The sequence below is a fragment of the Harpegnathos saltator genome, unplaced genomic scaffold (assembly GCF_003227715.2).
Source record: "Harpegnathos saltator strain DR-91 unplaced genomic scaffold, Hsal_v8.6 scaffold773, whole genome shotgun sequence".
NCBI classification, from domain to species: domain Eukaryota; kingdom Metazoa; phylum Arthropoda; class Insecta; order Hymenoptera; family Formicidae; genus Harpegnathos; species Harpegnathos saltator.
The window spans coordinates 37,670-103,802 of record NW_020230619.1 but is presented as its reverse complement, the minus strand read 5'-3'; the positions used below and the strand labels follow the sequence as shown (position 1 = coordinate 103,802).

General features: G+C 39.7%; 7 protein-coding genes and 1 non-coding gene across 19 annotated transcripts; 5 read left to right on the top strand and 3 right to left on the bottom strand.

Annotated features, from left to right (window-relative positions):
* Window positions 1-9,583: 9,583 nt before the first annotated feature.
* Window positions 9,584-16,532, top strand: LOC112590281 (clumping factor A-like). Its single transcript, XM_025306250.1, has 3 exons — window positions 9,584-9,699; window positions 13,078-13,490; window positions 16,465-16,532. Exons 1-3 carry the CDS (start codon window positions 9,584-9,586, stop codon window positions 16,530-16,532), a joined length of 597 nt encoding a protein of 198 aa, XP_025162035.1.
* LOC105190068 (protein ALP1-like) lies at window positions 16,039-17,571 on the top strand. 2 transcript variants are annotated; one of them, XM_025306263.1, is made up of 3 exons: window positions 16,039-16,231; window positions 16,555-16,858; window positions 16,947-17,571. In XM_025306263.1, the coding sequence occupies exons 2-3, from the start codon at window positions 16,555-16,557 to the stop codon at window positions 17,408-17,410; spliced, it is 768 nt and encodes a 255-aa protein (XP_025162048.1). In that variant the 5' UTR covers window positions 16,039-16,231; the 3' UTR covers window positions 17,411-17,571. The 2 variants fall into 2 exon arrangements, with proteins under 2 accessions (XP_025162048.1, XP_025162049.1); XM_025306264.1 differs by lacking the exon at window positions 16,039-16,231 and adding an exon at window positions 16,431-16,464.
* A 1,306-nt stretch (window positions 17,572-18,877) lies between these two features.
* LOC105190067 (uncharacterized) lies at window positions 18,878-20,432 on the bottom strand. The gene is made up of 3 exons (XM_025306266.1): window positions 20,171-20,432; window positions 19,629-19,979; window positions 18,878-19,554 (listed from the first exon to the last, which is right to left on the bottom strand). The coding sequence occupies exons 1-3, from the start codon at window positions 20,180-20,182 to the stop codon at window positions 18,922-18,924; spliced, it is 996 nt and encodes a 331-aa protein (XP_025162051.1). The 5' UTR covers window positions 20,183-20,432; the 3' UTR covers window positions 18,878-18,921.
* Window positions 20,433-34,342: 13,910 nt separating this feature from the next.
* On the bottom strand, window positions 34,343-39,154 carry LOC109503742 (uncharacterized). Of its 3 annotated transcripts, XM_025306261.1 has the most exons (5): window positions 38,577-39,151; window positions 38,279-38,496; window positions 37,770-37,994; window positions 37,309-37,694; window positions 34,343-37,223 (listed from the first exon to the last, which is right to left on the bottom strand). In XM_025306261.1, exons 2-5 carry the CDS (start codon window positions 38,493-38,495, stop codon window positions 36,945-36,947), a joined length of 1,107 nt encoding a protein of 368 aa, XP_025162046.1. In that variant the 5' UTR covers window position 38,496; window positions 38,577-39,151; the 3' UTR covers window positions 34,343-36,944. The 3 variants fall into 3 exon arrangements, with proteins under 3 accessions (XP_025162046.1, XP_025162045.1, XP_025162047.1); XM_025306260.1 differs by having other exon boundaries at window positions 37,309-37,994; window positions 38,577-39,154; XM_025306262.1 differs by having other exon boundaries at window positions 37,309-37,913; window positions 38,577-39,152.
* An 8,493-nt stretch (window positions 39,155-47,647) lies between these two features.
* TRNAQ-UUG (transfer RNA glutamine (anticodon UUG)) lies at window positions 47,648-47,719 on the top strand. The gene has a single exon. It is a non-coding gene; the product is annotated as a tRNA-Gln (tRNA).
* Window positions 47,720-51,149: 3,430 nt separating this feature from the next.
* Window positions 51,150-62,234, bottom strand: Eps-15 (Epidermal growth factor receptor pathway substrate 15). Of its 3 annotated transcripts, none has more exons than XM_011145635.3 (14): window positions 61,805-62,234; window positions 61,287-61,331; window positions 60,975-61,208; window positions 60,639-60,911; window positions 60,309-60,539; window positions 60,052-60,215; window positions 59,814-59,973; window positions 56,366-56,611; window positions 55,313-55,375; window positions 54,330-54,673; window positions 53,999-54,191; window positions 53,771-53,893; window positions 53,333-53,650; window positions 51,150-52,444 (listed from the first exon to the last, which is right to left on the bottom strand). In XM_011145635.3, exons 1-14 carry the CDS (start codon window positions 61,829-61,831, stop codon window positions 51,695-51,697), a joined length of 3,171 nt encoding a protein of 1,056 aa, XP_011143937.1. In that variant the 5' UTR covers window positions 61,832-62,234; the 3' UTR covers window positions 51,150-51,694. The 3 variants fall into 3 exon arrangements, with proteins under 3 accessions (XP_011143937.1, XP_011143940.1, XP_011143939.1); XM_011145638.2 differs by having other exon boundaries at window positions 52,313-52,481; XM_011145637.2 differs by lacking the exon at window positions 51,150-52,444 and adding an exon at window positions 52,488-52,878.
* LOC112590283 (uncharacterized) lies at window positions 58,335-58,911 on the top strand. The gene has a single exon (XM_025306251.1). The coding sequence runs from the start codon at window positions 58,377-58,379 to the stop codon at window positions 58,755-58,757; it is 381 nt and encodes a 126-aa protein (XP_025162036.1). The 5' UTR covers window positions 58,335-58,376; the 3' UTR covers window positions 58,758-58,911.
* A 327-nt stretch (window positions 62,235-62,561) lies between the features above and the next one.
* On the top strand, window positions 62,562-66,020 carry LOC105185838 (uncharacterized). 7 transcript variants are annotated; one of them, XM_025306257.1, is made up of 6 exons: window positions 62,563-62,692; window positions 62,890-63,081; window positions 63,191-64,667; window positions 64,791-64,930; window positions 65,028-65,192; window positions 65,836-66,020. In XM_025306257.1, the coding sequence occupies exons 2-5, from the start codon at window positions 62,932-62,934 to the stop codon at window positions 65,046-65,048; spliced, it is 1,788 nt and encodes a 595-aa protein (XP_025162042.1). In that variant the 5' UTR covers window positions 62,563-62,692; window positions 62,890-62,931; the 3' UTR covers window positions 65,049-65,192; window positions 65,836-66,020. The 7 variants fall into 7 exon arrangements, with proteins under 7 accessions (XP_025162043.1, XP_025162042.1, XP_025162039.1 ...); XM_025306258.1 differs by having other exon boundaries at window positions 62,562-62,692; window positions 62,890-63,029; window positions 63,191-64,930; XM_025306254.1 differs by having other exon boundaries at window positions 62,563-62,684; window positions 63,191-64,930.
* Window positions 66,021-66,133: the final 113 nt, after the last annotated feature.

The following is a 66,133-nucleotide window of genomic DNA, read 5'->3' as shown; positions in this document are numbered from 1 at the left end:
TTTACTAGAAGGCCAGGCTTCGAATTTCCCAGTGTCGGGATGGGGATGTTAAACCCCGTCCTCCTAGTCATCCTACTTCCTCGTGGGACCACTCCTCACCCGACGAGTTGGTCTCACTTCCTCCCCGGCAGGAGGAGTGCTTTCCCGTCACTCTCGGGGAATAGTTCGCGCGGGACACTCGCTCCTTTTTAATGCGGGAGCTTGTCCGGCGAGTTCCCCGGTGGGAACCGCCCTTCCGGCTGCTGGACGCCGGGTTGAAATCTCCCTCGGTATGTGGCAACCCTTTGTGACCCGTGGGCTCCACCTGACGCGCTCCCCGGTGGAAGCAGTCTCTCCGAATTTGATCGGAGGAGGACCGGCTGGCGTGCTCCACGTCAGAGTGCGGATCACTTCTCGTGATTACCGCACTCGTCTGACTTTTGCTCCTTTCAGAGCTGTTACTCTCGGATGACCTGTCGTGTCTTAACGACATGCCGAGGACCAGGTCCTGTTCCCCGCCGCGACGCTTCACGGTATCCATGTCAGTACAAGGGCCCGTGGTCAACCCCTGTACCAGCCCGTCGCTCGATGACGACATGGTGAGGGCCGGGACACTACCCTCCTCACGCCGGTTCTCGGGTCCGAATACCGAGATGTTTGTCCTTGTAGTCGTCATATATAATCCATCCAGGTGCCGGATTGTTACGAGCCCGGCCCACTCGGGTCTGATTTCGGGGTTTTCCTTCCCCTAGACCAGCTGCCTTCACCAGGCTAACGAGCCCGCTCTGCCCGCGTTGTAGGGTCCTTTGGGCCCCACGAGTGAGACCCTCCAGACCCTGGTTAAAACCTGGAGGCAGCTGCCCATCCAGGAGTATTATGGACGCTCTTAGTCTGGCCCTTCTGTACAGATCTCTCCGGCATGGTAGAACCTGCCAGGGGCTGAAGCCCCCGCCGGTACAGCTCTGTACATCATCAGGGCACGCAAGCCCCCCTCACCACAAGGTGGCGCCCACGGGGGGGGGGGTCCGCGTCCCCTCCTGCCCGCGAATTCCGCCAGGCAGGGGCGGACGGCCTCCGTCGTGAATCGCCCAAACTCTCTCCAACATTGCGTCGGCCCACCGCTCGAGAGTTCGGGCGACCGCCTGAGACTTCAGGGCCGCCAATTCCTTGGCTGATACATGCTCCCCCTCCTCGCGAAGCTCCCTGACGCGCCAACAGAGATCATGCCTCTCCATGGCAAGGAGGAGCTCCACAGGAGGAGAGTCGGCCAGGGTCGTCGCTGCTATGTACGAGACAGAGCATAACCCCCGAATCGCCCTCACGACCACCGCCCTCAGCGCCTGGCGCATTAGGCTTTTGCCCTGAGCGGTGGCCATTAGCTGGGGCGCCCATATTGGCGCTCCATAAAGGGCGATCGAGAGCACAACCCCCGCATACAGGCGGCGAGCGTGCCAGCCCGGAACCCACTGGGTTCTCATCAGCCCGGCCAACACCAGACCGGCCTTTCGGACCCGGGGGGCCAGGCCTCTGAAATGGGTCCTGAAGTCCCAACGGCCGTCCAAGGTCAAGCTCAGATATTTAATCGTTGGCCCGACCTGGACGCGGACTCCGTCCACCCGGACCCAGGTCCGGGGTGGCGCCCCACGGCTGCCGTCATGAAAATACACGGCCTCCGTTTTCCCGGGCGCCACTTTCAGACCCAGGCTCCGGATGGTACTCACCACCGTCGCCACTGCCACCTCCGCTTGGAGGCGGGCTTCCCTCCAGTTCTCCCTCCCCGGTTAGCACCAGGTTATCATCCGCATAGCAGATGACATGGCAGCCGGGGGTGAGAGGCATCCGCAAGAGCCCGTCGAACGCGATGTCCCACAGCAGCGGGTCCAATACGAACCCCTGCGGGACACCGCACTCCATGGTCCGCCGGCCTTAGGCCCCGCCTCTCAATGAGTAAGCGAGGTCCCTGTCTCCAAAGTAGGCCGCCAATATGCGCCGGAGATAGGCGGGCACTCGATAATGCTCCAGCGCCCGCCCAATCTCCGGCCAGGGCGGGGTGTTGAAGGCATTCGTTATGTCTAGCGATACCAACAACACCCCGCCCCCTTCCTCCACGACGGCACGTGTCAGGTCCCGGTCGTGCTGGACCGCGTCCAGCGTCGATCGTCCGAGCCTGAACCCGTATTGCCTGTTGTGGAGGCCCGGCCCCTCTGAGGACAGATACCGGACGAGGCGGTCCTCAATAATGCGCTCCAGCACCTTGCCCGCCTCGTCCAGCAGGCAGATTGGCCAATAGGCCGGCGGTTCAACGGGTGTCTTGCTAGCCTTCGGGAGCAGGATCAGCCTGGCCCTCCTCCACTCTGGGGGGAACACCCCCTACCTAAGGCACCCGTTTATCACCTCCCTCGTGGCTTTGGACATCGCCGAGAGCGAGAGCCCAGGCGCGGCCAGGAATGCTGTCCGGGCCTGGGGATTTGCCCTTGGCCCCCAGCTTCTTCCTGGCCCTGGCGAGCTCCTCCGGTCCTACCTCCAGGTCCTCGCCCCAGTCCCCGCCTTCAGGGGCAGGGACCCGAGGAGCCCCCTTCCACCCTCGGGAAGAGGGTGTCAAGAAGCCCCTCGAGGTCCTGGGGGTCCATGGACTCCGTTGGTGGGGGCGCCCACGGACGTATCTTGCCGATCGTCCGCTTGTACGGGCGCCCCCACGGGTCCTCGTCCAGGGAGTTCACCAATTGCTCCCAGGCTCCCGCCCTAGCCTCGGCGATCGCGGCCTTGAGAGCGTCCCGCGCGTTGCAGTAGCTCCCCTTTTCCTCGTTGGTCTCCCCGCCTTGCCGCCGGGCCCGGGTGAGCACCCTTCTGGCATGGAAGGCAGCCTCTCGCAAATCTGCGATGGCCGCCGACCACCAGTAAGCGGCCCGACGACAACGGGGGTAGGACCGGGGCATCGCGACGTCACGATGCCCACCATCAGTCTAGCCCCCTTGCGGGGGTTGGCGTCCCACTCGCCTGGCATCTCACGGAGGTGCCAGGTGGCTACGAGGATGGCCGCCTAAAACATGTCCGTATTCAGTTGACTAAGGGCCCATCTAGGAGGGGGGGAAATTTTATTTGCCCCCCTGGACGGCGGTCCAGCACCCGCGGAGGGTCGGTGGGACCGAGGGGTCAGACTATGTATCTGTGATCCGATAAGTTCTCCCCCTCGGTCACCACCTCCCAGTTCCGGAACATCCGGGCCGCTGGAGAGGAAGCCCATGTCAAATCTATGACTGACTCCCCTTCCAGCCGCACGCAGGTGCTGGTCGACCCCCTGTTGATCAACAGGAGGCCGAGTCCCGCCGTCCAGTCGATCACGGCGTCACCCCGAGGGTCCCGCTGCCGGGAACTGCAACCCCACGCCGTAGAGTGGGCGTTGAAATCCCCGGCAACCACGACGGGTCGGGAGTGGCACCTGCGCACCGTCTCCCTGACCTCGTCTAGGACCATCATTATATTGGGCATTTCGCCGAGACCACTCCTATTTTGTCTGTGGTGGAGGTAAACCCCCACCACCGTTATGGGCCCCCAATCAACCGCCACGTAGGACACCCCCTTCTTCCTGAGCACACTGGAGGGGAGTCCCGAGGCGGGAAGCGCCACCACGGCCGCCATGCGGTTCCGGCTCCCGAATCAGTCCGAGCTACTGGCCGGGACCCAGGCCGGCTCGGTGGCCAACTCCAGCCCAGCCTCCCGTACCCTCAACTCGTGTGTCCACAAGTCTTGGGCACGCAGGCCTCGGCCGAGGTTGGCCTGGAGGACCCGGAGGAGAGGCGTGAAAGCTAGGCTTTCAGCCCCTCCTCCGGGCTACCCTCCTTCACCTCCCCGGATGGAGCTGGAGCTCCATCCGGGGAGTCTTCGGCCGCAGTGGCTTCAATCACGGGTGCCCCCTCGAAGGCGTGGGGGGTCCCTACCTGAGCTCCCCCTCCTCTGGGGAGTACGAGGAGGGGTCAGCTTCTTGGGGGGGAGTCAGGGGCATCCCCTAGCTCCCCTTCATCTAGGGCCGATGGGGGTGTTCCCTCAAGCTCCACCCTCCTCACTTTCTCGGATTCCAGCGGCCCATCTTCTTCGTCGTCACTCTTCTGGTCCGCTGGGTCCTCCTCCTTCTTCCCCGTTCTCCTTTTCCTCGGGCCCCTCTGTGGGAGTGGCTCCGTTTCCATAAGGTCCGGGGTTCCTGCTTTCTCTAAGTTCAGCTCCATCCTCTCCAAGGGAACTGGTTCGGCCTCCTTCCTCTCAGTGTCAGCATCTACCATGGGGGAGGGGGGTTGGTCCTGCCCCTCTCCTGTTTCTAGAGGAGTCCTTTGGTATGGTGGCGGGAGATTCCCCGCTGCTCCTTCCGTTCTCCTTCAATCTTCTCCTCCCACCTCGATTCCTCGGGGGGTTACAGGCCGGCTCCCCAATTTTATGATTGGCCGGCCCACCCCTCTCCGCGCACACCACACATCTAGCCGAGGCCACCTCGCAGTGCTTGGCGAAGTGGCCGGGGTTACCGCAGCGATAGCATGTATCGCTGCGGTCAACGGCGTTTCTGCACCGCTCGCGCACGTGCCCACGCTCCAGACATCTGAAGCACAGAGCAGCGCGAGCGGGCAGCGCCGTCACTCCGGCACGGGTCCAGCCCACCTGGATCCGCTCCGCCGCGGCGACCTTAGCGGCCGCCGCCGGCGGACACCTCATCACCACTGTCGCTGCCCCTCGCTGGGTAATGTTCAGCTCACCCGCAGAAACTTCCGTGGGTGAGCATCCCCCAACGAGGGAAATGGCCACCGCCACCTCCTGGGCTCCTATAGTTAGGTCCAGGCCGGTGAATCGCAAAGCTGCGATCTCCACCGGCCTCTGGACCTGATATTCGGGGCCTTTTTCCTCCGCAAGCCGGTCGGCGGGCGCCCCGGCGTTGAGGCCAGGCACCTCGATGAGCAATGCCTCAGTCAGGGCCCGGCGAACCCTGACGGATTCCGCGATCCCAAGATCCGCCGTCCTGATACGGCGCCTGGCCTCAGTCATAAACTGTCTGCATTCACCGTCGGGGCACCTAACGGTGACGGCGGCCGATTTAGGTGGCCTCAGCCTTGTCTCCCCGGTCTTCTTCCCCGAAGAGGGACGAGTGGGAGGAGGAGGAGGGGCAGATGCCCTTTCCATCTGCCTCTTAATTCTCCCTCTCTCCCTCTTACCCATCACCCTAGTCCAGCCCTCACCCTGCACCACAGGTTGCTGTTGCTCTGCTGGCCGGATGGGGGGATACGCAGTTGGCGCCTCCTGCTGCGGCCCCCCCTGGTCTCTCCTATTACTTTCCCCACGACCTGGGCATATGTCTTCTCTTCCCTCCTCTAAGATATCACCCCCCTTTCTCTTCCTGCTCCAACCCGGTCCACCTCACAGCTTCCACCTGTCTCCTTCTCTCCAGCTGCCTCTTCCTCTGTTCCTTCCTCTTCCGGATCTTAGTCGTCGCTTTATCCGCCCGTATCTGCGTCTCCGGCCCCTTCCCCCTCCACCCCCAGTCGAGTTGGCTAGTGCCTCCACGACCGGAGGGGGAGCGGGTCGGCAGGCCAGAGTCCGCACCACTGGCACCTGTGTCCATTTCCCTGCCTTCCCTCTCAGTTCCTCTCTGCTCTTGGTCAGCCTCTCCAGTTCCATAGAGAGGCTTTTGTACCTTGCGTCTTCCTTATCCAGTCCGTCCCTTTCGTCAATGCAGAGGTTCATGGCCCTGGATAGGTTTCCATAGGCCACAACCTCCGGTGGCTCCAAATGGCTGGTAGCGGCCAGGGAGTCGTCCAACTCCCTTCTGACCTCATTGATGGGTGGCCTGTGTACAACGGTGGGAACGGTGGCCTCCTCCCTTTTGAACAGGTCGAGGTTGTCATTGTAAACCTTGACCCCGTTCTCAGACCCCGTCCCCAGAGGTGGACGACATCATAATTGGCACCCTTGTTACCCTCCTCCTTTTGGTAGTCCTCCTCCCTTGTGGTTGGCTGCTCACGGCCGTGAGACCGACGTCCATGTCAGTTTCTGACTCGACGTGCTCTTTTTTTGTTCACGCAGGGGAAATCCATCATGGATACCCCCCTTGATACGCCCCTTGGGGGGCGGGGGTTATGTCGGACTCTTACCGACTAAAACCCCTGCGGAATGTCTACCTGTCGGACCGTGAAGAGGGGAGTTAGGGAAACTGCTCCCGCATTCCCTCCCAAACCCCTCGGCCCTAGGGCTCTAAACTAAGAGCCCCTCGCCGCACCCCCCTCCGCTTTCGGGGAATTAGTGGGAGGAGCGCGGTCCCCGGCGGGTAACGCCACCGGTTGGCCTTCTGGTGTCTCCTAGGAGGAAGGGAACATCCACCCTTCCTCCTTATTCTTCCCCTTTCCTGGAAGGTTCAGAGAGAGAGGGGGGAATTGGGGAGGTAGGCCCGACCCCAACCGGGTTATCCACCTCCACTTGTCCCTTCCTACCCGATCATTCGGGGGAGTGGGAGCTAATCTCCTCGCTCCCCCCCGAGTGACGGAGCCTGGCCCGAGGTGGCCGAGGGAGGCGCCGACCCGTATAAGCCAGCGGCCTCTCCTCGGCCGATGCCACCTCGGGCCCGCTGTTAACCCCCCCCCCGGGGAGCACCGGCCCCGCCGTCCTCCGCGACGACGTTTGCCAGGCCGGCGCCTCCATTCGGCGGCCTCCTTCTGGGAGATCATCTCCCGACAGAAGCAGGCCGCCATGTCCCACGCTTTCTCGCTCCCGCACATAGCTCGCACTAGGTGCGGGAGCGAGAGCTCCCCATCCCGGCAATCCACCGCCCCGAGCAGGACACAATGCTGCTCGTCCCATGCTGCGCAGGCAGCCAGGGTATGCAGCGCCGCGTCCTCTTGCTCGGGGTGGTAGTGGTACCGAGTGATGGGCTCCTTCCTTATCCGGTGCAGGTATCTCCCGAAGCAACCGTGCCCGGTCAATACCTGCACCAGGTGGAAGGACATTCCACGCCCCTTCCTGCCTGCCACTTCGGACAGACAGGGGCGGACAGCCTCGGCCGTTGCGAGACTGGACCCTCGGGGGTCGGCTAGCAAGCCTTCCTACCGCTCCAGGGTCCGGTCTCTGGCCTAGGTCATAAGGGCCTTCATGTCCCTGGCCGTCAGCTCTCCCCCCTCGCGGAGCTCCTTTACTCGCCAGTAGAGGACACGCCTCTCCTCGGCTAGGAGCTCCACGGGGGGGGAGTCGGCCAGGGTGGTCGCAGCCATGTATGACACTGTGCGAGACCCTCGAATCGCCCTGATCATGACAGGCCTGAGGGCCTGCCTCATAAGTCGCTTGGTCATCGCAGTGGCCAGCAACTGGGGGGCCCATATGGGCGCCCCGTACAGGGCGATCGAGAGAACCGCACTGACATACAGGCGGCGAGCCTACCATACTGGGCCCCCTTGGGCGCGCATCAGCCTGGCTACAGCCAGTCCGGCTTTGCATACCCTGGGGGCCAGCTGCCTGAAGTGAGGCCCAAATGACCATCGGCTGTCCAACGTCAGGCCGAGATATTTCATCGTCGGCCCGACGCGGACGTGGACGTCATCGACCAGGACCCGGGTCTCCGGCGGCGCCCCTCGACTGCCGTCGTGAAAAAACACGACTTCAGTCTTGAGGGGCGCCACTTTGAGAGCCAGGTCCCCGACCGATGGTTCCCACCACCGATGCCACTGCCACCTCCGCATGGAAGCGGGCTTCCCCCCAGCTCTCCCCTTCGTCCACCACTAACGTGTCGTCTGCGTAGCAGACACCACGTCGTCTGCTACGGGAGCGGAGTGCGAAGAACCCGGTCGAAGCCGATGTCCCACAGCAGGGGACCGAGCACCGACCCCTGTGGGACACCGCGCTCCATGGTGCGCCAGCCTTGAAGCCCGCCTTCTTTCGTGAAGGCGAGGTCTCTGTCCCCAAAGTAGGTGGACATCATCCGCCGGAGATAGGTGGGCACCCCGAAGTGCTCGAGGGCCCGTCCTATCTCCGGCCAGGATAGGGTGTTGAAGGCGTTAGATATGTCTAGCGACACCGCCAACAACACCCCGCTCCTTATCTCCACGACCGCCCGGGTCAGGTCCCGGACCCACTGGATTGCATCCAGCGTGGATCGTCAGGGCCTGAACCCGTACTGGCGGTCGTGGAGATCCAGCCCACTCGAGGACATTACTGGACGAGGCGGTCCGCGATGCGCTCCAGCATCTTGCCCGCCTCGTCCAGCAGGCAAATCGGCCTGTAGGCTGACGCACTACCGGGCTCCTTGCCCTCCTTCGGGAGGAGGACCAATTTGGCCCTCCTCTAATCTGGGAGGAACACCCCCTCCTTGAGGCATCCTGTCATGACCCTGCATGTGGCTGCGGATAGGTCCCCTTCGGCCAACGCGAGAGCCCAGGCGCTACTCGGAATCGCATCGGGGCCAGGGGCTTTACCTTTGCCATCGAGCTTTCTCCGGGCCTTGGCGAGCTCCTCTGGAGTGACCTCCAGGCCCTCGTCCCAGTCTCCCTCCCCCATTTCTGGGGAAGGGATCACGGGAGGGCCCTCTTCCGCCCTCGGAAAGAGGGCGCCCAGAAGCGCATCGAGGGCCTGGGGGTCCAACGTTTCTGTCTGTGGGGGCACCCAAGGACGAATCTTTCCCATCGTCCTCTTGTACGGGCGCCCCCACGGATCGTCATCCAGGGAGCTCACCAATTGCTCCCAGGCTTCTCGCTTGGCCTTTCTAATGGCTTTCTTGAGAACTACTCTCGCGGCAAGGTAGTCCTCTTTTGCCCTTGTGGCATCCCCGTCTCGTCGCCGGGCCCGCGTATACGCCCGTTTGGTGCGGCCGGAGTCGCTACGAAGTCTCGCTATCTCCTCCGACCACCAATACGCAGCCCGGCGCCGACGGGGGTGGGAACGGGGCATCGCGGCGTCGCATGTCGACGCCACTATCCCCGTTATCTCTCCGGCCCCCTCCAAGTGGCCGGGGTCCCACTCACCTGGCTCTATGTGCCAGGTGGCCACAAGGACAGCAGCCCTTAACCTGTCCACATCTAGTCGACTGAGGTCCCATCTTTTGGGGAGAGGAAAATTCCTCTCCCCAGAGCGGCGGGACGACACCTTTCTTGATTTGGGGAGGTGGAGAGCCCAGACTATATATCTATGGTCAGATAATATCTCGCCCTCCACCTCTACCCTCCATTCGGAAACCATCCTGGCAGCCGAGAGGGGGCCCATGTCAAATCAATGACCGATGACCCCCTGGCCTTATACAGGTGCCGGTGGACCCTCTGTTAGCAACAGTAGGCCCAATCCCGCCGCTCAGCCGATGACGACCTCGTCCCTGAGATCCCGTTGCTGGGGACTACAACACCACTCCTCAGAGTGGGCGTTAAAGTCCCCGGCAATCACGACAGGTCGGGGATGGCACTTGCGCACTAAATCCTCGATCCTGTCTAGGATCCCCTTAATACGGGTGGGGTCGCCAAGTCCGGCTTTGTTTCTGTGGTGGGGGAGACATACCCCCACCACAGTAATCGGCCCCCAGTCGTCCGCCACGTACGAGGACCCCTTTTCCCTTAAAACACAAGGAGAGGTCCCTGCTGCATGGTCAGCCACCATGGCCACCGAGGCGTCCGGGCTGTCGAACCAGCATTCGCTGCTGGTCGGCACCTACTGCGGCTCGGTGGCCACTCCCAGTCTGGCGCCCAGTTCCCGGATCCTGTGTACCCACAGGTCCTGGGCCCGGGCGCCGCGGTCGAGGTTAGCCTGTAGCACCCGGAGTGGCGTGAAGGCTAGGCCTTACACGCCTCCTCCGGGCTGTCTACTTTCACCCCCTCTTGGGAGACCTCTGGCGGCTGGGCCGCCTCAGTCTCCCCAGAGGGAGCTTCGGCCTTGGTGGCTATGACCTCTTGTGTCTCCTCAAGTACGGAGGGCGATTGCCCTTCGGGAGTCCCTACCTGGACCACACCCTCCTCTGGGGGGACCCGTGGGTTATGTCGGACTCGCACCGACTGAAACACCAGGGGGGGCCTGCCTTCGGGGGTAGCGTTAGAAACGGCCATAGGAACTAGTCCCCTATTCCTTCTACTAAACCACCACCCCCGTTGGCTCCGCTCGCGGAGCCCCAGACCATCTTTGGCCCCCCGCGTACCACTGGACTTATGGGGGGGATGGGAGGGGGGAGCCACGCGGCTAGACACGAGAAAATCCTCGTGCCGCCTGTGTGACTTCCAGAACGTCCGCTCCCTTCTGCCCTTCAGCCCAGGAAGGGGGAGCGGATGGAGACGGCCCTAAGGCCGCTTGCCCACTCATAACCGCCATTCCTGAGCCGGGGAGCGCCGTCCAATCGAGGGTTGCGCGGGGTAAACCGGGGCCAGGTATTGTCTCTCTCCCCCCGACACGTGGAGGGAGAGATACCTGGCCCCATCCGGCCGTGCTGCAGGGCCGGCGAGGGAGGGAGACACCCGCCCCCTCCCTCAACCCCACCTCCGGTGTTCGAGGTGGGGTTAGGAACCGCGCCCGACCCCCACCCGGGACACGGTTCCTCTTCTCCCCCCTCTCTCACCCGACCCGCACCGGTCTAAAAAAGAGAGAGAGGAGGGAGGCTCCCATCCGGGTCTAATGATCCGGCGAGAGTGCGTCCTTTTTAGCCGGGTCGCCCAGCATTCGCCCAGGTCCCCCGCGGCAGGGAAGGCCAGTCCCCTCTCTACGTGAGGAAGACCAGATCCTCCCCCCCACGGCCTAGGACCGCCGGCAACCCCTTTGATCCGAAGACCTCGCCGTCACCACTTCGGCGAGCACCACCCTTGCGGACAACTGCGCAAACGCGCACGTCCACATTTACAGCCGCTACCCAGCGGCTCCCTCCCCCCTTTACAATGGACGCGAAATCGCGCCCATCCCCATTATTCCCTCGTTGGGGGGGGGGCGGCCCTGGCGCCTTCCGCGCCCGCCACCCCCTTTCAGGATCAGCCAGCAGGCTGGGCCGGCAATCCGGTGGCCGGCCTCCCTCCCGCCCTCTCGGCACACCGCGCACTCTAGAGTGTTGGAACACTCCCGCGGTGTGCCCGCCTCGGCAACAACTGAAGCATAATCCGCTGCGGTCAACCGCAGCGGTATACTGCTCTCTCGTGTGGCTGAGGCCCCAGCACCTAAAGCTGGGGCGGCCGAGCAGCCAGCAGTACCACGCTGACTCTCGACCACCCCCCAGTGCGAAGGTCCCTTGCCGAGTCGCCTTCACCGCGGCGGCTAACGGGAGACGAGACCATGTCGTCCCTCGTCCTCTCAGTCCCCACTTAAGGGGGCCGGGTTGGAAAACTCGACGTGCCCTTTTTTTTTTTGATAACGCAGGGGCAACCCATCATGGGTATCCTCCACCCCTTGGGAGGGGCGAAGGGTTATGTGAGACTCTTACTCACTAAAACCCCTGCGGGGTGTCTACCAGTCGGACCGAGATGGGGGGAGTCAGGGGAACTGCGCCAACATTCCCTCCCCGACACCCCGGCCCCAGGGCTCGTTGTCGAGCCCCACGCCCAAGAGCCGCGCCCCCTTCTCCTTGAGGAAAAGATTCAGGGCGCAGCGCCCCAGTCGGCTAGGCCGACCGGGTTGGCTTTCCGGTAACTATTACGGGAGGGGAGGGACACCCCCACCTCCCCGCCCCCATCCATAGAGTTCCCACTCCGGGGGGGCGGGGGAGCGAGACCCTTTCCCAGAAGGCCTCGCTCCCCTTATCCTAACCTAACTGACGCGTGAGGGAGCGCAGGAGGAGGTCATTCACCTCCCTTCCTGCGTCCCTCCCCCGCGCGCCCGAAGTCGGCCCCGAGGCGGCCGGGGGGGCCGCGGAATCCGGGTTATCTGTCTCCGCCGCCTCCTCCCGGCCAGCGCCACCTCGGGGCCGCTCTCATCTCCCGGGGAGCGCCGCCTTCGACCCCCACGCACTCCACGGTCCGGGTCGGGTCGGCGCTCCCACTCGGCGGCCTCCTTCTGGGACATTACGTCCTTGCAGAAGGAGGCCGCCGCTCCCCATACCTCCTCGCTCCCGCACATGGCACGGACCATGCGCGGGAGCTAGAGGTCCTCCATCCTGCACCCCACTGCTCGGGCCAAGACACGGCGCTGCTCGCACCATGCCTCGCACTCGGCGAGGGTGTGCTGCGCCGTGTCGTTCGGCTCCGGGAACTCGACGTGCCCTGAGCGTTGAAATGTATACACACGTATACATGATTTATATATGATTACATATATATATGATGACATATATATGATTTAAAGTCATCGATATTCTTTTTCATATTTTTTGGTTTGGTACTTCTTTTCATATTACTCGGGGTTTTTTTTCTTTTGTAAAGACTTCTTGTTATGATTTCATAGCTTTTTGTATAAATTATTTTTGTACAAATCTTATTATATTACTCTTTTTTAGCAAAGAAAATGTATGCATTTTTGGAATTTTAGAGATTGTTTGTAATTTTTTAACAACAAATGAAGCGGAAAATCGAAAATACATGTTTCTTTAGTGATTTTTCCCGTAGAATCGATCAGCGTGGTTAGTTTTTCGGACAAGTTATTTTTTCTTAATTTGTTAATAAGAATTTGTTAAGAAAAATTTTTTTCAACTAATTTCAAATACCAATAATCATTGGTAGTACCCATGCCAGAAACGCAATAGTTACTTTTTTTATATCTCTATTGGTTTAAGCATGGGTCTTAATGGGTTAATAACTCGATAATTATTGTGAATCTTACAAAACGGTACTTATATGTTTGTCTTAATCCGCTCTATGTCTCAACGAGCTGTGCAACTATTGTTATAAAACACCCTATAGAATAGCCTCTCAAACTTACGGTCTGTTGATTGAATCACGCGCACGTGTTTGAATAGCGGCAACCGCGCGATATGTTTACAGCGCAGCACAACGTCGATCCAATGTCCAGTCGATCTTCAGCAAGTCAATGGTACGGGTGTCGGATGTCATGCAGTGCGACGGACAAAAAAGTAAGTAGTCACATATATATTTTGCACTTCTACAAATTTTATGTAGTTTTTATATAAAGAATACATATTATTATAATATATGGTTGTTTCTTCATTATATGTTTCCTTTATTATAGTACTATTGGAAGAAATGCCGACGATGACGGCGACGGCAAGTGCAATGCCGACGACGACGGCGATAGTGACAGCGGTGCCGATGACGACGGCGACGGCAAGTGCAATGCCGACGACGACGGCGATAGCGACAGCAGTGCCGACGGCGACAGCAATAGGGACAGCGGTGCCTACGATGACGGCGATAGCGACAGCGGTGTCGGTGACGACGGCGACGGCAAATGCAATGTCGACGACGACGGCGATAGCGACAGCGGTGCCGACGACAACGGCGACGGCAATAGCGACAGCGGTACCGACGACGACGGCAATAGCGACAGCGGTGCCGACGACGACTGCGACAGTGACAACGGTGCCGATGACGATCGCGACGGCGGTGTCAACAACGGCGACGTCGGATATCGTTACACTAAATGTGAGTGTTACATTATATACAGGGTGCACGATTTATCTGAAGACATTGAAATATCTCGAGAACTATGCATTAGATAAAAAAAAGTGGTTAATAAAAGTTGTTAGTCTCGAAGGGGGACATCCAATGATACCAAACTCGACCTCCCACCCCACCCCCTGGGGGTGAGGGTTGGGGCAACTTTGAAATCTTAAATGAAAACCCCCATTTTTATTGCAGATACGGATTCTACGCTACAAAATACGTAAATTTTGTCCGAAACTTTTTTTTTATTCGTGGTAGATGGCGTTGTAATCGCAAAAAATTATATTTTCCGCAATTCTCCAGAAATGATCATTGGATTGAGAAATAAAAAATATCTGTTCAATATTTTTAAATTAACAAGTGCCAACAACTCGTGAAAACATGGTAGAACGCATAAGAAACGCTTGCGCTGAAACTCCCGCAGATATGCTTCTATCCTGTGTACAGTCATTTGAAAAAAGGAACAATAAGTGTATTGAAATTGAAGGTAAAAATTTCGAACACTTACTCTAATTAATTGAACAGTGAGAGGCAAGGGAACTCACATTAAAAAAGCACCCCGATCTATGAGAGGCAAGGGGACTCACATTAAAAAAGCACCCGAAGGGAATATAAAACTACTACGTCCTCGTCGTTGTTCCTGTATAACGCTAAAAGTAGTTTCTCGGAAAAATTCAACGCTATCTATCACGAATGAAAAAAATTGTTTCTATAAAAATTTCACGTACAATCTAATTCTGCAATGAAAAATGTGGGTCCCCATTTGAGATTTGTACGTTATCACCCACCCTACCCCGAGAGGATGGGGGGGGAATAACTTTTATGTTCTTTAAAAATATTGAACAGGTATTTTTTATTTCTCAATCCAATGATCATTTCTGGAGAATTGCGGAAAATATAATTTTTTGCGATTACAGCGCCATCCATCACGAATAAAAAAAAAGTTTCGGACAAAATTTACGTATTTTGTGGCGTAGAATCCGTATCTGCAATAAAAAATGGGGGTTTCTATTTAAGATTTCAAAGTTGCCCCCAACCCCCACCCCCAGGGGGTGGGGTGGGAGGTCGAGTTTAGTATCATTGGATGTCCCCCTTCGAGACTAACAACTTTCATTAACCACTTTTTTTTATCCAATGCATAGTTCTCGAGATATTTCAATGTCTTCAGATAAATCGTGCACCCTGTATAAATACGAGGGTGGTCCGATAAGTACTTAGCCTACAAAAGAAAAACGAAAATTTTGGAAAAGTGGCGATTTATTTCTCAACATAGTCTCCTTTTAGCTCGATATACTTGACCCAGCGATGCTCCAACTTCTTTAACCCGTCTGAAAAATACGTTTTCTCGAGGTCTGCAAAGTAGGCCTCCATAGAGGCGATGACCTCCTCATTCGACTCAAATTTCTGCCCGGCGAGTGACTTTTTCAAGTTTGGAAACAAAAAGAAGTCGCACGGGGCCAAATCTGGAGAATACGGTGGATGGGGCAGCAGTTCGTAGCCCAATTCGACCAATTTGACCGTGGCGAGGGCCGGTCAAGAGGGAGGGAAGGAGGGAGGTGTGAGCCGGTGCGTTGTCATGGTGGAAGAGCACTTTTTTCTTCGCCAAATGGGGCCGTTTTTCCTGCAATTCGGCGTCGAATCGGCCCAATAATTCGGCATAGTATAGCCCTGTGACCGTTTTGCCCTTCTCCAGGTAGTCGATGTAGATCACACCTTGTGAATCCCAGAAAACGGTGGCCATCACCTTTCCGGCCGATAGGACAGTCTTCGCCTTCTTCGGAGCACGTTCGCCGGGTGAAGTCCACTATTTCGACTGTTCCTTGGTCTCTGGTGTGTACCAGTGGATCCATGTTTCGTCGACGGTCACGAAACGACGCAGAAACTCCTTCGGATTGCGCTTAAATAGCGTCAAACACTGCTCTGAAGTGGTCTCACGGTTGCACTTGTTGTCCGGAGTGAGCAAACGCGGCACCCATCGCGCCGACAGCTTTCTCATGCCCAAAATTTCATGCAGGATATGACCCACGCGGTCTTTTGTGATGCCTACTGTCTCAGCTATCTCGCGCACCTTCAATCGGCGGTCTGCCAATACGAGATCGTGGATTTTTGTCATGTTATCCTCCGTGGTAGCCGTTTTCGGGGCACCTGGGCGTGGCTCATCAAAAACAGACGTGCGACCACGTTGAAACTCGTTAAACCAATTTTTGACGGTCGCCATCGAAGGAGAAGAGTCACCGTACACAGCATCCAAGCGCTCTTTGATTTCGCTGCGCGATTTCCCTTCCAAAAACAAGAATCGAATCACCGACCGATATTGCTCTTTTTCCATTTTTCTAAAATCCGCGGACACGCCCGCTTCCACACGCGGTCAAAACAAAACTACGAGTCCGATTCGGCTGAAATTTCGACAGTAGCCGTCTACGAGAATGTACTACACGATAGTAAATTTCTCTTGCGATAGTGGCGCCATCGGACGGTGAGGCTAAGTACTTATCGGACCGCCCCCGTATTAATTATTGGGTGCTTTCCATTTATATCACTTCTGTTGAAACTTGTGTCGACTTGAGTTAGTTGGAGTCGGTAACTTCAATGTGATAAATGGAAAGCATTTGCGATGCGTAGAAGTTGTTGCGCGAAATACAAACACAGTCATTCATTATTTGTTTTGGGGAAGATTATAATAAGTAATATAAAATTTATTATAAGACATAAATATAAAGGTATATTCAAATTTTAATTATATCATGTAAAAATATTAAACCTATACACACACACATATATATATATATATATGATACATATTACACAAATAAATGTAACATGTGTGGCGGTCACGCTACAGCCGGCGACCCAAACATGTAACATATTTATTTGTTATAATTTCCTACAATACTTATGTAACATATATATTATAAAACGGTTATATTATTGAATAAGAAATTACAACTAATAGGTATGTTATATTGTGTTTGCTGGGATTTACTACTGTTGATTGAAGAGGTTATGTGTGCATATAACTAATAGATGGAATTTTCTGTGATAGATGGAAGAAGATAATTTGCCTAACGCAATTAATTTCTTGTTGGAAAATAATGAAAGTAGCAGCAGCAGTGATTATAATAATGATGCTATCAGTAATAGTAGTGTTTCTACAGATGAAGACCAAAATCAATTTTTAGAAAATGATTGGTTTCAAGAAGATTTACTGTTTCCTCTTCTTCAGTTATTATTAAACGGTCGTAGAAGAGAGCATGTGCAGAATTTTCTTAACGTAGTGCATGCAAAAAGTAATGTTGAATTTAGAGAAGATTTCAGATTAAGTCGTCCAACTATATACATGTTATTAGGTAATTATTATTCATAATATTATAATGGTTTTATAATGTATTTATAATAAAGTAATATAAAATAATTTTCATTATTTGATATTTTCAGAATCTTTAGAGACTAGCGGATTTATACCAACACATGAATTTGGGAAAGAAGAAAAACCTGCGGAATTATGTCTGCTGATGACTCTCTGGTTTTTAAGTAACAAAGAACCACATCGAACCCTGTCTAATCTCTTTGATATATCATTGTCATCTGTATTTCGCATCATATGTCGAGTTATAAATTGGCTAATAACTTTGGTTCCTGATGTCATTACATGGCCTAAAGGAAATCATATAATACGAATATCTCGTGGATTTGAAGAAGTAGCTGGAATTCGGAACTGTGTTGGAGCAATAGATGGCTCGCATATTTATATAAATAAACCCGAGGAAAATAGTAGAATATATTTTAACAGAAAACAGTGTTATTCAATTCTTTTACAGGCTGTTACTGATTGTAACACTAGATTTATTAGCGTATATTGTGTGGTGATCCGGGATCGTATCATGATGTTCGAATGTTAAGAAGATCAGAACTTTTTCATTTTGCTGAACAAGAAAGAGAAAATATTTTTCCAAATAATACGTTTTTATTAGGAGATAACGGAGGTTATAACGGAGTAGCCAAAAAATGGATTGTCAGTCCTTTCAGAGATAATGGTAATCTTACGATTGAGCAAGAAACGTTTAATAGGAAAATATCTGTAACTCGAGTAGTTGTTGAAAAAGCTTTTGGTATTTTAAAAGGTCGATTTCGACAATTACACAAATTACCGTTACGTGATATCCCTTTTATGACTCAGATTATAGTAAGCTGTTGTGTACTTCATAATATATGTTTAGATAGTGGAGATAATGGCGATGGTTTTTATGATGAAGATCTCGTTGCAGAAGAACTTAATCCGATACAAAATTATGATGAAAGAGAGGAAATGTTATACGGAGAAAATGTGGATCGTCGAACTTTATTATTTAGAGAAATGTTTCCTTGAAATATTTGCTTAGATTAATTTATATGATATGATTGTTTAAAAGTAAATGAGTACAATAACAAAAATAAAAAGATATATTCACAAAATGGCACTTGTAATCGATTAAGCACACCTCTAAAATATTCCGAACATTTTCCTTTTGCTCTAACAATCAATAAATGACCGTAAAATTCACATGACATAATAATGAGGAAATGTACGTTCAAAAGGGAGATTGTGTGTAACTTAAAAACAATAAGGAAAAATATTTATCTAATAATATTTTATTTTATATAAGAACTTAAAATTATTTTGTAATAAAATATAACATATTGAATGAGCAACTCTTTTGACTTTCATACAACTTAAAGTTTATATTAGTTTATTTTATTTTAATATTTATTTTGTAATCAGTAAACTTATAAATAATAATATATATTTTGTACTTTGTACATGTCTAAATAATATTTTAAAGCAATTATCGAAAGTGAACATAATCAACACAAAATTTCAGTCTTGTCAGCACCTTAAAATTATTTTAAACTTAATTATTATAATTCTTTAATAAATACTTTCAACGTTGGAATAGTTATAACTAATATAAATACATAAATTTTTTTAAACAAAACTAATTTTAAATTCTTTAATCACATTAAACAAAATCTTAATAATATAAAAGAATACTTTTTATCTATTCATTTAGTTTTATCAAAATTATTTTCACACACATACGTGCAATTATTGCACTGTGTTGAATAGCAAACATTTTCAACTAAATAAGAACTGTTACGTTTTTATTAATAATAACCCATACAGCATAGATCTCCAAAGACATTCTAAAGACATCCTGAAGACATCTCTACGTTCTAAGAACGTTCCTAAGACGTCCTGAGGATGTTCCTTGAGATTTAGTGCTATTTGGGAACTTTTAAATTATCTTTCTGTACTATTCTTAAAAAAATTTTTTTTGTTCGAATGTTTTCAAAACATTTTACTTTCTTCTATAAGTATAATTAAATATTATTACAAGTAAATAAAAAATATCACTGTTCTTGAATATTTGGTTTAGAAAATACTGCTTCGAGATTGAATAATATTTCTTAATATATCACATTTTTCTTTTTCAATAGACATTTTCTCTCGATGTAGCTCTATCTTTTGCCTTAATCTTTGCTCTTCGAATAACATTATCTTCTTTTTCAAATGTATCTTTTCTCTCTTTAATTCAAGTTCTTCCGTTTTTCTTTTAGATTCCATTTCATCAAAATTTTTCCTATCTTCATATTTTTGTTGCATAAGTTGAAGATGTTGTAGCCATTGGTGTTCTAATTCTACTTTTGAACGAGCTATTTGTGAACCTGTTCCATGTGGTCTTTTCTTTCGTACTGTTTTTCTTTCTGTATATTTTTCGTTACTACTCTTTTCTTCTTCCATGCTGACATTTTCTAATTCATTACTGACTATTTCACTTATATTTTGCGTTTCAGATTGATTGGATACACTATACTCCAATATTGGTGAGTTAAAGCAATTTTCTTTATTGATATTACCATGTATATCACCTAAAATATCCATTAATCGCTTTTCGAATTCATCGAACATCTTTGGAGCATTTCCACTTCTACAATTGTGATCTTTCTTTTTATTATATGATTTTTTTAACGCACTAAATTTCCATCTAACTTGGTCACCTGTTAACTGCAGAGATGAGTTAAAAAATACATATAGTACATGTAAAGTAATAAATATAATATAATGTTTTATAAACTTACTGGTGTATTAGATAATGAGAATTCATTAAGGTCAGTAGCTATAGATTGCCAAAATCTTTTATTTTTTTTTGTATTATCCATTTCAATATTTCGAGCTTCATAAGCAGACAGAAGAGCAAAAGTAGCTTGCTTAGTCCATATAAATTTACACTCCTGCAATTCTTGCTGTAAAATTGTTGCATCCGGCCTTCTTTGTATTTGCTGTCCATTAATATAACTATTTTCTTGGGACAGATTGATAGAATCCGCTTTTTGTTGTACATTATTACAATTTATACTATTTTTATCAATATTCTTGAAATCAATTTTTCCTGCAGTTTGCAATGCTTGCAAGTCCTTCATTGAAATAGTCTACAATATTACAAAACCAAAAAATACTCACAATTAGAAATAAATAACTTACATTGATATACTTTTATCGAGTATTTCAATAATTCAATTTTGCTGTTATCACTATTCTAAATAATATATTTTATACAAAACAAATATAATATTAAAAAAGCATTACAAATAACTATGAAACAAATATTTGTTTTACATACCTTTATTGCCATTATTATATGAATATATTTTTCTTTTCGGTTGATACACGATTAATATACAATGTCGGTATAATCAAGACTATAGTGATTTTACATATTTATTGTACTCTAGGACTTTTTTCTTCGTCTATATTGGCAACTTCGCTCAACCCTCAGCAAAGGCAGAGTTATTCCAAGTTGACTTAAGTAACCAACACATTGCGACACAAATTAAATGGAAAGCAGAAATGACACTAGAAGTCGACTTAAGTCGACTTGTGTCACTAAATGGAAAGCACCCATTATATGGTTACAGAATCTGATTCATTATAGCAAAGGAAATTTAATATAATTATTATTTTTCGTTTTATTTTTCAGAGAGCAGATTTAATACAAATTATGCAAGAGGTAGGAAGAGGAAGAGGAAGAGGAAGACTAAGATTCAGAGATAGAGGATGAGGAAGAACCATGCAAACAGGTGGGTGTAGGGGGAGGGGTAATAGAAGGAGTAAGGGAAGGGGTAGGGGTTTAGATTAATGTGTACAACTTTTATAATTATTAAAATTTTATATTTTTTAAAATAACATGTGATGTCGCGGCACTCCCGCTAGACATTAAAATAAAAAAATATTTACGTATATAAGTGTGCCATATTTAATATATTTCCTTTATTGTCATTCCTATGCAGAGTTCCTACCCGAAATATTCCTCAATATTACATAGAAAACAGTTTGCCACAATTTGAACATTTTATCCGATTTTCAGCTTGCATTGCTTACCGCTATTTCTCTTATGTCTTCCTTCGTGCGCGGCCAACGAACTGCGCGAGGCTCAATAACATATGACGTGTAAATTTGTTTTCAATAGCTTTTCACCTATTATTGACACTTTTTATCCACGCGTTGTACGTTACTAATCTTCGTGCGGATCGTGAGCCGCGGAAAAAGACATAAGAAGAATAGCGGTAGATGGAGCGAGCTAAAAATTGAGTAAAATATGTAAATTGTATCAAGTTCTGACATAAAACAATAATATACACGGAATTCTTCTACAATTTTATTTCAAATAACCTATTGGAGTCGTGTGAGAGAAATGTTTACAAAAAGAGAGCGAATACGTATGACGCATACCTGTCGGCACGATTAAAATGAGATAAGAACATCTGTCTTTATTCAATGAACTAGTCTCATTCGTATTCATAGCATAAAACAGATTCTGAAAAATCATGGACATAGCATGGAACAGGATCCAAAGAATCGTGGACATAGCACGGGATCTAACGAGTCGTGGACATTGGCATCGCAGTTCATGTGCACGGTTGTACAGAGAGCGCTTCGCACTGGGCTTGGCTAAAAGCAGCCCATGACCTTTCTCCTTCTCTCTGATTCGTGTCACGCGAATAGACATAGCTGGTTGTGTGTGCGTGCGTGGTGGGGGAAATCAGAAAAGAGTCGTGGACATTGGCATCGTAGTTCATGTGCACGGTTGTGCAGAAGGCGCCTCACACTGGGCACGGCTAAAAGCGGCCCATGACACCTCTCCTTCTTCTCTCTGGTCGAAGTTAGAAGCCGTGTAAACGTAGTCATACTATGCCTATGGTTTTAACTATAGGCGTAGTATATCTAGACTACAGTATATACAGTAGTAACGATACTCCAAATTTCGCATCTCCAAAAATGAACTGCGCAGCTGTGTTACTTAGGCTGAGTTTTGATATTCACTGCCAGTGTTGAAAATATGTACTTTATGTCACATATATTATAGATTTTCAGGGTTACACCAGAGAGAAACCTGAGAGCGGCCACCGGGCTAAAGCATATGTCTGTTCTGATACGCACCCTGAGAAAATAGACGTCAACTAACTTGATGTCTCGGTAATGATACGAGGTTTATGTCTGTGATTTGAGTCTGGTTAATGTCCGAGCTACTAAAACAGACTATAGTGAAAATGATATATACAGGGTGTCTTATAACTAATTTGATAGAGCTCGTGGAGACATAGAGCGGGTCAAGACAAATATAAAAGTCCCATATCGTTTTGTGAGATTCGCAATAATTATCGAGTTATTAATGACAGAAATCTGAGGAATGAGTGCACGTCGAGACGTTATGGGAGGAGCATCTAGCCGCTCAGGCTAAAGAGCACTGCCCAGTCGACAAAGGAACTGTTGCCGGCGCGCGGTGAGAGGAAGGACGACGCGCCAATGTTTATGTCCTTACCCCGCCGCTCCTACATCCTGCCGCACCGCGTCTAAGCTCGCGCCGATATGGCCGCTGAATATTCGCGATTACAATTATGACATTATTTTATGAGGTACCACAGATAACTCATATTGAATTGTAAAGTTCAAGATTCAAAAGTTCTTTGATCAAGGAAAACATCGAAAAGTAAAAAGCGATAGAGAGCGATGAGATTTACAGAGATTCTCATCGTTTTCTATCGCAATCTATCGTTTTGCTGCATCGGATCCGAAAAAAATGATATCGCGTAAAGATAGAGTACGATGAACACTTTTCATCGTACTCTATTGTACTCTATCGTTAGGAGAATATTTAATTGAGTATGATAGATAATTAGAGTATGATAGAATTCGCGTAGAGACTCATCGTGTCCTATCGTTTTATTCAAGTCTACACGGAAAATATGTTTGGTTGAATGAACCCATTTTCTGATGAAATGAGAGAGAGAAAGAGAGAGAGAGAACGATTAAGAAATTTTGATTGAAAAAAGCACAATTTTGTTTAAGTTAACCATAAACCTTGATGAATTAGATTCAGTGTTAATATTTTCAGTTAATATTTCTCTGTATCGTTCATATTTCATTTGCAAGCTGTATCATGGACCAAACATTTTTACCATATATCATACATAAATTGTTGTCTTATATCGTAATTCTTCTCAGTGGTATATTAACGACAGTAGAAACTGAAAGTTCTGTATCGTACAATTGCGAAAAGAGGACCATCGTTGTCAATGGTGCACCAACGATACTCGGCATAAAATTGATTCCTAGGTATAATCGCGCTACAACGCAAATCCGAGTGTGTTATTTTGACACGTTATTTTTATGCGTGTCAAAATAACACTCGGATTTGCGTTGTATCGCGATTATACCTAAGAATCAATTTTATGCCGAGTATCGTTGGTGCACCATTGACAACGATGGTCCTCTTTTCGCAATTGTACGATACAGAACTTTCAGTTTCTACTGTCGTTAATATACCACTGAGAAGAATTACGATATAAGACAACAATTTATGTATGATATATGGTAAAAATGTTTGGTCCATGATACAGCTTGCAAATGAAATATGAACGATACAGAGAAATATTAACTGAAAATATTAACACTGAATCTAATTCATCAAGGTTTATGGTTAACTTAAACAAAATTGTGCTTTTTTCAATCAAAATTTCTTAATCGTTCTCTCTCTCTCTTTCTCTCTCTCATTTCATCAGAAAATGGGTTCATTCAACCAAACATATTTTCCGTGTAGACTTGAATAAAACGATAGGACACGATGAGTCTCTACGCGAATTCTATCATACTCTAATTATCTATCATACTCAATTAAATATTCTCCTAACGATAGAGTACAATAGAGTACGATGAAAAGTGTTCATCGTACTCTATCTTTACGCGATATCATTTCTTTCGGATCCGATGCAGCAAAACGATAGATTGCGATAGAAAACGATGAGAATCTCTGTAAATTTCATCGCTCTCTATCGCTTTTTACTTTTCGATGTTTTCCTTGATCAAAGAACTTTTGAATCTTGAACTTTACAATTCAATATGAGTTATCTGTGGTACCTCATAAAATAATGTCATAATTGTAATCGCGAATATTCAGCGGCCATATCGGCGCGAGCTTAGACGCGGTGCGGTGGGATGTAGGAGCGGCGAGGTAAGGACATAAACATTGGCGCGTCGTCCTTCCTCTCACCGCGCGCCGGCAACAGTTCCTTTGTCGACTGGCCAGTGCTCTTTAGCCTGAGCGGCTAGATGCTCCTCCCAAAACGTCTCGACGTGCACTCATTCCTCAGATTTCTGTCATTAATAACTCGATAATTATTGCGAATCTCACAAAACGATATGGGACTTTTATATTTGTCTTGACCCGCTCTATGTCTCCACGAGCTCTGCCAGATTAGTTATAAGACACCCTGTATATATGTAAGACAAATAATTTTTGCCTAAGACAAATATAATCTTTTTGCTTATCCTTTGCGTTTCGCTCCTTTTTTTCCTCCTCCTCTTTCTCCCCCCCCCCCCACCTGTCAAATAAGCGCCATCAGTCTATTATTGTGAATACTTACTCTAAAACACATAAGTATAATAAAGATATTGAACCAATTATCGTTTCCGATACCCAATCATTTCTATCGTGTGAGGTGTGGATATTTCGTATGAAAATTCGCGATGAGCGTTCGGAGCGTTAGAAAACAATAGCGATCTCGGTGAGGCTAATGGTGGGGGGAAACAGAGTGTTTATGTTTGGAAAACAGAGACGCGGATGAGAAGAACGATATCACTGACGAGTCAGTCACTGCTGGACGTCCGAGGTGAGCGTACCGTCGTCGCTCGTGTGGAAAATTGGTGAGTGTTAGCCAAATTGCTGTTTTCTGGTGGTCGGCCGCTGACCGGGGGCGCGAGCATTGTTCTCTTGCACGGTCGGTTGATGTCTCTCGAATCCGAGTGTCGGTGTCGTTGTGCGCTTTCCCTTCGACACCGATCCAATTCGGGTGTCTCCTGGGTCGCCGGACCGGGCCCGCCGTACGTTTTCCCGGAGCGCCCGGTGTGATCCGGGTGATCTAAAGCCAGTAGCTGAGAGGGACATCTCGTGCGTTTTCCCTTGATGTCCATTGTACCTCTCAGTGTTGGATGGTGAGTCTTAAGTTAGAGCGCGCTAGTGATCTCCTCGTGCGCTTTCCCTTGGAGATCCCCGGCTGCCTGCCAGCGTGTCGAGTGTGCGCATTCCCGCTCGAACCGCCGTTTTGATCAACCGTCACATGAGGCAATTGCGTGAGGGCCTGACCCGAAGGTGACCTAGCCCTTCGGCGCGTCGCCATATTCCGCTCGACTTTCACCGGCGGGCGTCTGAATCAAGTTATCGTCCCGCGACCTGTTTTTGTGTTTACTATCTCAAGTTGCTCGACTATTCACCCGGTTCGAGAATTAGAATAATTAGACAGGAGCGGGACAAAGCAGGTGGCACGGGTTTCGCCTCCACACTATACATTATTGGTCCGTCTAACTCTTACATATATATATATAAATGAGTAAGAGAAGGATAACAATTGAATCGCTTTGACTTTGTTTCACCATTAGTGAGCAGACACGCGACACAGGCACAAGTAATGCTGGAAATTCTTAGGCGCACGGTCGACTCTTATCCTCACCACTCGATTTTCTTTGTTTTCTCACGCGCTTGGCGCACTGAGCGAGATTGAGATAGCCCGTTTATGCTCGCCTTGTCGCACTCTGAGCAAAACAGCTTACTCATGATCAGTGAAAGCAGATTTCAACCTAGCGGCTCCGCGACTCACGGTGGAAGGGGAAACGCGCAACGAAAGCCGCATACATGTGGCAAATGTACATACGCGGCTTTCGTTTGTATGCGTTTCCCTTTCGACCGTGGCACAGTGGGCCAGAATATTTCTAAATGTGACCAAGTCAATATCTGCATTGATATAAAATAAAGTTATTATTGTATTTAGAATGTTTGAAAATAGTTATAAGAGAAATGTTATGTTGATTGGATTGTTTTTTTATCAGTCTTAATAGGATGAAATTATAAAATACATTAACACTTTTTTTCATTTTCTTTACTTTGTCGTTCATATATTAAACAATTATATATTATTTTTTGGACCTTTAGTTAACGAATATGATGAACGAAGATTAAGAATGAAAAATATATAAATTGAAGGAAATAAAAATAAATTATAATATATTACATTCTCTTTTATTGCATTATTATAAGTATATTAATCATAACTACTCATTTCCGATTTACCATTCCTCGTAATTCCACTTTCAAGAAAGAGCATTCTAAGTTATATATGCTGTTTATGATATATATTTTATGAAAAAGTTTTTGCTACTTTTTGCTACTTTTGTTACATAACGTAAGCAAACATATGTAAACAAATCATCGCCTATATCTAAAGGTCCGACTCGCTGATTAATATCGCAGTGTAACAGTACGGGCCTTTAGATATAGGCGATGACTTGTTTACATAATTTTGCTTACGTTATGTAACAAAAGTATCAAAAAGTAGCAAAAACTTTTTCTTAAAATATATATCATAAGCAGCATATATAACTTAGAATGCTCTTTCTTGAAAGTGAAATTATGGGGAATGGTAAATCGGAAATGAATAGTTATGATTAATATACTTGTAATAATGTAATAAAAGAGAATGTAATATATTATAATTTATTTTTATTTCCTCCAATTTTATATATTTTTCATTCTTGATCTTCGCTCATCATATTCGTTAACTAAAGGTCCAAAAAGTAATATATAATTGTTTAAAATATGAACTATAAAGTAAAGAAAATGAAAAAAAAGTGTTAATGTATTTTATAATTTCATCCTATTAAGACTGATACAAAAACAATCCAATCAACATAAAATTTCCCTTATAACTATTTTCAAACATTCTAAATACAATAATAACTTTATTTTAGATCAATGCGGATATTGACTTTTGGCCACTTTTAGAGATATTCTAGCCCACTGTGTGTGGCCGCGGAGCCGCTAGGCTGAAATTTACTATCACTGATTATGATCGCCTTGTTGCGCGCTGACAAGGAAAGAGTCGGGGTCGTCCTTTATTGATTTTGATAGGCATTGGATATTTTATAGAGCATCAAAAAGCATTAGATACGTATTCTTTTATGTGCTTATCTCGATGTTTAGAGGTCAAAACTCTTTGAAAAAAACGGACTTTTTCGTTTTTATTTAATATCTCTTAAAATATGAAGTATATGAAAAAGTTTTTCAGACAAAAGTTTTATAGTATTTTATACTCTTTCCATCGATCTATTCAAATGTTTCAAAATGCAATATTTTACCCCCTCCTCCTCCCTCCTCTCCATTACCTTTGCAAATTTTTAAGTTTTTATAAGGACAAAAATTTAATAGCATTTAATATCGAATCCATCGATATACAGACTGCCTTAAGAATACCGGACCCTCCGAATAATTTTGCAGAATTAAGTTTTCATGAAAAACTTTAAACAAAAGTTGTAGAAAATTGAATAACGGACTTGATGGTGACCTTGAATTTGATCTTGGTCATGATCTTCAAGGTCATTTGGAAGTCAACTTGAAAAATTGAAATGGGAACCCCTATTTTTGTATTACACTGTTTTTTTCTACCAATTAATTTGAACAACTGTTGTCTAAGACATTTTTTTATTTGCCTAATATTTGTTGAAATATTTGAGGAAAAACTAGATAACTTTTTCAATATTTAACTTACGATATCTTGCTATTTGTCGAAAGAAAAAGTAATACTAGACTTTCTTGCTTTATTTAGTCTCAAGAATATATTATTATAATAATGCCCTAACTTTTGTTAATTTAATAATTTTGAAATTTCCAAAGGTCGATAAGTTAACAAAAGTTAGGGCACTATTATAGTAATATATTCTTGATAATAAATAAAGTATAAAAGTCTAATACTATTTTTTCTTTCGACGAATTGTTACCGAGATATCGTAAATTAAATGTTGAAAGTTACCAAGTTTTCCTTAAATATTTCAAAAAATATTAAGGAAATAAAAAATAATTCAGACAAAAGTTGTTAAAATTAATTGGTAGAAAAAGAAGATATAATGAAAAATTGAGCTTTCTATTAAAAAAAATTAAATTGACCTTCAACTGACCTTGAAAATACCCTCCAAATAAAAAACTGATAATGCCAGTCTCTTTCCCCTTCGAAATCATGGAACACATGTTTTAGCTTATTTTTATCTTTCATAGTTTTCGAGATTTTTTACCTGTTACGTTTGAAATTTAACACCCTGTATAGTGCTAACAACGTGCCTACAACTCTATACAAAATGCTTCAGTATGCTTACAGATATACAAGATCTGTTTTGACATGCCTACAACTTCGATATTTCGGCCAGCGCCTCAATTCGTATACTCATTTAGTCATTGCCCTTAATTTTGTTGTGTCATTCAGTTTTTGTGCTTTTATACAAGAAGACTCTTCCGAACTTTTGCAGGACTGTAAATTTTGCATATAGCATTATACGGCTGCGGAACTAATTATGAAAAAACTTATATTCAACTTGAACGTAGCATCTTACAAGAGAAGGGTCTGACGTGTAAATATAATTTTTAGCTGCATCTCGTAGCGATAAGTATTCATGCACATTAGTATTAGGTAAAAGTATAATGAGTAAGAAAATTTTGTTCGCGAGAAAATGAAAAATAAAAATTCAGAAGGCCTTATAACCAATTTAAATAAAGCGTTCAAGGAGCGCGTGGAGGAGCGGGAAGGCATGTCTGTGAAGTTAACACGTCAAACTATCAATATGAAAAAAACAAGTAGAGTTCTAATAGCGCTTTTGATAGTTCTACAGTTTCTCTATAACGAAAAAAAATAGTTCTGCAACAATACACCCAAAAAATAAAAAATAAAAGTACAACGTGCTAGGTTCGCACAGTTACCACGTCGCTTCTTTCTCTAACGTACAAGAAGCAATCAAAATTGCACTATCCGTAGATTTTTATCCAAAAAATGAGTTTTTTCCCATTGTGCGCCGTTCCACGCTTAGCGGCCGAGGCGACGATCACGGGCCGCTGAGGTCCGTCGCTATATAAGAAATCAGCTGGAGCACATCTTTGTGTCATATTATCATTAAACACATATAAACATATATATTTTAAAGTAATTATTAAATGAGGAAAACATTTTAATGATTTCCCGACAATAGTTGTCGCGAGCATTTTTGGTCTGTGTAGCCGCCGCAGCGTATATGTCATTGACCGGCCGCCGGTCGTCGGTCGCCGGTCGCCGGCCGCCGGTCATCCTCGCGTACCGCTTACGCGTCGCGCGATATCGATATCGTCGTTAGGTCTAAGAAGTTCGGCGGCTCCTTTTAGTTTTAGATCATCAAAATACAAGCGCAAAAATATAGAACGGCGAGGATTTGTAACCGCAGTAAGTCAGGATGACATTTAACCCTTTGTGGTCGATGCCGCCACAGTGGCGGCATTCGCAAGTCGTCATAGAAGTCGGTGCCGCCAGGCTGGCAGCTGGCATTCATGATCGCCTGGTGCGCGGCACGGCGAACGAGGCTAGCGATAATGAAAGAAAACTATCCTCCCGATACTAGATTCAAATGTTTAGATCAACTTACAGATATCAATGTTTATCGATCTCTTCGAAATCTGCCGACCGCAAAGGGTTAATCAATTTCATTAATTTAATTAATAGAATAAAAAATGCGTATCCTTGTACTTCGTGCGTACTCTTATCTCATAGGTTGTCCAAGGGTACGCATTTGCAGCATTTCATATTGTTAATTATTTGAAGCACTATTAATTCAATTATATCAATTTCAATTTTTAGTAGTGTCAGTACACAACAGATAACACTTCATATTCAGTATTAGTTTGGAGTAAGTATGTCGTATCGTTACAAATTCTACAGTGTACAATTAATTAAATGTAAAAAATGCGTACTATTATCCGCATTTCCTCTATATAGAAAATTATTATTGCAGAAAGATCTACCTGTATTAAGTATCCATGTATTATATCTTGCATCCTTCTGCATTGAGAATTTGAATAATCGTTTTCCAGTTGATTTTCCATTCTGACAATCTTTATACATGTAATGTATGTTATAAAAGCTATCTTCTGGAGTCAACATAGTCTTTATATTTTTATTTGCAATGCAGTGCAAAAAATAATTTTAGATATGTGAGAAAAAATATGTAAAAAGTAAGAAACTAAAAATGACAGAATAAAGAGAAAAATGAAAAAAGGAAAAAAAAGCAACGTAAAAGGAAAAAAAAAGAATAAATAAATGAACCAATACAATGAAGTATACACACCAATATAGGAGTATACAAATATATTTATTAATATTGGGCAAAAAACCGTAATACATGTTGCAAAAGAGACAGATCACGTATATCTGAGAGATCATTTAGAAACAAATGTTGTAAAACATTAATCTCACGAAGGAAAAAATGACTGCAGCTCAGGTCAAAATACTTATCACAAAGCACGAATAGCGAAACACCGCTATAACAAACGTTATTGTGAACCTCGCGACGCAGATTGACTATTCTCGGCGACAGAGTCGCTAAACAGCAGTGCTATAGCGCTTCTTTTGTTTCAAATCGTCAAGCGAATGATAAAAACAACGCTTGTAAAGTTTATTGACAACTTTTATACAAGTTAACTGTGGTGAAAAAAGTTGTGTTAATGTAAATAACTCGTGCATGAATTCACATGATATAAATTATGTGGATTCGACATGGATAGCTTTTACAACGTATGTTTTTTTTGTCATTATTAATACCGTGCTCCTATACGATTTATTTGTTTCAGAAAACGCGTGCACGTACGCGCAATCATAAACAATCCGCAGCTATGTGCCTAGCGTGCTGCATATGTTTTCCAGTTGGTTGGTGTCAGTAGATGTCAGTTGCTTAGTAGGTGTTAGACAGTGCATATGCGAGGATGTCAGCGAATGAGGTAAATATATTGTTGTGTCCGAGCCACAAAGTTTGTGGCGACGTCCGTTGTCTGTGGGCCTTAGGCATCTGATTTTGACAATTGAGCGAGGATTGTCCTGACGACGAAAAAATCGACAAAATGTTGCGCTCACTCTCACACTCGCGCTTGCACTCGGGTAAATGAAGAACACCCGCGTAACGACTAAGAAGCTTTAATATTTATAGCACAACTCGCTCACGCTTTAAACAAGAATAATTCTCTATTTTAATAATTCTGAATTCTCGCGTCTGTCTTCGATGAAAGCTTGCCAGAGACTCTCTCAACTGTTCTGTTATCTTCGTATCGATTTTCTCGTCGTCAGGACAATCCTCGCTCAATTGTCAAAATCAGATGCCTAAGGCTCACGGACAACGGACGTCGCCACAAACCTTGTGGCTCGGACACAACAGTATATTTAACCGTTAAATATTAATTATATATATATATTATAAATGCTTTTTTTATAACAAATATGTTTCATGAATTATTTAAGAACGAGCTTAATACGATGACGACGACGACCGCCACAACGGTCACGACGCCCGCCACAGCCACAATGGTCACGACGTCCGCGACAGCCACGACGGCTACGATGGCGATGTCTGAAAAAATTACCAGGGCGACATCAACGACGGCAGCGATGGCCACGACGGCGACCGAGCCAATAACGTTAACAGTAAGTATAAAAATCTACGAGGGCAGTCTGAAAAGTTCTTGGCGTAACAATGAAAGAAAATTTTTTTTGCCGTGAAATATGTTTTTCAATATAATCTCCTAAAACTTCAATACATTTATTCCAACGTTTTTCCAATAATTCAATACCATCATTCAAATGTGATTCCGGAAGGTTCTTTTCACTCTGGTGTATAGTGATGGATTCAAGTTTCATCAACAGTTATAAAACGACGCTTGAAATCCATTTTATTTTGCTTAAGACGTGCCAAACACGCTTGAGAAATACGCATTCGAATGTATTTTTGGTCAATTGTTAGCAAATGCAGTACCCATCTTGCACAAAGCTTTTTCAACTGGTGCTACTACTCGAATGACTTGACAGATCGAATAAAATTTTACATGGGTTTATATCAAGGATGCTACTTTCCAATACAATTATAGTTTGACAGTTTCTAATGCTATGTATGTGTCAGGTCGAGAACTTTTCAGACTACCTACATATATATGTCTAAAGCCCAGTTCCATAACCTCTGTATAACTTTAACTACTGATTAAATGCCAATAGTGATTGTTTAATTCTGATTAATTCTTAACGTCAAATGCAGTTGGTCAAGTCTAGTGAAATAACCAGCTTTAAGTTAACCAGGTTAAGTTAACTAGAAGTTGTGGAACTAGGCCTAGACGCTAATCAATAGCCAGTAAACATACATGTCTAAAAGATTTCTTTAAGACATTTTTTACACATACAAGTCTAAAAATTGTCTTAAAGAAAGCTTTTAGACATGTATGTTTACTGAGTACATTATATTCAATTGTAACTTCTTATTTAACTCTTTACTTCATATTTTAATATTATCTTATTATTACAGGCTGAAGAGTTACAAAATATTATACAAACAGCAGTAATAGCTGTTTTAGGAAGAGCAAGAGGAAGAAGAAGAGGAAGAGGGACAGGGAGAGGAAGAGGAAGAGGTGGAAGCGAAGATGCAGGAAGAGGAAGAGGAGAATGGAAAAGAAGAGGCAGAGGAATGCCCAACATTAATATATATGACACAGTAACAACATATACACACGCACGCATGCAAACACACACACACATAAAAGAAAATAAAAAATGGAAAATATAAAAATAAAAAGAAACCATTTAATTTATTCATTTCTTATATCCAAAGTTACCAAATAATTTCCTTTCCTAATTACGCGAAATAATTCACGCAGTGCATGAAATATTCCAGCAAACACAATATTACATGTAACGTGCATTAGTTTTTTATATTATTTTTCTTATATATTGTTATCATTTATGATATTTCCTTAAAAGCATTATTCATGATTGTGAAAATGACTTTTTTATATACGGTATTTCAAATTCGATAATCTTATTTACAATTCTATCGAATAATTATTTTGCTCATCATATCTTAACTGTTATACATACTGAAAGAAAACTGATAAAGATCTTAGTTCATAACTATTATATAACATTTGTGTTATATAACAGTTGTATTGTTGAATAGGAAATTACAACTAGCATGCACATTATATGTAATATTGTGTTTGCTGGGATGATTCATCCTGATGATATATATAACTTTTACTATATTCTGTGTAGTAGCTCAGATATGAACCAAACTATTACAGATAAACCTCGTTACCGAGCGACATCGACGTAGTTGACGTCTATTTTCTCAGGGAGCATGTCGACGTAGTTGACGTCTATTTTCTCAGGGAGCGTGTCGACGTAGTTGACGTCTATTTTCTCAGGGGGCGCGTCGAATTCAAAAAAATTTCTGAACCTTCGCTGATGGCCGCTCTCAGGTTTCTCTCTGGTTACACATTTTCCCGAAAAGTAGAGGGGATAACGTTGGCACTACCGAAAACCTCTAGGCAACCTAATTTCAATTTCCCTCGATTAGTAACACTGTTCAAGTAGTAGTTTACCAGTTTGCTGAATTTTTTTGATAGATGTGCGCGCATGTTTATAATAAATATTTACGATCATAATATTTTATAAATGTAAGTATAAAATATATATATATATATATTGCGACATTTATTTAAAATAAAATTAAGTAAAAATATTACAAATAAATGAAAACATAAAATTCATTAATATGAACGAAATGAAAAACAATTATATTATACGTATAAGTGGATAAATTATTATATGCAATTAAACAATTTGAGTTCTTCAGTGTTTTAACATGTCTTGATAAATATTACGGTAATTATTTAGAAGACGGGCCTCACCTTGGATTTCGCTCAAACTTACCTATCTTGTGTATTTTGACGTGTGTAGAAGCCGAATCTGCAAGTAAAACTGGTCGCTCGGCTCTAGTTTGTGAGAAATAAATAGTTAAAAAGTGACACATGCGAGGTTAGGAAATCTGTCATGTCGGTAATACAACCCAGCAAACACGGTGACGTCGAAATGACGTACCTTTTGCGTCATTTGTTACGTCATTAGTAACCAAGAAAGAACGTTATAAAGACGTACAAATAACGTCGAAATGTCACATCCCAATGACGTGATTTTAATTCGTTTTAAAGACGTCATTATGTACCAAACAGAAACGTCACTAATACGTCACTAATACGTCATTAATACGTTTTAATGACGTAAAAAACACGTTGCAGTATAGGGTAAAAAGCACCTGCGTATACACAGGTACAATAATTTTCAATAGTTTAAATACCAAATAATTTAATATATTTTTATAAATAGCAAAACAATCTGTGAGAAAAATATACATTGTATGCTTATAATACTATATACTCTTACATACTTTAAAAATATAGTTGAGGTACATTTTCTCTTATCCTGTATGTTGCCAGTGGGGAATGACTAATCATGATCAATCTGAAGTCTATTGTTACATCGATTCAATGTCAAATAGATGTAAAATAAGCTTAAAATTCTATTTTGAGATCAAATCGATATTTTTTTATCAATCATTCCTCACTGGATTATATCTATGTTATTATAAAAATATCAGTCATTCAATGTGTGCAAAAGTGGGAATGATACATGTCTGTTTTGAAATGGAAAAACAAAACATTTGCACTCGACATCTAATAAGTTCCAACGTTCCAAGTTGTCAGATAATTTTTCAATTACAAAAATGTTTAATATTTCTGAATTAAAAGGATAACTATATAGAGATTCATATTTGCAAAACTTTTTTCCTATTATAAGGACAGTATCTTCAGTTTTTATAAAATTATGTATTTCTATAACTTGAGTGCCAATCATATAGTAACAATTTACTTTCGAATAATTATTAATAGTTAAAACACAATCTCTAAAATAAACCTTTTTAAACTGTTTGTAGGATAACATTGTGGCAATTGTTGGGCCCAAGCAATGCTCTATCAAACATGAAATATTATTCAGTTCAAATGATTATTTCTCGCCTTGTTCTGAAAATTTATTAATTTGTTCTAATTTGTTACAAATTTGAATTAAAGGTTGTTTTGTACATTTAACAAGACGAAGCAAGTATCCTAAAAAATTTTCAAAAGGAAAAGCTGCAAAGTTATCAAGTTCTCCATACGTCGAAACATCTTCTGGCAAATGAATTAAGCAATGGACATTATAAATAAGAAATTCAGATCATTATATAGATGTTCACTATGTTGAACAAATGTTTTTAGAAATATAGAAGCCATTTCACATCCTAATGTTGCAATGTGCTTCTCAGAACATAAAATAACTACAGCCGAATGTAAGAGTATGAAGTGTTCATAAATGGAATGATCTACAATCCCTTTGAGAATAGCTAGACCAATATATAGAAGGAAAGTTCTAAATTCTGTAGCTTTAAACGAGATAACTCGTCTAAAGATCGCGGTTTTCGGTTGATTTCATTGGGAACGTTATTATGTAAAGAAATCATTTTTTCTGATAAACATTTGACTAAATAAGATGACAATCGAACTTTACAATCGCCATTAATCCACCAATTTAACAACTTTCGAGTTACCCCTAAACATATATTGTGCATATAATCAATGGGGAATAAACTAACAAGTCCGATATTTAATTTTAATAACGAAGTAATGCCTGTGTGATGATCCTCGTCGATTTGGAGAGAAAAGATTCGTCTGTTCGTAACGGCATATTTATATTTCTTAAAATGATTCGACTTTTGACATATTCTCCTGATTCGGTGCATTTTTCACAACTTGAGTATCCTTGATGCGACTTAATACATTTTATGAATGCGCGAGCTGGCGCATCGTATATAAACGAATGTACTACAACATTGTAATGTCTTTCGAACAATGTGAAACCATTTTTCAATAATAGTGATAATTCATTTACGAAATCATTTAAAAAGCTTGAGAGTGGTCGAGGCTTTGATGTCCCACAAAACATTCCAACTGGAAATGGTGTTTTCGATTTTGAATTCTGAATTAAAGCCAAAATTGGCCACAGTTGCATATTGCAACTTTTAAACAACGGCAACCCATCTATATTAAATTTTAACTTCATTGTATCTAAATTCACAAGTTGTGAAGCATGCCGGATTATAGCTTTTTTTATTCCAAAGTAAACAAATTGTCCTGTTTCTAATTCTTGAATATGAAATTTTGAAGAAGTTTTCAAAAGCGTTCTTGCATCAACGGGTAATGTGGGATGAAATTTATGTAATAAATGAAGTAATGATGTAAGTGAAGATTGTGATACATCTGGATTCGAAACAGCTCAAGTTCTTAAGCAATCCACGATAGAAAAGTTATTTTCTTTATTATTTTCTACTAGATTTTCAGTAGTATTCGCTTCGTTAGGATTATTTTCTGTAGTATCTGTTACGTTAGGATTATTTTCGTCAAGTATAACGTTTCCAATGAAATCAAGATTCGAATTTTCATTTATGGTTAAGTTGTTAGGAATTAATATATTATTATTTGAAATTTCCAAAATATCATTATTGCTTTCAGAGCAAGAATCGTCTTCAAAAGACAATGTATTCATCGACATATTGGATAACTCGACATCACATTTTTGTTTGTCTAATAGATTAAGAATTACATGCATTGAGTTAGCATCTCTAGCAATTACGTCTGTAGCAACTTTTCGATAAAATTGCCGTTTTCCTACAAACAGTTTGACTTTTTTCATTATAGCAGACATATTACTGCAATTTGTATCTTATTACTTAAGTAATCAATGTAACAGTGAATGTAGTTATCATACACAAACATAAAACATTACGCAAATAAACATAACGCAAATTTTCTTTGGTCAAATTGCTAACAGTTTTTCTCTACAATCACAGACAATCACAGTTTTTCTCTACAATCACAGACAAGGATATATGTAGGAGTAGAACATCTTATATATATATATATATATAAACCCTTACTTATCCTTCTTTGTCTTAAGGGAAGAGCGTTGTGGGGCATGCTTTAACCATTCTTTTACGCTGTTTTCTATTTCGTGTTGCGTACTGCCAGGTAGAGCCAATAGAACAGATTTCATCAATACACTATTGAGTTTCAAATGAGCAAATGCCTTTTTGTTTCGTTTTCCGAGGAAACTATAAAACGATGCAATTTTATCTGAAAGAAGTCGACGAAGTATACGGTTTGTTATTGATGTTACATCTTCGTGACCTCCAATCGTCGACAGATAAGAAGCCTAAAACGTAAATAATTTATTAACAATATAAAACTATTCAATATGAGCAACTTGTTAAATTTTCACGCGCAATTACTTATTTTACCAGAGGCGAGATATTTTCTTCTTTTTTAAGGTATTCCTCCAATCGGGTAATATCTTCAAATGTGGTTATTGGTAGAGTACAAGGCAGTTGTGGTATTTCATTAGATTCGGATACCGTTACAATGGAATTGTTAGTGGCCTTTAAAGCTTGGGATATTTGATCGTTTTGATTGTAAATATCTGTATTCTGTCGTTTTATAAATGCAAGTGTAGCGTTTATATCTGTGAGATTTCTGTTCACGTCAGTTAGAGGTACCTCATTTATACTATTTATAACAGGTACAGAATTTCTTTGAATCACTGAATGTTTATGACTTGGTTGTACCAAATGACTCGTTGTAGGTTTATTATTTGTTTTTGGATGAATTGAGTTTACTAATACTTTATCTAAAATCAATGAACGCTTTGGAAAAAATATATAAGTACCGAAAGTAAAATAATGTAAAATTACAGTACTATTACCTGACGGAACTTGACTGCAACTTGTAAATATATTATTAAGTCTAGGAGGAGCTTTAAGTTTCGATGGTACTGGTATATTTTCTTCATCCGATGAGTCGCTGATATATCTAGAAGGCTTATTCCGCTGTCTCTTACTTGGAATATCTAAAACAGATTCTACGTCAGTCGCTACATCTGATAAATATTGACACAGTTTTATTTTTTGTTCAGCTTTCTTGAAATCATCTGCAAGCAGAACACAAATTCATAAATCCGTGTATATATATATATATATATATATATATATATGTATATATTATACGCATACAAATTACGATGTAGGAATTTGCCCATATAGCACAAATCTTCACAGAACATTCTAAAATGTTCTGAGAACATTCCTATGTTCCAAGAACGTTCTAAAGACATTCTCTGGAGATCTTGTACTATCTAGATGAGTACTTATAGTATAAAATTTCAATGAGATTATAATAAAATCTTGTACTATATATCGAGGTTAAGTTACTTACCGGTTTCAAAATAAGTTTTTGTTACTTGACATAACGACCATTCATTAGTTGGCGTTGCTCCTTGTTTCAATAATTTCTCATATCTATCTTGTGATTTTACAGGTGGCCAAAATACATTAGTTTTGTTAGGAGTAAACCTGCGTACGTTCACAATTGCTACTTCCGTATTGTTATTTGCCGAATCCTCGTTAGCGAATTCTACGCCGACAAATGCCATGCTTTAAAAATTAATACAAAGAGTCTATAAATGTTTTTTTAAGAGAGGTTAACAATCTCAAAATACTTCTTCTATACATACATAGTACAGTGACCAACACTTTCTTGAGTAAATATCTTCTTAACCGTCTTAATCACAATATACAGCTATGTTAATATAGTCCCAACAACGAATCAAAACGACAACTGAACTCCGTGGAAAATTGTCGCTACCTCGAGCAATATGTGATCGTGAGATGTGAACGAATCGTGAGATGTGAACCTATCATATAGTCACTAGTCTGTTCTTGTTAGTGGCGCTGCTGAACGTATATATGCGCGTATTGAATGGTGTTGGGGAACACACATTATTGGTTCCGAGAGCCAACATATTGAAGGAAGGAAGGAACGTGTATACGCGATGCTTTGCAATGACAATTATTTCAGATGTTATAAAATATAGAATCATGTAAAAAAGAATATAGTAAAATAATTCGATTTTTTCCGTGTAAGTTACGTTTTTTAACCAACCGGCACAAAAGTCCAAAAGACATCTATGACAAGAAAATGATGTTAAAATAACGAATGTGCCGGCTGCGTATTATTACCTTCAGGGCCTTATTACTTTATGTTTAGATCAATTGAGGTCATTAGTCTTAATTTACGTATTTTTCACGTCAATGACATGTCATTAGGGAGTTTTTGCAAAACTGTCCTTCAGATACGGTAAACATAATTCGTGAACGTTATTGGCTTAGAAATAACGTTTTAACGTGCTCGACCAATAACGTTCACGAATTGTGTTACCGTATCTGAGTAACGGTATTGCAAAAACTCCCTATTATGTTTGTTAGACGTACAGACCAATGACGAAATTTTATGACGTCTTTATGACGTTCTCTAAACGTCAAGAATTCGTCATTAAGACGTTGTACAAACACGTAATTACGACGTCATAAAAAGGACGTCTTAAATACGTCATTATTTGGTCATTCGACGTCATTCGTCCAATAATGACCTGTTTTCGACATCGTTTCGATGTGACTTGTTTGCTGGGAAAGACTTATGGTCTGTTCTTTTTAGTCGAAAAGTATAAAATAGTACATGTTGAGGAGGGGCGAAGCCCATTCCTCAAAGCATTTTCATATATTAAACATATGAATTTTTAGTTCATGTATCAGTGGTTATTACACAACAAAAATAACCACTGATACATGAGCTAAAAATTCATATGTTTAATATATGAAAATGTCTCAAACATATGTATACATGTTTGAGACTTTTTCATTTGTTACATATCCCCCTCCCGCATCTTGTTCTCGTTGCGCCTTGAAAGTTATATCCATAAGTCTCTGTATTACCGACATGACAGATTTTCTAACCTCGCATGTGTCACTTTTTAACTATTTATTTCTTGCAAACTAGAGCCGAGCGACCATTTTTACTTGCAGATTCGACTTCTACACGTCAAAATACACAAGATAGATGAGTTTGAACAAAATCCAAGGTGAGGCCCGTCTTCTAAATAATTACCAATATTATTTATAGTTGTGGCATCGTTCTTCGCATTGCTGTCATTATCAACAACGAAATGAAGCCTGTACAAGATGAAAGGAGCATTAATAATGAAAGAAGTAAATGGAAAATAGACAAATATATATCAGATAAGTAGCAAATATTCTCATGAAAGAAAAGATTATGTATGTATGTACTATCTGTAATTGTAGATATTGTTGGACTGATTCTTTTCTTTGATTAATTTTTTTGTTCCATCTTCCCAGCTAACCAGGAGTACTTGCAGAATGTCAATAGCCAGAGGAACAACAAGGAAAAGAAGAATAAGAAGTATTGGGTGAATGCAAAAGTTCGTGCGGAGTTTGTGAGTAAAAGTCACACAGTGATTAGGCAAACAAAAATCTTTATTCAATCAATGATATATTCTCCATCGTTTTCTATAATCTTTTCCCAACGTTCTGGCAGCATACGGATGCCTCGATCATAAAAACTGCGCGGTTTAGATTCGAAGAACGAAGAGACGCCGTTTTTTAAGGCCTCCAAAGAGTCAAAGTTTTTTCCATTTAAATAATTTTGCAATGACCGGAACAAGTGATAGTCAGATGGTGCGATATCAGGAAAATATGGTGGATGCGTTAAGACATCCCATTTCAGGCTCTTCAGTTTGCGCAGCGTCTTTTTCGAAACGTGTGGTCTGGCGTTGTCGTGATGAAAGACGACTCCCTTGCGATTTGACAAAATCGGACGTTTCTCTTTCATTTCTCGATTCAGATTGGTTAATTGGCGACAGTACTTGTCCGAATCAATCGTTTCGCCAGCGGGGAGAAGCTCGAAATAGATTATGCCCTTGCAATCCCACCAAACAGAGAGCATCACCTTCATCGGGTGCAAACTGGCCTTTGGCATTGCGTCACCATGCTCACCTGATTGTTTCCATGTCCGTTTGCGCTGAACATTGTTGTAGAGGACCCATTTCTCATCGCCCGATCCAAAAACGACTCGTTATTGAGCCGCCCGAGTAAAGAAACGGCTGCAGAAATTCGCTTGATTTTGTTCTTCTCGGTCAGCAAATGGGGCACCCATATATCGAGCTTCAAATCGAATCCCATCTTTTTTAAACGCCGAAAAGTGGTTGATCGGTCAACGTTTAGTGCTGTAGCAACTTCTTCTGTTGAAATTCGCGGATTATTGAGCACTAAAGTACGCAAAACATCGTCATCAATGTCAGAAGGTTGACCAGAGCGTGGCTCGTCTTCAAGGTTAAATTCTTCGCGCCGAAATTTAGCAAACTATTTTTCCACAGTTTGTTTAGCTGGTGCTTCATCCTGATAAACATCCTGAATGTTTTTTACGGCTGCGGCAACGTTTATTCCCTTCCGAAATTCGTAAAGCATAACGTCGTAAATGCACCTTATCGATACTCATTTTTAAAGTGATATTTCTCGAAGCAGTTTGTATGAAAACAAATGATTTTTTTTTTAATAACAGCTGAAGACGTCACCTTTCCAACGTTATATAATATGTAGATGGAAGTATTAATGACAACACTTTACGACGCTTATAACTCCATCTATTGAAACTCCGCACGAACTTTTGCACTCACCCAATATAATAAAGTATTTATTAATTAATCTCTTTTTTTCCAACTAATTCAGATAATGAATGTAATATTAATAAAATATTTAAATTTTAGATATCTTGGGTTTTATTCCAAATTTTTTGGACTTCAACTTCTTTCTGTTTGAAGGTATCACGCTCCGATTTCAATAAGAATTGTGGATGTCTCATAAAAATTCATAGAGATTTATCAGCTTTATAGAGCTTTATCAGATCTAATGTTTACAATATTTATTACCTTTCTTAACACGTCTAATATAATATATACACATCTAATATAATATATAATTTTTGGCATTATGTTCTATTATCGTATACACATCAACGAAGATAGTGATGCATCTCTCAAAGATGAACGCTTGTCAGTTTTTATGATTTTCATTTTGGACAAAGAACATTCGCATAAATATGTGGACCCAAACATAGAGAAAATTTGAACACCGAAATTTCTATGATGTGGATAACACGATGCATCTAAAATTTTGAAGAATTCGACACCCTTTTCCTGCCGTATTTTTAGCGAAAGATCATATTGCAAATCGCACAATTCTGCCTGAAGATGCAGACGTTGTTCCTCGATTTGCACAGTGAGAGGATTCTCAAAGAGTATTAAATCTTTTCTTAGCATTTCGAAATCACTGAAACGCATATCAAACTGATTTATTAAAGAATAAATAACATTACATTGTTTAACGAAATTACAATTTGTACCGTATTCTTCAAAGAGAAATAAAATTTAATTTAATTTTTATTTCTTAATTTAATTTAATTTAATTTTTATTTCTTTCTTCGAAGATTTAGACTCGCTTTGCAAGCTTGCTCTAGTCACTGACACTAGAAACACTAGAAGCTTTAAATCTAAAGCTGCAAAAGACCAACCAAACTATTTCACAGGTAGTTAGTCACATCGATTTCTTTCGCAGGAAACTAGTACTTTTTAAAAATCAGTTACCAAATAATGTTCTCCACTTTTTTCCTTCATGTCAGATTCTCTTTGAAAAATATAATACAAATTGTAATTTCGTTAAACGATGTAATGCTATTGATTCTTTAATAAATCAGTTTGATACGCGTTTCAATGATTTCGAAATGCTAAGAAAAGATTTAATGCTCTTTGAGAATCCTCTCACTGTGCAAATCGAGAAACAACGTCTACATCTTCAGGTAGAATTGTGCGATTTGCAATATGATCTTTCGCTAAAAACACGGCAGGAAAAGGGTGTCGAATTCTTCAAAATTTTAGACGTATCGTGTTATCCACATCTTAGAAATTTCGGTGTTCGAATTTTCTCTATGTTTTGGTCCACATATTTATGCGAATGTTCTTTTTTCACAATGAAAATCATAAAAACAGGCAAACGTTCATCCTTGAGAGATGCATCACTATCTTCGTTGATGCGTATTACTTCTTCCAAAATCTCTGTGGATATATCATCCCTAGTAGAATCGACATGTAAACGAGCAAGAAAATCCAATTAATATTTCTATAAAAATTGGCCATTTTGCGCTCTGCATTTATTCTTCCTCCTTCATTTTTATATTTTTCACAATGTAGCATTTCGCTTTCCTGCTGAGCCATGTATTTCATTTTCATTAATTTTTAGTGGAGTAGGCCTACTGGGGAAACAATTAAAAAAAAAAATGCATCAACAATAGTACCTCATGGGTGATATGGAAATCTATTAACAAAACTTTAATAACTATATTCTTAATTATTGTTATCACTATATTATTATTAAAGAGAATTTATTATATTAGAAATAAAAGCGTAATATTTCATCATTAATGAGAGTAAGAATTACTTTTTAGGATAAATAAATATTTTATTTTTGATTTGACGGAAGATGCGATCCCAACTTATATTGTATATGAGACCGGTCCTGAGGTAGAACGTCTCACGCGCGATCGGCGGCTCGGCCGCCGTGCATCGAGAGACAGAGGGGAAGCGCGGGCGTTGCCTCTGAAATCGGCTCATGCTGCTCACTTAATTCCCAGCACTGTTATAGACTATCAAAAGCAATATAGCGCGGTACGAACCATGTAAGTTATGTGAACATTGTCTGCAAAAATATACATCTACATTGAGCAGTTTTCGCTTTTGCATTATTCTGATACTTATTTTTCTAATATATTTTTCATGTACTTCATGTTTACACGATTCAATGCAAATGTACACATTCGCATTCAACATTCACATGATTCATATCGTTCGTAAGCATTTGACAACTGTAGAACAGAGTGAGAAAATACTAATCACATAAGGTTGATAATAAACAACTTTTGGAAAATAGTATATATAACGTATCAAAATATTCGTCAAAAAAATGTATGTTATCGATAACTCTACATATTATGTAATTATTAATTATTTATGCTTATAATATATATTTAACTTGCTAATGTAGATATATATTTGCATTAACGTTCACATGATTGACATAATCGTACGCCATATTACTTTTGACAGTCTATAGAATAGAGTGAGAGAAGTTTAATGCCGTGCAATGTTCTTACTCTGTCGTAAACTGCCAACTTCCGGCTTCACTCCTCTCGAGGGAATGCTTGGTCTAGTTCAGTGCCCGGAATTACTTGCACAATCGGGCCGATTTCTGAGAGCTACGCCTCCTTACTTCCCCTTATCGCTCCAGCCCGCACGGCGGACCTAGAAACTGACAGTCGCGAGGCGCTGTTTCAGGCACGTCACATGAGACAGTCACATGAGACGCTTCACAGTTTAACATAGCTGAAACAAATTTATTTATTAACTCCATAGGCATTTTTTATAGTTTACTAATATAATATAGTCTTAATATTAATATAAATATATATTAATAGAAATATTAATATAAGTAATATTCTTAATATAACTATAATATACAGTATTAATGTATTAATATTATTATAAGTACAAAGTATAGGTTTTCTATATTATAAAAAAACAATAGGTTTCCACGTCACCCATGAGGTACTATTGCCAACGCGTTTTTTTTTTTAAGTGGTATCCCCTGTAGGCCTATTCCACTGAAGAAGAAAAATAATTTTGATCGAGAAAGAGAAATTGAAAAGAAGACGAATGTATCAAACCGATTTCCTAATCCTTTTGTGCGACTGAATAAGCGACGAGATATCTACATTAATATTAGAGGTGCTTGTTTGCATCAATGAGGATAAGGATGCATCATTTAAAGAAGAACGTTTATCTGTTTTTATATATTTCATCTTACAAAAGGAGCACTCACATAAATATGTAGAACCAAACATAGAAGAAATACGAAGTGCAAAATTTATGAGATTGGGATAAGAACATGGCATTAAAATTTTTAAGTTTCGTTTATTAAACGTTCGCATGCGAAGCTTGCATAGTGATCGCTCTAACGCTCTGTGATATATCAGGACTTCTTCGTGTTTTCCATCATCTGGTAATTCTTTAGAAGGATGAGCAATAATCAAAAATATGGGCAACACTTTTGTAAGGTATGGGAGCAGGATTTCTTCGCCTTAATATCCGGAGAAACAGTATGTCTTTTATGTGGCTTTAAACCTTCATTTATCAAACATTATGTAATACAAAGGCATTATAAAACTAAACATTTTAATGAATACGCGCGATATGTTGGTATTGAAAAATATAATTTAATCGAAGGTTTGAAATTAGTTTATGAACAAAGTCGAAATTATTATGTAAACGTAAACGACGGTTCCTTATCTGAAAAAGCTCTTGTGGCTTCGTATAAAATTTCTCATATGATAGCGAAACATTCAAGACCATTCTCCGATGGCAACTTTGTAAAAAATTATATTATTGAAGCAGTCAATGCATTTGGAGGTTCCTTAGATATTAAAGATGTTTGTAGTATTCCTCTCAGCGGAAAAATTGTTGCGTCGAGAATCGCGAATATCGCGAGTTGCATAAAAGACAAACTACAATCTCTCTTGGCAACCTGTTCTTATTATTCTCTATGTCTCGATGAAAGCATCGATAATCGACACGTGAGTCAATTAAGTATTTTTGCTCGAATTATACAAGCAGGTTTTTCATGTGTCGAGGAGCTCTTAGATTTCGTCCCTTTGCATGGCACAACGACAGGTGCCGATATTTTTACCGCTGTCGAAGCAACTCTTCATAAATTTCATATCGACTTCTCCAAATGTTCAGCTATTGTTACTGATGGTGCAAAAGCAATGACTGGCACAAAAATAGGATTATTCGGTCAATTAAAACAACGAAATTTAACAATTCCTATGATCCATTGCATTATTCACCGAGAAGCATTATGCGGAAAAGCTGTCAAAATATGCAACGGAATGCAAATGATAACAAAAATCATTAATTTCATTAAAGGTGGTCACAAATTCCTGTGTCACCGAAAATTTCAGCAATTTCTCGCAGATCATAACGCTGCCTATACGGACGCGCCACTATATTGTGAAGTCCGTTGGCTTAGTGCTGGTAAATGTTTAGAGAAGTTCTTTGCGATAAGAAAAGAAATCTTTCTTTTCTTGCAAGAACAATCTACTTCGAAATGCGAAGAATTCAAAGCTTTTCTCTCCGACGTAGAGTCACTTTCCGAACTCGCAATCATAACAGATTTAACAAATTATCTAAATTCGTTAAATTTGAAGCTGCAAGAGGCTAATCAAAATATTTCTCAATTAGTTAGTACTATAGACTTCTTTCAGGGAAAATTAATAATATTAAAAAATCATTTAGTACAAGAAGTTTTCCACTTTCTTCCTAGTTGTCAAATTCTTGCAAAGGAATATGACATTTCAATTAACTTCAAACAACATACTCTGATTTTCTTAACTCCTTAATAAGTGAATTTGAAACGCGTTTTGCGGATATTACAATATTTCGGGATGATTTAATTCTTTTTGAAAATCCTCGCACTGTTCATATTGAAGATCAGAAGTTAGAATTTCAGGAAGAACTGTGCCGTTTACAAACAAATATTTCTCTGAAAACGCGACCGGAAAGTGGAATAGAATTTTAAAAAATTTTAAAGCCATGTTCTTATCCCAATCTCATAAATTTTGCACTTCGTATTTCTTCTATGTTTGGTTCTACATATTTATGTGAGTGCTCCTTTTCTAAGATAAAATATATAAAAACAGATAAACGTTCTTCTTTAAATGATGCATCCTTATCCTCATTGATGCAAACAAGCACCTCTAATATTAATGTAGATATCTCGTCGCTTATTCAGTCGCACAAAAGGATTAGGAAATCGGTTTGATACATTCGTCTTCTTTTCAATTTCTTTTTCTCGATCAAAATTATTTTTCTTCTTCAGTGGAATAGGCCTACAGGGGATACCACTTAAAAAAAAACGCGTTGGCAATAGTACCTCATGGGTGACGTGGAAACCTATTGTTTTTTTATAATATAGAAAACCTATACTTTGTACTTATAATAATATTAATACATTAATACTGTATATTATAGTTATATTAAGAATATTACTTATATTAATATTTCTATTAATATATATTTATATTAATATTAAGACTATATTATATTAGTAAACTATAAAAAATGCCTATGGAGTTTTAATAAATAAATTTGTTTCAGCTATGTTAAACTGTGAAGCGTCTCATGTGACTGTCTCATGTGACGTGCCTGAGACAGCGCCTCGCGACTGTCAGTTTCTAGGTCCGCCGTGCGGGCTGGAGCGATAAGGGGAAGTAAGGAGGCGTAGCTCTCAGAAATCGGCCCGATCGTGCAAGTAATTCCGGGCACTGTCCTAGATGTATATCTATTTCTTTTTATGTTCGCTGAGTGTACAGTGTAGTTCAGCGATAAAAAACAGACCTATTGCTTTCAGTATTTTGGAAGATAATTTTGGCTATATTTGTTATATACTTTTACTTTTGTTTTTTCTTCTCTATGTGTATATAATAACTCAAACATATGTTTTTTCTAAATGCACAAAACAAATTCAGATGCATAAATATTGCAATTTATAATTATTTTTAAAGAATAAAATGATTAACTACAAAGTGCTGCAGGAAATATCACTAATATGAGTGAGTAGTACAAGTGGTCCCATGGTGTAATGGTTAGCACTCTGGACTTTGAATCCAGCGATCCGAGTTCAAATCTCGGTGGGACCTTTGAAATTCCATTTCTTTTTATTTTTAATGTAAATATTAACTTAACATATCAATAGATAAAGCGCTTTTTATCACGAACATTAACATAAACTATGTTATGGAATGCGTGATTTTTTCGTATTAACTATAACTGAAATCAACACGTAAGGATCAATGTATAATTCCGTGAACAGATAATTTATACATTTGAACTTATATATACAAGAAGTATATATGGTTATTCAACAATAAATCAACGGTTACTTGTATACGCCTATAAGAACTTGTAGTAACATGCGTATAGAATTTATCAATCGTATGACAAGCTTGCTCGGCCGCATTATTAGCTTATTTGGTAATCAACCTGTCAAGTTAAACGCTAACTAATCTGCTACGTGCGGTATCATTTCAGTCATCGAGTTACACATATGGCATTTAATATCGTAACATAGGCTTATGAAATTTATCGACGTGCATCGTAGCTATGAAACAGTAATTTCCTTACACACTGAAAAAATAAGCAACCTTGTCTGAAATAAGCAAATCTTGCTTTCTCAAACGTTCGAACGAACTTAAATTTAAAATATTAAGATTGCACATATATCTGAGTAACTGAGTATTAAATAATTCACTAAGTGATACAATATAAATAGTGGTATCGAACAGACGAAAGAACGTTTGTATGTTAGATCGAAGATCAAAATCAGTGTGTTCTCACTAAGCTTAGTAAAATATATATAGAAGGATATCGAATGTCATGTCAAAGATAAGGGTAGTTATTACTTTCTCTCATTCACCACATACACACACACACACATGCGCGTGCACACGTGCGCAATATTTATACTCGAATACAATTCAAATTACATTATTAACGATCCCTGAATTAAATTACACCTAAAAATATCAGCGGAACACTAACGGTGCGAAAAAATTGAATTAGCGATCATTACTGCTATTAATACGGCCGATCATATTCGGTAATAAAACGCAATGGGGCTGTTGTATGACATTGCTATAATTTTTGTCGATGCTACTTATTGACGACTTTGGAATTCACGTTCGTCCTCAACTCGTCCCTCTCGTTTCAAAGTTGTGTTTTACATATGAAATCTACTACTTACGATATATGATATATGTGCAAGTTACTTGCATATGTCGGTGCATGGTAATAGTTGATCTAAATGAATAAATCGCGATTATACATTGTGTGTATCACGTATTAATTATCATCTTTACGTGATGTAGATTTATAATTAGAGCTTTTATAGATTATATAATATATATATTCCGCGGCGTTACATATCACCGCGTGTTTCTACATAGTTTTCAAAGAATAAAATAAAACCGAACATGAAAAACCAGAAACAAAAATACATCCGAAATAATTCACCTAATACAGAATTATTTTCTTGTGACAATTGAAAATCTGCTATTATTGGTCGAAGCCGTTTAAGTCGTGTCAACTAAACGGTAGATTCTTTTTTTAAAATACCATATATTTATTTTGGTGAAATCCTCTTAATGTGTATCTGTAATTTACATATACACATACATACATCATACGTACATACGCCCATGCATACGCATGCATTCATAAAACATACATGTTGCATGCCTAGAAGATAAAATGAAATGTAATTAAAAATTGTATGATACACAAACGCAAATCAAATTAAATAAAAATACATAAACATATGACACGAGTCTCCTTTTGCACTGACATTATTAATGACATTTTGCGATAGCATACATCCTCGTACAGCGTGCGTAATTATCTTATAACTAAACATTGCGATGTGATAATTAGAAACTTACAATAACAAGAATTATCGCGCGAGATTTAATATTTATAGAGTATATAATATATATGTATATACATTATATGAAATATAACATCGTTGTCGAAATTATACGATATTACAACGTATTAGTCAAGATAGATGTAATTTCTCGTGTTTGGTTGTAAAGTTCTGTCATTGAAACATAGAACCTTTTCGCCAAGCACAAAGATATGCTGTCTCCGAACACCATATTCTTTGGAACGTTCTAAGACTGAAGGCTGAGTTAGACGGCATCTTTTGTTACGGGTATCATTACCTCGATATTTCAAAAAATTCGTCGACAATATGTATGTATGTGTATTCATTTTGTTCTTTTTTTTGTTTTTTTCTCGTTTACACGAAGCTAACAGTAGCTGATGAATTGTTAGGCTCTCATACGCCGAATGACGAATGAACGATTAGCGACAAATATTAATTGAATCTCATATTTTTTCAACTGCTAGGTAATTATTTACAAATTCACGGATACAATACTTCACGGATTACTTTGATTTTAACATGTTTAACAAAAAGTATAATCCTGAGCTATTTATACTTTAAATCACGTAGGTTTCGCATATAATTCATAAGATATATCGCTTCGAAATATTACAATTTTATACCTGATTTTGTTCAGTTATTTATTATCATTCTAAATAAATTGTTTTCTTTTTTTGTCCACATTTATTATGTTTACATAGGCTAGTTTTTATGAAAACATACGGCAAATAAATAAAAGCATCGAGAAAAAACCAGCCTTCAATAAATCTGATACATACTGTCAAACTGACTTTCCTGAATAAATTTAAAAGATTTTAATCGCTGATTATTAAAAAGAAAGAAAAATTTATTAAGAAATAAATATTAAAGAAAATTTAAAGTGGTATAATCTGATATAATTTTATCATAAGTAGATTTTACATTTTGTGTATATCTATCATTAAAGAGTATTTCTTCAAAATATTATCCAAACCTTTTGTCTTACCAAATTAATGAGGCTATCGTATACTAAAATAACAAATACAAAAGTTAATAAAGGCCCCAATACAATATTTGAGCTTAGATGTATAACAAAATTTATAAAGAAATACTTCAATGTTGAGTCGCTTAAGTTTAAGCATTGAGCTCAAATCTTGCCTCTTTTAACTTTTCTAGGATCTGTTATTTTATTTATACGGTAGATTAATTTAGTAAGATAAAAGATTTGAATATTTTCGGTAAACTATACATAAGTTAAACATTAGTTATATAATATTTTATAATAATGTTGTATAATAATTCAGAGATTGGTACACATAAATCAAAAGTTAAATAAAAAGGAATAGAATGTGACATGTTTAGAGTAACAATAGCAAATAACAGTTCACTCACGATAATTTAATATAAAATTGCAGAATTTTGAGGTGATATATCTTAGAAACTATATGCAATTCCCACGTAATTCAAAATAGATGACTAGAGATTCCACATTTTGTAAAACACATTAAAATCAGAATAATCCATGAAGTACATCGTTTTGTAAATAATTATCGATTACTATAATAGCGTTTACCTATTAATAACAATGCGTTTAATGATGATATTTGTGTTATTGTACTTTAATAATCGAATAACTCTTACAACATGAATTCTCTTCTCGTATTATACTTCTATTTATTATCGTTCATATATTTATAGTCGCATGATACACTGGAGTACCGGATACGTTCGATACGTGGATTATTGTAAAATAAGCGCAAATTATAATTCGTCGCCTTGATCGAGAAAAAAAAAATTAAAGGAATGAAGACAAAATTGATCGAAGGTGCAAAATATATCTATCGATTTTTGCAGTTACTGCTCGTGAAAACGCACCGGCAGATATGAAATTTTAGTAAAGGTACCACGCTTAATTACATTTAACCGAGAAAACACCATAATTCGTAACAACGCGTACTTCTTTTCTCTCTTGGAATACTCTTAAAGTCTGTACTCGACGTTATTGTCAATCTGATAATCTGCCTCTATATTTTACGCGTCTATACGTGCTAATGCGTAACAGCGTAAACTTACACAATGCCATTAATACGAGAGATGCAAAACGCCATGCAACTTAACGAAAATTTACAATCATGTGGTGATATACATATAATATACCAACATAAAGAAATATAACATTATGGAAGCGAAATGCTCAAACATTTCCCGTTTTTCCTTGCCTACTGAGCTCGATAGCGAAAGCCAAATCAGCGTCCTCCTTCTCTTTACGCTTAAGTCTCTCCTGTTCCGTTTTTAAACTCTGTTTCTCCGCCCAAGCTAACTGTTCCTCTTCCGACAGATCGGTCACGTTATTACCATTCCATATTCTGCCGAAATCGTTCGCGAGTTTCTCGTTATAGGCGGTTTTAGTTTTTATAGCGTCCGACTCGTCCTTCGTGACAGTTTTCGCGCCTTTAGTTGAGAACGCTTCATCTAGATCGACAATTTTCGCTTTCACGTTAGCGAACGTATTTGAGAAGTCGGTATCGATGACCCGAGCGTTCCTATTATCAGCGGCGAATGCTTTCCCGAAGTCGGCGTCAAACTTGTTATTGTTCGCTGTTGTAGCGTTGTTTTGTTCAATCTTCGCCTTGACAAGCGGAAAGGTGTTTGAGAAATCGCTATCGAAAACTTTGGTCGAAGCATTTTTACCCGAAAAAGCAGAAATTGTCCCAAAGCCGAAGGGATCCGCCGCCGTTTTATCCGCACCACCGCTACTTTTGTTTGCATTCACATCCTTAGTTTCGTCTTCGGCGAATGGATCCGCTATGCTGAAGGGATCCTCGTAACGGTAGTCGCGGAAAGGATCCTCCGTGAAGTCCGACAGCTTCAGTTGTGTCAGTACTACATGGCTCCTATTCGTCGTTCTTGGTGGCGGAGCCGTTCGATTAGGCGTTGGTTCCGGCTGAAGCAGGTTTTTGTCACTGGTCAGTTTTGTTTTACTGAAAGAAGGTATAAGCAAAATAACGCGACTACCGTCGACTGTCGTCCAGATTTAGCGGCCGCTGGATTTAAGCCGCTGCTCGTTGCTATATCGTAAGACTGCAAAAATACTATAATTTTCTATTCGAGTCGCATTTATCGGTAATTAGACAATTTTCTCGTGTTGCAAATCGTTGCAAACGACTGCAAATTGTTATCCGTTAAATATGACTCGAGACGACCAGCAATAGTATAAGCAACAATAATAATCAAAATACAATCATGCGAGTGACATAAATAAATAATACGGATACCCTAGAAAAAAATATAAAGAAATTAATTTGCAGACAGCATGCTCTCCGAGAAGACAGCCCAATGGTAGGCAGGTAAACTCAAAATTGTGTGTACAGCTTCTACCTAAATATGAAACAAAATATTATTAAATATAATTAAATTTTTTTTTTATATAGACGCGGCAAGATTATGAGAAAACTTATTGCAACATTCCGGAATTACATTTAAACATTTGATTATATATCATCAGCAAAATTAACAAAAAATCACATTTATTCTACATTTATCGATAGTTCTATCAATAAATGTAGGTTTGCAAAAAATAATTTTAATGATTGACTCCATGATGATGAGATTCCATGTCATAAATTCACAAACATTTGCACCATCCCAATGTTCTATCTAAATATTAAGTATGACATACTAAAATAGTTAAATACAAATAAGGGTACTTTATAAAAAAGAATAGTGCGTGTAAACAATTCACAAATATAATATTTAAAAAGAACATAATATTATCAACAAAATCTATGAAATTTGCTCAAATAAAGACAAACACTACCGAAGATAAACGTACTTTGGAATCAAAGTTGGCGAAATCAGCGAATCCGGTGGAAGATGTGAAATTATTGACGTTATTGTTGTCGATTGTCGTTTGCTGAGCACTAAACGGGTCGGAGTTTGCATTCACAAACGGATCCGGAGTAGGTGAAGGCGTTGGAGGAGCTGGCGCAGCTCTTAACGGACCAATTGGACCTTGACTGGGTCTTGGTGGAGCTGGTCGTGGCGGTGGTTGTTTCGCTTTCTTCGGTGGAAGAGCAGGACTGGGACTTTCGGGACGTGGCGGAGCGTGAAGATTCGCAAACGGATCATCCCCGAACGGATCCTTCGTGTTCTTAATATAAGAGAAAAAGAAAATGTGTTATATTATTCATTCTTTGATGATTTTATAAACCATAAAATATATAAAAAGTGTAAAAAATAAAGCGAAGATTTTATTCACATGTTCACATACCGATGTTGCAGTTGCGGATATCTTGTCGGCATGTTTTCCATTGTCAAATGGATCGAAAGGATCCTGTTTCACAGCTGCATTGGTATTGTCGAATGTGGTAAAAGGATCTGTTGCAAAACCTTCCTGCAATGCCATTTTGTTTTTCTATTAACTTACGAAAACAGCAGGGAACGAAACGGGAGGGGAAGGAACGGATAGTATTAATACATTAGTTTCAAGATAACTTACGTTAGACGGCTGTGCGGAAAATGCACTTCCGAATGGATCGGATGCTGGCACACTAAATGCTTCTTTGGCTTTACTCGTTGCGAAAGGATCTTGTTCTCCGAATCCATCCAAAACGTTAGTAACAGTTGCATCGGGAAAGGCATCCGTTTTCACTTCTTTTATTTCGTCTGTATTCTTTGTTGTTGCTTGGTATCTAATTTATTTTTAATGCATAAAAATACAATTATTTCAACTAGAAGAGAATGAGAGATTAAAAGTAGATGAAAAGCAGTGAAAAGGAATAAGGGGAAAAGGGAATGAGTCGGTTAATTAAGCAAAATGTAATACACACTCTATATCCTCAATCTCAGGTATAAACCGTAGACTAGTATCAGGTACAAGAACAACGTCGCCCGAGGCAAGTGCAGAATCGTAAAGGGCAATAGCGTCGCTCATTTGACGCTGCTGTTCCTGTAGATGAGTGATCTTTGCCTTCGCTTGACAAATTTCCAGCTGAGTGTCCTGCAGCTTTTTGGTGAGCTCATTTAATTGGTCCCTATTCTTATTCTGTTGTTGCTCCAATTGTTGTTCTTCCTGTCGTAGACCCTCGAGTTCCTGCCTTTTGAGATTCAGCTCCTCCTCTTGACTCCGCAGCACTGACTCTTGTTCTTCAGCTTGTTGACGGAGCTTATCAACCTAAAACACAGGACAAATTTGTGAACAATTCTGGTTATTTTTTTTATAAATTTGTAGTAAAAAAAGTATAATTGCATATTTTTTATTAGTACGTTTAGTTTTAGATATTAGTTTAAATATTAAAATAACATTTTATTTTTAATTAGTACATTATCTTCATTTTTACTATCAAGATAATACTAAATACGAAAATTTATTACAAACGCCATTTTTAGATTACACTATATTCTTCTTTATATCACATTATCATATATCACATTAAGTGTAACAGTTCACATGCATGCTGGCAAAGCATTACTAACAATGCACTACTGTTATTTATATATGTATTGCATCATAAGAGTATATGTTACACATATAATAGAGATCACTTTATTCTTCGATAAATTTATTATTTTTTTATTTACTTCGATTTCGAAGAATATTATTTAGTTTTATCTATTTCGAAAATAAATATTTCCAAAAATATATGTAAGCAATATATTATAAAAAATATTACTCGAAAATTATATGAAAAGAAAAAGATTTACCCAAGATATTATCTCATACTGAGAAAAATCACATATTGAATACGAATTTAATGTATAAAAAGATTATAATCAATGCGTTAAACGATATTTTGACATATTTTTTATATACCTTCTTCAGTTCCTCCCAAATCTTCTCTTCAACTTCACTCAAATCTCTATCTATTTCTGTCTTCTACAAGCCAAACATAATAAAATAAAATCATGAAAGGAAACGGGAATAAAATACAAAATAAACAAATAATTACTGAATCGCATTTTTTTTTCATTAAATGTATGGATTCTAGCTTTCATTAACAATACAGTCTGAAATAATGCATATATTCACTCGTATGTAAATAGAATTCATCAAACTGGACAAAAAATTGTTTATTATTTTGCAAACTACAATAATTAAGATACTAATTAAAACATATTAGCAAATCAGTGCTCTGCAAAGTAATGTAAAGAAACATGTCTTTAACATTATTTTTTAGTAATGATAAAGATCGGTTGGTAGTGAGAAGCAGAGTAACTTTACGAATAGTGTATGACGCGGTCATTAGTATAAAAATAATACTGAATTGTATATCAATATTTTCCATTGCCAAATCAGGAAACAAAACATATTTCTTCAGATTACCTTATACTCATATCATCGCATCCCGCGCATTCATACATTAATTTCTTTTAATTAACATCTCAATAATTATTTATAACGAAGGATTTTTTTATAATTTAATAAATTCTACTCGCACACGAGCGGATGTATGCGTTATATTAGTCTTGTATATGTAAAATAAAATAATGAATAAAGAAATGAAGTATGTGTATGTGTATGAAAAAAAAAGAACCTTAAATTATTTCTATGTGTATGTGTGCGTATGCTGTATGAATATAATCACACTATATAAAATGATACTGTTACACATATCTGTACATTCAAACAAAACGTTTATGTGTAGGCGTATATGTGGATATGCATGTAATGTATTTCTATTATATATATTTATTACTATTTTATTTCACTCGTCAAACGTCATTATGTAAAAAACCGGCATCGTTTTATAAGCGCGATGTACAAGCAACAACTGCATGTGCATCTTCATATAGTTGGGCCTAAAAAGCAGTGCTGCACATTCAATAAGCAAGCTACTGTTTAGTATGTTACCAAACTTTTGTTTACCTGCGCCTTTAAGTCATTTAATCTCTTCTGCGCCTCACCCTTCTGATTTCCGAGCTGTTTCAAAGTTGCTGCAAGCGTGTCCAATTCACTCTGAAGGCTTTTAATCTCTCCATTTTTTATTTTAATATCGGCTTCTTTTTGTGCTATATCTTGTTCCATGCTTTGTCTTTCACGTACGAGCTCTGCTATGTCTTTGCTTATCATATCCAGTTCTGGATTTGAATAACCTGATATGTTATTATTTTCCTGAAACAGCATGAAACATTAAAATTACGAGACCAATATTTGTAATTCTTGCTGAAATATCTTCTACCATGGAATTTTTATAATTATTTTAATATAAAATTGATTTACAATGTGAAAATTTATATTGTACATTAGAGACCATATAAAGTTATTAGATTATTAATATTTTAATTGCGTTCATCCAATTCAGATTGTTCTAAAATTAGATTGGTCTAATTTAGATCAGAATTGTTAATTTGATCAGAATAGATTAGATTAGAATTATTGATCTAATTATGATATCAGATTCAATATAATCTTGTCTGTTTTCTAAATGTATGTTTAAAATATGTTTTGTAACGTATTGTTATGTATGTTGTAAATATGCGAATATATGTGAATAAAATATTAACAATACTATAATAATAATTTACATGTGAATAAAATTGCTACCACAAAACTTCCGCTTTGTAAATTTTTGTATACGTTATTCGCAACTTTTATATTTAATTCTTCCAAGATCGTCTGTACCATATAACACGGACAATCTATTATTTCGAGCCTTAATTTTTAATTGCTTGATTTTTCAAATGCAGTTCTATCATGACAATTTTATGTGAAACATAAATTATATTCGTGGATGATTTTCACAGAATTTTAAATCTATGAATGTTTTATCGATATTTTTCGTTGGATAAATGTTCACGTTTAATTTTACAATGAGTCGGTAAAATATTTACTCGAGCTCTGTATATCTGTAGATCTTAACAATTATCTTAAAGTCTGTTAGGTTTTGAAAAACTTCTGAACTAGTGTAATAATTCAGAGTGAAAATATATTTTTTCATTCTAAGTTAATTACACTAAAGTGTACTAGTTCAGGAATTCTTCGAAAATAATATCATTAAGCATACATTGATATTTAGATAAATACGGGATATCCTAGATACAACGATTAGCATTTATTCTATAAAGTTGTGAATAACCTCATGGTAACTTTGACATAGCGATCATGAAAATACGCGTAATAATATGTATTTTAATTTATTATTATTTAAATAACGTTTCTTTCGCTTTGTTGCAATCACGCTATTTAGACAAACACAATGAATTGCGGAGAAAGATCAATAGAATGCGTCATGGCAAACAAGGTACGTAGGTTTCATCACGAATAATAATTTCTATTTATAATCTCTCTATGCGTGACGATTTCATCATATAAATCGTAATAAGGCAGCGAGATATATATGTTACTGAATATTGACGGATACGAGTATCCAAGAACCAACAAAACTCTGAGACAAATTCACGAACAGCAGTGGCTAGATTATTACGAATGTCTGCAAAAGACATATATGAGCGTAGGACGCGAGAGGATTATCTATCCAAATGCGCTTACGGCATTAGAAGGGACATCTATGACGTACGATCGAGAGAAGAAATAACCGTGAAAAGTCTGTTAATAATTACGAAATTAAATAAAATGCTTATTTACAGTTTGAACTGTAAGATTTGCATCTCGCCGACAGACGTAACCACTTCAATAAAGTGGTATTTCAACAGCAACAGAGGTAGCATTACTAAAAGCATCATAGAAGATACAAATTACATCAGCCATTCATCAGACAGCCAGTACATCGTCATGTATAATCTCAAAGTACGTTGCATAATATATAATATATTGGATATATATTCAACATATAAATACAGATAACATGAAAGATAATATGATCATATATGGAAAGATTATTCTTTAGCCAGATCAGACAGGATTGTATTGGTGTCAAATGCAAGATACCACGGGGTCGGCTTACTATCTATATATCGATAACGATCTCGAGACGATAGATGTATATCAGGAGACAGCGGCTCATGGTCCGCAGGCAACACCGACCGAAAACGTACCAGAATATGAGTTAAAAATTTATACTACTTGGACCACATGGAGTTCATGTTCCATGTGCGACTCAGTCGGAATAAAGCTACGATATGGTTATTGCACTATTTCCCTTCTCGAAACGGCAGCGACACACGATAAATACATGATCAGCGAAGATGTTTCGACAACCGATAAATTGCGATATACAAAGAAAACAGGTAAAAGAAAAGACAAAACGAATAACAAATATTCTCTAGCTTTTTTCAATTCTTATCCGATCCTAAGTTGAAGAATACGAATGGAGTCAAAATGTTGAGGATACAACTCAGATGATTGCGAACAAGAATCCGCAAGTTCGCTTGAGAACAGCACTATTATTATTTAAAAATAAGCTGCCATGCAAATCGGAACTTGTGCCGAAACAAATTCAGATAATATCAGCTATTAAGAACAGAAAAACTGAAAAAATGAGACAATATTGCAAGGTATTTATGTTGGTTAATTAACAATGAGAAAAAAACGAATAACATTGCCAAATATTCTTGCGACAGAAAAAGTGCCGCAAAAATATAATATTTGAAGTACGCAACGAAAAGAAAAATATATTGGAAAGTGCAAACAATAGTGCTGGTATATATTCTATGGTTCAAGAAATATCTAAGCTATCGCCATCGATCGCGCGTATCGTAATTTACGAAAAATATAATAAAAAAATTAAACTTGTATGTCCGAGGTAATACAAAACTTATTAAGTAAATTGTATAAATCATACTTGGATAAACGATAAAGAGCTATTGAAAATTATTTTATTAACATTTCAGAAACTTGAATGCAGATATTTCAACTATCTGGCATATTAATGATAAAATAATTCCGTTTAACATCAAAGAACAATCAAATGGGAGAATTCGCATTAATCCTCAGATGCATATAATATTCCAATCTCTAAAGTTTGAAGACACTAATATATATAGGTAAAACAAATTCGTTGACAATGAATTGACAACAAACAATAAGACTAAAACTTACTTTTTATTATTAGCTGTTGGCAAGATAATGAACTCGCCGGTGTAATAAAACTAAATGTGACTGGAAAAATAGAATTTAAACTAAATTACCACATTGTTTTAATTGGCGCTATATGCATAATTAATGTATTTCTCATTATATTCTGGAGAGCTTTCAAAGGTCGTATGCGATATATACATTAGTAAAATTATGAGGAATAGTCTAATATATTAAATACAAGTTTTGTAACTCAGAGTTTGGAATATATATATATATGCTATATGTATGTTTAATAGTAGCAAAAATATAAAAAATATATATATCTGAATAAAGTTACCACAATAGTTTCTCCAGCTTTCCGCATTGAAGGTGGCACCATTTCTGGGGTTAAACTTGCTGGAGGATCTATACCATTGAGTTTCCTTTTGATAAGCCACATAGCTATAGCAAATTGTTCTTTATTCAGTTTCCCACTTTGACAAGTATCACATAAACTCCTATAACATATGTCATTATAAACTCCTCTATTAAAGATTCTATATATTGTATATTTTATCAAATAATATTGTACTTACCAGATATGGGCTAATATAGTGTGTGGAAGTCCACTTTGTAGGAAGACATCTTTGATTTCCAAACCTGAGACAAATCCATCCATATCCATATCAGCTTGTAAAAATAATTTCTCTGCAGCTATTTGATCTTCGACTGAGACTACCCACTGCACTTGCGTGGTTGTCTAAAAATACACAATGTGAGAATATTACAGTGTCAATTATAGCATATATGTTAAGTATTAAGTTTTTAAAATTTTGCTTTGAAAGATAAATACTTTTACAGCATCTAACCCAGTCAAACTCTTTACAGCCATTGTGTTTGGCAAGGGTGGGATTGGTGGTGGCTGTGATGATGGTGATGCCGATATTGTTGATGCCATACCTACTGGTATAGGAGATTTAGGTTTAGATACAATATCTTTCCTTTTACCAGGTGGCATTAATTCTGGTGGAAGTACACTTGGTATTGCATATTTTTCCAATGCTTTATATACAAGATGCATGGCCTAGTAGTGGTAGTAAAGGTAGTAAATAGAATTATATAAAGAAGCAGAGATATTAGTAAATTTTAAAACATTACCACATAAACTGTAGCCAATACTTACAACTACAAATTCATGTCTATCCAGCATACCATCTTTATCCATGTCTGCCAAGTCCCAAATCTTCCCAAGAGTATCTAAGGGAAGTTTACTATCCATAAGCACACCTTTTACTTTATTTCCAGATATATATCCATTAGATGGTTGCAAGCTATCAAAAAGTTGATCATATTTTGCTTGCTCTGTAGAATTAATCGACCAATCTCCATTGTTTATGGATGTTATTACTGGCAGGGCGTTAGTAATAGTCTTCTGTGGGATAACTGGGATCTCTCCCTAATGCCAAGCAAGACATATAACAATGTTTGTTCCAGTTAAAAATATATGTATGTAACTTACCATTTTTGGTGGTGGTAATTCAAGATTTAAATTAGTCATATTCAAATCTTTTCCACTTTGTGCCAATGCGCATAATTTAAGCGCAACAAAAAGACCAGATTTATCCAAATTTCCACGTGATTGTGGATCAGCCATATCCCATATTTTACTTAAAATAACATCGCTCAGCTGGGATTTCTTAAGAAATCTTGCAGCATCCATTGCCTCGATCCTTCCCTGTCCATTTGGATCAACCTAAGAACAATATAGCCCCCATTTATGTAGGACTGTCTATATAATTGTGTATATAGTACTTGTTTCTTTTATGAATACCTGGTTATAATAAGCTTCATATATCGCGGTATGGCTTCCAGCCACCTGTAAAAGAACATTTTTCGACTGTTTCTTTCTGTGACAATAAGTAACTAAATTAAATAACAAACAAACATCCAAATGATTCGTATAAAAAAATAATCAGCGGAAGCGAGAGATGTATGCGAGGCTTATCAACGCCCAAATGAGCTGACGGATACGAGAACGATAAGCCGGTAAACGCGAAAAATTTGCATATTACGTATTAGCAGGAGCTTTTTACCAAATGAGTGAAAATTTATGGAAAAACAGGCAAAATAAAACCTGATGTTATTTTTGCATCGAAACGAAATGCCTTGAACCAAACAGCCCGACAGGAACCTATCGACGATTATACTGCTGTGACAAACACGAAGGTTCAGTTGTTAGCGTGATAAGTCTGCGGATCGCGACGAAACCTTGTGAGACCTTGTTTTCTCGACGTGCTCGTAATTTATCAAGCGTTATACTTTTATAAAATAGCCAAAATTGCGATGTACCTGCGTAGGTGACGGCAGGGCGGCCATACTTGCATTAAACACTGGCTTAACCAATCAGGCTTTCAATCGATAGCAAGCGATTTTAACTGTTTCGTTTAGCATCGTTACAGACATATTTTGATATCAGCGAATGCTCTGATATATTATTACGATTATATTTCCGTCTTATCTGCTTGTAATCGGTTATCACACGAAAATCGAAGAAAATTATTACGAGCGTACTTCACAGGATACGATAATACAGAATGTCAAAATCTCCAACCAATTAAATCCGTAGCTGTTGCGTATATGCGCGTACTATGAGTGCGGTCCGGGAACCGCTATAAATGCTTTGAAGCGTTTCTCTTTCTCGTTCTATTTCTCGGATGCAAACGAAGAAAGAGAGAGAAGTAAAAACGCTTCGAAGCATTTGTAGCGATTGATGGACCGCACCCTATATTAAACACTCATATACGATAAAGGCTCATCTACAATAGCTGTAAGAGTAAAGGCCATCGCACACAAGCTGAACTTAAGCAGTAAGACGCAAGCAATAAAGAAACTGACCAATTACAATCAATTATTCTCGTAAGTTTCAAAAGGGCGTCCTTAATTTCGATTGTGATCGGTCGATTTGCTTAAGCCAGCGGCACACGGTGCTTGTTTTCGTGCTGGATTGCTTGATGGATGAAAATACTGCGTTCTGATTGGTGCATTTCCATCCATCTTCGGAAATGTACCAATCACAACGCAATATTTTCATCCAGCAAGTAAAGAGCCTGAAATCAAAAAGTCGCAAACTGCCTCCACGTTTTTGATTGGCTGTACTATATGACGTCAGAATACGTCATGTTTGCGAGGAAAAATCGTACAGTTCGCTAGCTGTCTGCTAAATAAGAAGGTTGCAAGGTTATTTTACATTAAATCTTTTGAAACATGTTTCTAATGTAAATACATTGTCTAAAAAACTTGCTGGAATTTGAACATAACCTTTTACAAACTTGTTTTATTGTATTTCCTTAAAGAGATTTGATGGCTATTTATTGTCGCATGAAACATTTATAAGAATAATTTCAAATTATGTAATTACTTTATTATTTTTGCAGTATTTGTAATTATGTTGCGGTGTTTAAATATTGATTTGCATCATGGTACGAGTATGTAGTGCAAATAATTGTTCAAATAAGTATAGTACTGGGATAAAGTTCAGGAGGTGCCCTTGTATTCCTCATCTGCGGCAACAATGGTTAGAAAAATTAAACAGAAGTACTATGGGAAATGAATTTTATCTTTCTGAGGTATGAATGCAATTATAAAATTATAAAATAGTTGTTTCCTTTAGAAAATATATATGTTTAGATGTTATGTCATAAGATTTTGTTTTATGGTTCTTATCTTATATTGTAGGAACATTTCAGCAGAGAAGATTTACAAACAAATACTCGAAGCCTTATTCCTATAATTTTTTGCAACTGCTCAAATACTTGTAGGAATGTCAAACCTTTGCAGGTCAATAATAAAACTTTTAATCCTTTAGAAGATCATCCAGGACTACCAAAACATCTACAGAATAGGAACAAAAAGACAAGTAATAAAGAGAATGAAAAACTTTGCATCAAAAGAGGACGTCCAAAAAAAGAATGTATACATGAGACACAATGTCCCATAGCCTTAAGAAGACAGATCGTTTCATCTTTGGTTCCTCGACCAACTGCGATAGAGTCCACTTCTCAAAGAAATATATCTTCTAGCTATATGCATTGTAATAATCAGTCGAGTCATAATGTAACACATTGTGATATGAATGTGGACCTTAGTGAATGTAAAATACCTTCCAGCATTGTGCAATACGATAATCAGTCGAGTCATAATATAGGAGTAACTTCTTGTGATATGAATATGAATAGAGACCTTGACGAATGTCAAGTACCTTCTAGCATTATGCACTGTGATAATCAGTCGAGTCATAAGATAGGAGTAACACATTGTAGTGCGAATATGAATGTGATTCTTAGAGAATGTAAGGTACCATTGATAGCAAGTAAGATGAATGAAGTCCAAACAAGAACTGATTTTAACCAAAGTATTAATAATAATAATCAAAGTACAAATAATAATACTGGTCTAAGTGCAATAGCGGAACTACGGGACTTTAGTCAAAATATTAACATTCATACATTGACAAACTCCATATATGAAAATGTTGAACAATGTGGGAAATCTAAAAGTAATGTTAATTCAAAGAGTAGCATTGTGATAAGTACTACAAGATATAGCAGAAATTCGGAGTGTGAATCTATTAATAACAATATAATAGTGAGAAACATGACTGGACCTGATAGTTATATAATATTTGATAATACAATACCTGATAATACAATACCTGATAATTCTATAATAGAAGGAAGTCCCAGTCGTAATCCTAGTATTGTAAACAGTTGTATGACATATAATACCAGTACCGTAGAATGTAAAAATTATTTTATTCAAAATTGTCGGAAACTTATGCTGAAACAATCCAAAATTCTATCTATTGATATTCAACCTACATTGAATCCATCTTTGAAACTTGATAGTATTTTACAGCAAAACCGTGTCCTGAAAAGAAAAGTTGACAGTTTACGTAAATTAGCTACATATTGGCAGAAAAAGTTATCATCTTTTAAGAACAAATTGTCTTCTCGCTTTGGGGAGGATCAGCTTAATGCTCTATGTTTGAGTTCGAGTCGCGGCAGTAAATGGACAAATAAGACATTACAAATCGCTTTACAGTTGCATTTTGCATCTGGCACCACTGGATATCAATTACAGTCACAGCTACAAATGCCTTTGCCGTCTGTTCGTCTTCTTCAATTTAAACTTCAACATGTACAGTTCTCGCCTGGTTTGTTGCATGACATTTTTAAGCTTCTTCATAAAAAAATAAGCTCAATGAAAACTATAAACAAAGACTGCGTTCTTATTTTTGACGAGATGGCAATTCAGAAGAAAATTGATTACAATGCAGGAACCAAGTCATACATAGGTTGGTGTACTATACCAGGAGCAAAACCAAAAGTAACTTCACAGTTAAAGCTTCAATATCCTGATCCTGATACAAGAGAGAAATGGCGGACTGAGGTATCCCTATCAATGCTAAAGGAAAAGGCAAGTAAAATCATGGTGTGGATCTTAGGAGGACTAGCTGTCCGGTGGAAACAACCAGTAGCCTATGATTTCACTGGAAATTCTTTTTTTTCTGAAGCAGTCAAAGATCGCTGTCTAGAAATTGTACGTGAGTCGTACAAAGTGGGAATAACAGTTCGTGTTCTGACTTGCGACATGGGTAATCGTAATGTATGGAAAGCCCTGGGAATAGAAGTGGGTCCGCAGATACTGAATAACAGCTTCTGCCATCCATGTGTTGAAGGTCAGAAAATGTTTGTTATGGCTAATGTTGTGCACGCTTTTAAAAATTTCAAAGAAATGCTGACAAACAATAAAGTTATACATCTTCCTGATCGAATTGTTGAAGAACAAAGTCTGCCTTCTTCAGCAGTAAAAGTGGCTCATATTTTTGCCCTAATTGATTATCAAAGTGGAGATATGTGGCGAATGACTCCAAAATTAAAGAGGAGTGATGTGCAATGCAATCATTTTGACAAGATGAAGTTAAATGTCGCGAGACGAGTCATTAATCATCGTACTGCTGCTAGCTTGTTTAATATCGCTTTTATGGAAGGAGGTGACCCTGAAATGGTTACAACAGCTTGGATGGTGCTATTAATGCATGAATGGTTCCGTTATGTCACTTGCAGATCCCTCTTATCTGCTTTAAGTAAAAGAAATACAGAGACTTATGAACAAGCTATTACTATTCTTAAACTGACAATGGATGTGTTCCAACATATGTATATATCAGGAGGTTGGAAACCTGTACAGACTGCAATTAAAATTTCGACTAAGACTATTTTAGATCTTGCTGAATTGTGCCTGAATGAACTTGGTTATGACTTTCTGTTTACTGGTCGACTTACTCAAGATATCATTGAAAATCTTTTCTCTGTCATAAGGTATCGCAGACCAACACCTACACCACTTCAAGTAACGCAACGGCTAAGACAAACTACTATTTCAATGCTTTTGAGGGAAGTACCTGGAAGTAGTTATGACTTTAAGACAGAGGGAGAAATACTTATTAATATCTTTGAAGAGTTGAAATTTGCTGCTTTGGATACTGCTTTGAATAACAATGGAGATTGGCCAAGAGACTTTATAATTCTACTTTTCACAAAAGTAGTCACACAGTACCACAAAAAGAAAATAAAATGCTGTACAGAGTAGCAGGCTATGTGGTTCATCAAGTTTTTA

Bases quoted from the DNA above. Each gene is read 5' to 3' on its own strand.
- LOC112590281 (XM_025306250.1), top strand. From the start codon at position 9,584: ATGGCCACCGAGGCGTCCGGGCTGTCGAACCAGCATTCGCTGCTGGTC. The intron at 9,700-13,077 runs GTCCTGGGCCCG...CCTTTATTATAG, and splicing joins CGGATCCTGTGTACCCACAG to TACTATTGGAAGAAATGCCG. The intron at 13,491-16,464 runs GTGAGTGTTACA...TACAACTAATAG, and splicing joins CGGATATCGTTACACTAAAT to GTATGTTATATTGTGTTTGC.
- LOC105190068 (XM_025306263.1), top strand. From the start codon at position 16,555: ATGGAAGAAGATAATTTGCCTAACGCAATTAATTTCTTGTTGGAAAAT. The intron at 16,859-16,946 runs GTAATTATTATT...TGATATTTTCAG, and splicing joins AACTATATACATGTTATTAG to AATCTTTAGAGACTAGCGGA.
- LOC105190067 (XM_025306266.1), bottom strand. The intron at 19,555-19,628 runs GTAAGTTTATAA...TCATCTCTGCAG, and splicing joins TCTCATTATCTAATACACCA to TTAACAGGTGACCAAGTTAG.
- LOC109503742 (XM_025306260.1), bottom strand. From the start codon at position 38,495: ATGGCATTTGTCGGCGTAGAATTCGCTAACGAGGATTCGGCAAATAAC. The intron at 37,995-38,278 runs GTAAGTAACTTA...TTCTGCTTGCAG, and splicing joins AAAAACTTATTTTGAAACCG to ATGATTTCAAGAAAGCTGAA. The intron at 37,224-37,308 runs GTAAAATAAGTA...TTTACGTTTTAG, and splicing joins AAGAAAATATCTCGCCTCTG to GCTTCTTATCTGTCGACGAT.
- LOC112590283 (XM_025306251.1), top strand. From the start codon at position 58,377: ATGCAAGATACCACGGGGTCGGCTTACTATCTATATATCGATAACGAT.
- Eps-15 (XM_011145635.3), bottom strand. From the start codon at position 61,831: ATGGCCGCCCTGCCGTCACCTACGCAG. The intron at 59,974-60,051 runs GTAAGTACAATA...CATATGTTATAG, and splicing joins ACTATATTAGCCCATATCTG to GAGTTTATGTGATACTTGTC. The intron at 52,445-53,332 runs GTACGTTTATCT...AACCTGCTTCAG, and splicing joins TCGCCAACTTTGATTCCAAA to CCGGAACCAACGCCTAATCG.
- LOC105185838 (XM_025306254.1), top strand. From the start codon at position 62,932: ATGGTACGAGTATGTAGTGCAAATAATTGTTCAAATAAGTATAGTACT. The intron at 63,082-63,190 runs GTATGAATGCAA...CTTATATTGTAG, and splicing joins ATGAATTTTATCTTTCTGAG to GAACATTTCAGCAGAGAAGA. The intron at 64,931-65,027 runs GCAAGTAAAATC...TTTTTTCTGAAG, and splicing joins TATCAATGCTAAAGGAAAAG to CAGTCAAAGATCGCTGTCTA.